The 72,089-nt window shown below is 40.6% G+C and overlaps 1 protein-coding gene and 1 pseudogene across 1 annotated transcript; one reads left to right on the top strand and one right to left on the bottom strand.

The window, feature by feature from the left end:
* Nucleotides 1–16,842: 16,842 nt before the first annotated feature.
* Nucleotides 16,843–17,615, bottom strand: LOC100656912 (large ribosomal subunit protein uL16-like). The gene has a single exon (XM_003420487.4). It carries the CDS (start codon nt 17,576–17,578, stop codon nt 16,934–16,936), a length of 645 nt encoding a protein of 214 aa, XP_003420535.1. The 5' UTR covers nt 17,579–17,615; the 3' UTR covers nt 16,843–16,933.
* Nucleotides 17,616–39,643: 22,028 nt separating this feature from the next.
* On the top strand, nt 39,644–51,462 carry LOC100662334 (HLA class I histocompatibility antigen, A alpha chain-like; annotated as a pseudogene).
* Nucleotides 51,463–72,089: the final 20,627 nt, after the last annotated feature.

The following is a 72,089-nucleotide window of genomic DNA, read 5'->3' as shown; positions in this document are numbered from 1 at the left end:
GCCAACACCATAATTCAAAGGCATCAGTTCTTCTTCAGTCTTCCTTTTTAATTGTTCAGCTTTCGCATGCATATGAGGCAATTGAAAATACCACGGCCTGGATCAGGTGCACTTTAGTCCTCAAGGTCACCTCCTTGCTTTTTTTTTTTTTTATTAACTTTTATTGAGCTTGAAGTGAACGTTTACGAATCAAGTCAGACTGTCACATATAAGTTTATATACATCTTACTCGGTACTCCCACTTGCTCTCTCCCTAATGAGTCAGCCCTTCCAGTCTCTCCTTTCGTGACAATTTTGCCAGTTTCCAACTCTCTCTATCCTCCCATCCCCCCTCCAGACAGGAGATGCGAACACAGTCTCAAGTGTCCACCTGACACAAATAGCTCACTCTTCATCAGCATCTCTCTCCTACCCACTGTCCAGTCCCTTTCAAGTCTGATGAGTTGTCTTCGGGGATGGTTCCTGTCCTGTTCCGACAGAAGGTTTAGGGACCATGACCGCCAGGATTCCTCTAGTCTCAGTCAGACCATTAAGTATGATCTTTTTATGAGAATTTGGGGTCTGCATCCCACTGATCTCCTGCTCCCTCAGGGGTTCTCTGTTGTGCTCCCTGTCAGGGCAGTCATCAGTTGTGGCCCGGCACCAACTACTTCTTCTGGTCTCAGGAAGATGAAGGTCTCTGGTTCATGTGGCCCTTTCTGTCTCTTGGGCTCTTAGTTGTCGTGTGACCTTGGTGTTCTTCATTCTCCTTTGCTCCAAGTGGATTGAGACCAATTGATGCGTCTTAGATGGCCGCTTGTTAGCATTTAAGACCCCAGACGCCACATTTCAAAGTGGGATGCAGAATGTTTTCATAACAGAATTATTTTGCCAATTGACTTAGAAGTCCCCTTAAGCCATAGTCCCCAAACCCCCGCCCTTGCTCCGCTGACCTTTGAAGTATTCAGTTTATCCTGGAAATTTTGTCTTTTTGTGGTTGAGTTTTGACAGAATCATGTAGATTTTAGAGATCAGGTGCTGGTCTGAGATGTCATAGCTGAATATTCTTTCCCAGTCTGTAGGTGGTCTTTTTACTCTTTTGGTGAAGTCTTTAGATGAGCATAGGTGTTTGATTTTTAGGAGCTCCCAGTTATCGGGTTTCTCTTCGTCATTTTTGGTAATGTTTTGTATTCTGTTTATGCCTTGTATTAGGGCTCCTAAGGTTGTCCCTATTTTTTCTTCCATGATCTTTATCGTTTTAGTCTTTATGTTTAGGTCTTTGATCCACTTGGAGTTAGTTTTTGTGCTTGGTGTGAGGTATGGGTCCTGTTTCATTTTTTTGCAAATGGATATCCAGTTATGCCAGCACCATTTGTTAAAAAGACTATCTTTTCCCCAATTAACTGACACTGGGCCTTTGTCAAATATCAGCTGCTCATATGTGGATGGATTTATATCTGGGTTCTCAATTCTGTTCCACTAGTCTATGTGCCTGTTGTTGTACCAATACCAGGCTGTTTTGACTACTGTGGCTGTATAATAGGTTCTGAAATCAGGTAGAGTGAGGCCTCCCACTTTCTTCTTCTTTTTCAGTAATGCTTTGCTTATCTGAGACTTCTTTCCCTTCCATATGAAGTTGGTGATTTGTTTCTCTATCACCTTAAAATATGACATTGGAATTTGGATCGGAAGTGCATTGTATGTATAGATGGATTTTGGTAGAATAGACATTTTTACTATGTTAAGTCTTCCTATCCATGAGCAAGGTATGTTTTTCCACTTAAGTATGTCCTTTTGAATTTCTTGTAGTAGAGCTTTGTAGCTTTCTTTGTATAGGTCTTTTACATCCTTGGTAAGATTTATTCCTAAGTATTTTATCTTCTTGGGGGCTACTGTGAATGGTGTTGATTTGGTTATTTCCTCTTCGATGTTCTTTTTGTTGATGTAGAGGAATCCAAGTGATTTTTGTATGTTTATCTTATAACCTGAGACTCTGCCAAACTCTTCTATTAGTTTCAGTAGTTTCCTGGAGGATTCCTTAGGGTTTTCTGTGTATAAGATCATGTCATCTGCAAATAGAGATAGGTTTACTTCCTGCTTGCCGATCCGGATGCCCTTTATTTCTTTGTCTAGCCTAATTGCCCTGGCTAGGACATCTAGCACGATGTTAAATAAGAGCAGTGATAAAGGGCATCCTTGTCTGGTTCCCGTTCTCAAGGGAAATGCTTTCAGGTTCTCTCCATTTAGAGTGATGTTGGCTGTTGGCTTTGCATAGATGCCCTTTATTATGTTGAGGAATTTTCCTTCAATTCCTATTTTGGTAAGAGTTTTTATCATAAATGGGTGTTGGACTTTGTTAAATGCCTTTTCTGCATCAATTGCTAAGATCATGTGGTTTTTGTCTTTTGTTTTATTTATGTGGTGGATTACATTAATGGTCTTTCTAATATTAAACCAACCTTGCATACCTGCTATAAATCCCACTTGGTCATGGTGAATTTTTTTTTGATATGTTGTTGAATTCTATTGACTAGAATTTTGTTGAGGAGTTTTGCATCTGTGTTCATGAGGGATATAGGTCTGTAATTTTCTTTTTTTGTAATGTCTTTACCTGGTTTTGGTATCAGGGAGACGGTGGCTTCATAGAATGAGTTGGGTAGTACCCCGTCGTTTTCTATGCTTTGAAATACCTTTAGTAGTAGTGGTGTTAACTCTTCTCTGAAAGTTTGGTAGAACTCTACAGTGAAGCCGTCCGGGCCAGGGCTTTTTTTTTTGTTGGCAGTTTTTTGATTCCCGTTTCAATCTCTTTTTCTGTTATGGGTCTATTTAGTTGTTCTACTTCTGAATGTGTTAGTTTAGGTAGGTAGTGTTTTTCCAGAAATTCATCCATTTCTTCTAGGTTTGCAATTTGTTAGAGTACAATTTTTTGTAATAATCTGATATGATTCTTTTAATTTCAGTTGGGTCCGTTGTGATGTGGCCCTTCTTGTTTCTTAATCCGGTTATTTGTTTCCTTTCCTGAATTTCTTTAGTCAGTCTAGCCAATGGTTTATCAATTTTCTTAATTTTTTCAAAGAACCAGCTTTTGGCTTTGTTAATTCTTTCAATTGTTTTTCTTTTCTCTAAATCACTTACTTCAGCTCTAATTTGTATTATTTGTTTTCTTCTGGTGCCTGATGGGTTCTTTTGTTGCTCACTTTCTATTTGCTCAAGTTGTAGGGACAGTTCTCTGATTTGGGCTCTTTCTTCTTTTTGTATGTGTGCATTTATCGATATAAATTGGCCTCTGAGCACTGCTTTTGCTGTGTCCCAGAGGTTTTGATAGGAAGTATTTTCATTCTCGTTGCATTCTATGAATTTCCTTATTCCCTCCTTAATGTCTTCTATAACCCAGTCTTTTTTCAGCAGGGTATTGTTCAGTTTCCAAGTATTTGATTTCTTTTCCCTAATTGTTCTGTTATCGATTTCCACTTTTATGGCCTTCTGGTCTGAGAAGATGCTTTGTAATATTTCGATGTTTTGGATTCTGACAAGGTTTGTTTTATGACCTAATATGTGGTCTATTCTAGAGAATGTTCCATGTGCGCTAGAAAAAAAAGTATACTTTGCAGCAGTTGGGTGGAGAGTTCTGTATAAGTCAATGAGGTCAAGTTGGTTGATTGTTGTAAGTAGGTCTTCCGTGTCTCTGTTGAGCTTCTTACTGGATGTCCTGTCCTTCTCGGAAAGTGGTGTGTTGAAGTCTCCTAGTATAATTGTGGAGGTGTCTATCTCACTTTTCAGTTCTGTTAAAATTTGATTTATATATCTTGCAGCCCTGTCATTGGATGCATAAATATTTAGTATGGTTATATCTTCCTGATCAATTGTCCCTTTTATCATTATGTAGTGTCCTTCTTTATCCTTTGTGGTGGATTTAAGTCTAAAGTCTATTTTGTCAGAAATTAATATTGTTAATCCTCTTCCTTTTTACTTATTGTTTGCTTGATATATTTTTTCCATCCTTTGAGTTTTAGTTTGTGTCTCTAAGTCTAAGGTGTGTCTCTTGTAGGCAGCATATAGACGGATCGTGTTTCTTTATCCAGTCTGTGACTCTCTGTCTCTTTATTGGTGCATTTAGTCCATTTACATTCAGCGTAATTATAGATAAAAAAGTGTTTAGTGTTGTCATTTTGATGCCTTTTTATGTGTGTTGTTGACAGTTGCATTTTTGCACTTACTTTTTTGTGCTGAGACGTTTTTCTTACTAAAGCGTGAGATCCTCATTTTCGTAGTGTTTGACTTTATGTTAGTTCAGTCGTTACATTTTTCTTGGCTTTTATCTTGAGTTATGGAGTTGTTATACCTTTTTGTGGTTACCTTAATATTTACCCCTATTTTTCTAAGTAAAAACCTAACTTGTATTGTTCTATATCGCCTTGTATCCCTCTCCATATGGCAGTTCTATGCCTCCTGTATTTAGTCCCTCTTTTTGACTATTGTGATCTTTTACATATTGACTTCAATGATTCCCTGTTATGAGTATTTTTTTTTTAATTAATCTTATTTTGTTTTTGTGATTTCCCTATTTGAGTTGATATCAGGATGTTCTGTTTTGTGACCTTGTGTTGTGCTGATATCTGATATTATTGGTTTTCCGACCAAACAATATCCTTTAGTATTTCTTGTAGCTCTGGTTTGGTTTTTGCGAATTCTCTAAGCTTGTGTTTATCTGTAAATATCTTAATTTCGCCTTCATATTTCAGAGAGAGTTTTGCTGGATATATGATCCTTGGCTGGTAGTTTTTCTCCTTCAGTGCTCTATATATGTCACCCCGTTGCCTTCTTGCCTGCATGGTTTCTGCTGAGTAGTCTGAACTTATTCTTATTGATTCCCCCTTGAAGGAGACCTTTCTTTTCTCCCTGGCTGCTTCTAAAATTTTTTCTTTATCTTTGGTTTTGGCAAGTTTGATGATAATATGTCTTGGTGTTTTCCTTTTTGGATCAGTCTTAAACGGGGTTCGATAAGCGTCTTGGATAGATATCCTTTCGTCTTTCATGATGTCAGGGAAGTTTTGTGTCAGGAGTTCTTCAACTATTTTCTCTGTGTTTTCTGTCCTCCCTCCCTGTTCTGGGACTCCAATCACGCGCAAGTTATCCTTCTTGATAGAGTCCCACATGATTCTTAGGGTTTCTTCATTTTTTTTAATTCTTTTATCTGATTTTTTTTCAGCTATGTTGGTGGTAATTCCCTGGTCCTCCAGATTCCCCAGTCTACATTCTAATTACTCGAGTCTGCTCCTCTGACTTCCTATTGCGTTGTCTAATTCTGTAATTTTATTGTTAATCTTTTGGATTTCTCCATGCTGTCTCCCTATGGATTCTTGCAACTTATTAATTTTTCCACTATGTTCTTGAATAATCTTTTTGAGTTCTTCAACTGTTTTATCAGTGTGTTCCTTGGCTTTTTGTGCAGTTTGCCTTATTTCGTTTCTGATGTCTTGAAGCATTCTTTAAATTAATTTTTTATATTCTGTATCTGATAATTCCAGGATTGTATCTTCATTTGGGAAAGATTTTGATTCTTTTGTTTGGGGGGCTGTAGAAGCTGTCATGGTCTGCTTCTTTATGTGGTTTGATATCGACTGCTATCTCCGAGCCATCACTAAGATATAAGATATAAAAAAATATATAAGATATAAAAAAAAAAAAAAAAAGATATAGTAGTGGTTTATTCTATAATTGCTCACTGAGTCTTGTCTTGTTTTCTTTCAGTATACATGCATGGGCTACTAGATTGTGCTGTCTTGTTTGTTGTAGCCCTTGACTTACTTATGACCTATTACCAGCTGGTTTGGGCTGTTGCCAGATATATATGCCTGAGTCTATTCACTATTCTTGAGTAGAATCTGATTTTGGGTCATCAAGTGTGTGCTGCACCCTAACACCTATCCACCTCGAGAAGTAGTGGTGATAGTTGTGTGCACCAGATTCTAGTAGCAGCTGGGGTTCACCCTCCAGGGGGAGCAGGATGCTGACAGGCTTCCCCCAAGTGTCAGTGAGGTAGGTGTGTCTCTATACCCATAGCACCTTGGTGGGAGGGCACTGCAGCTGTACCTTAGGCCCCCAATGCAAGTACGTCTACTGATTGGTAGATGTCACCCTCCTTACACCCCTAAGGCAAGAGGCTAGGTGGTCTGGGGGGAGCTTCAGCCCTCAGTTCCCTGTCGTGGGTCAGTTAGGGCTCTTTTGAATAAGCAGGGATATCAGACCTGGGAAACTTGTTTTTCCAGAAAATCCGCTGACTGGGACGCTGGCTCCAGGCTCCGAAAAAAGTCACTGCCTCCCCGTATTTGTTCGTTCTCCGTCTCTAAATCTGTGTTTCTTGTTCGAGGTTCGTAGATTGTTATGTATGTGATCGATTCACTTGTTTTTCCGAGTCTTTCTTGCAAGAGGGATCCGAGGTAGCGTCTACCTAGTCCGCCATCTTGGCCCCGCCTCACATCTTTGCTTTTTAACACTTTAAAGAGGTCTTTTGCAACAGATTTTCCCAGCGCAATTTGTTGTTTGATTACTTGACTGCCGCTTCCATGGGTGTTGATTGTGGATCCAAGTAAAATGAAATCCTTGACAACTTCAATATTTTCTTCGTTTATCATGATGTTGCTTATTGGTCCAGTTGTGAGGATTTTTGTTTTCTTTATGTTGAGGTGTAATCTGTACTGAAGGCTGTAGTCTTTGTCCTTCAGTAAGTGCTTCAAGTCGGCTTAACTTTCAGCAAAGAAGTTATGTCATCTGCATATTGCAGGCTGTTAATCAGTCTTCCTCCAATCCTGATGTTTCCTTCTTCTTCATATAGTCCAGCTTCTCAAATTATTTGCTCAGCATACAGATTGAATAAGTATGGTAAAAGGATACAATCCTGATGGACACCTTTTCTCCTTGTTCTGATTGAACAACTGCCTCTTGTTCTATGTACAGGTCCTGCATAAGCACAATTGTAATAATAATAATAATAAAACGCAATAACTCAACAACAAAAAGACAAACAATCCAATCAAAAAGTGGACAAGAACATGAAGAGGCAATTCACTAAAGAGGACATACAGGCAGCCAACAAATACATGAAAAGATTGGCCATTAGAGAGATGCACATCAAAACTACCGTGAGATACCATCTGATCCCTGAAAAATGGTAATGATGAAAAAAACAGAAAATGACAAACGCTGGAGAGGTTGTGAGGGGACTGGAACTCTTCTGCATTGCTGGTGGGAATGTAAAATGGTACAACCACTACAGAAAACAATATGACTCTTCCTCAAAAAGCTAGAAATAGGGATATCTTATGATTCAGCAATCCCACTCCTAGGAATATATCCTAGAGAAGTAAAAGCAGTGACACGAATAGACGTATGCATGCTTATATTCCCTGCAGCATTATTTACAATAGTAAAACGATGAAAACAATCTAAGTGCCCATCGATAGATGAATACATAAACAAATTGTGGTACATACACAAAACGAAATACTTTGCAACTATAAAGAACGATGAGGCATCCTCGAAACATAACATGGATGAATCTGGAGGACATTATGCTGAGTGATATAAGTCAATTACAAAAGGACAAACATCACTTTTATAAAAAGTCAAGAACAGGTATACACACAGAAAGCAACATTCTTTGGTGGTTACCAGGGATTGGAGGGGGAGGAAGAGGGAACCACTTTCTAGATAATAGACAATATTTTTGGTAATGGGAAAGGCAATACCTAATATGGGTGAAGTCTGCACACCTTGTCCAAAGTAAATGAAGACACCAAGTATATAAGAACGAGGGACAATTTTGGTAAAAACTATAACAAACAGTAATAACAACCTACAAACTATATGTGTGGAAACATAGGCAGACATGTATACATATATGGGTATAGCAATGCACATGTAAGTATATGAGCATGCACGTACAGGTGTGCTTGCAGGCATATGTATATATGTTTATGTGTGCTGCATATATATTCATATATATAATAGAGCACATTGGGAGCACAGTTACAGAAACTTCCTAGATATATCCAAACACTTCAAGGGACTGAGTCACTGGGTTTGAAGTCTCAGAACCATAGACTCAGGGGACATCTAGGTCAATTGGCATAACATAGCTCATAGAAATAATGTCTTAAAGCTTGTATGCAGTCATCTAAGATACAACTATGGTTCTCTTCCTCTCTGGAGCAAAGGAGAGTGAAGGAAACCAAAGACCCGAGAAAAAATTAGCTCACAGAAGTAATGGCCCACAAGAACTACAGCCTCCTCTAGCCTGACCCAAAGAACTAGATGATGCCCAGCTACCACTATTTACAGTTCTGACCAGGGACACAATAGAAGCTCCCGGTTGGAATGGGAGAAAAATGTAGAACAAAACTCAAATTCCTAAAAAAGGCCACACTTACTGGACTGATAAAGACTGGAAGACCCCCCAGGACTATCGCCCTAAGACACTCTTTGAACGCAGAACTGAAGCCACTCCCAGTGGTCACGTTTCATCAAAACAAGACAGCGATGGGATTATAAAATATATAATATCACACATGAATACTGCATTCCCTTAAATTAATCAACCATATGGAACCAAATGGTAAATATTTACCCTAAAACAAAGAGAGAACCTCAGGAGAAGCAGGGAAGCTAGATTAATGGAAACAGAACAAACAGAATGGGAATAAAGAGAATGTTGACACATTGTGAAAAATGTAACCAAAGTAATGGAACAAGCTGTGTAAATGTTGCTAAATGGGAACCTAACTTGCTTTGTAAAATTTCACAAAAAATACAATAAAAAAATAGTTAAGGAAGAAATTCTATCAATCTTACACAAACTCTATGAGAAAACAAAGGCAGGAACATTGTTAAACTCATTTTATGACACCAGAATAAACAATGTAACTCATTACAATAAGAGAGAAAACTCATTTGGTCATCTCAATAGATGCAGAAAATCATCTGACAAAATTCAACACCCATTAATGATAAAATTCTCAGTAAACCTGGAATAAAAGGGAACTTCCAATGTTTTTTTTTCCTCAATCAGATAAAGAATATCAAATAAGGCCTCTATCTAATATCACGTAAATAGTAGAATTCTGACCACTGGTCCTCTAATACCAGTAAACAAGGTAAGGAGATATGCTCCCATCACTTTATTCAATGGCCATTGCAATCAAGTAAGAGAAAGAAGACAACATAATTGTCTATATAGAAATACCCCAGAGAAACAGAAAAAATTAAATAAATAAACTAAGAAGTCAAGTTATTAAGGTCACAGCATACCAGGGAACATACAAAATCAATTGTATTTTTACGTAATAGCAGGGCAGATTTTGTAAAATAAAATTTTTAAAACTATTACATTTAAAATAGCATTGTAATGGACATAATTGTGGCCCCCCAAAATATCTGTCAACTTGGCTAGGCCACAATTTCTAGTATTGGCATTTTGTCATACGGTGTGATTCTCCTATGTGTTGTAAATCCTATCACTATGATGTGAATGAGATGGGTTAGCAGCAGTTATGTTGATGAAGTCTACAAGTTAGGCTGTGTCTTAAACCAATCTTTTTTGAGATGTAAAAGAGAGAAGCCAGCAGAGAGGCATGGGGACTTCATACCACCAAGAAAGCAATGCCGGGAGCAGAGCGCGTCCTTTGGACTCCGGGTTTCTGTGCAGAGAAGTTCTTAGACCAAGGGGAAGATTGATGACAAGAACCTTCCTCCAGAAGAGACAGAGAGAGAAAGCCTTCGCCTGAACCTGATGCCCTGAATTTGGCTTTCTGTTATAGCAGCACTAGATGATTGGGACAAGCATCAAAACATAAAGTGTTTAGGAATAAATTTAACAAAAAATGTGTAATATACACCATTAACACGAATTGGAAGATTCAATATCCTTTTTTTTTTTTTTCAAGTGTCCACCTGATTTAATTAGTTCACTCTTCATCAGCATCTCTCTCCCCTCCGCTGACCAGTCCCTTTCATGTCTGATGAGTTGTCTTCGGGGATGGTTTCTGTCCTGTGCCAACAGAAGGTCTGGGGAGCATTGCCTCCGGGATTCCTCTAGTCTCAGTCAGACCATTAAGTATGGTCTTTTTATGAGAATTTGGGGTCTGCATCCCACACTGATCTCCTGCTCCCTCAGGAGTTCTCTGTTGTGCTCCCTGTCAGGGCAGTCATCGATTGTGGCCGGGCACCAACTAGTTCTTCTGGTCTCAGGATGATGTAGGTCTCTGGTTCATGTGGCCCTTTCTGTCTCTTGGGCTCTTAGTTGTCGTGTGACCTTGGTGTTCTTCATTCTCCTTTGCTCCAGGTGGGTTGGGACCAATTGATGCATCTTAGATGGCCACTTGTTAGCATTTAAGACCCCAGACGCCACATTTCAAAGTGGGATGCAGAATGTTTTCATAATAGAATTATTTTGCCAATTGATTTAGAAGTCCCCTCAAACCATGTTCCCCAGACCCCCGCCCCTGCTCCGCTGACCTTTGAATCATTCATTTTATCCCAGAAACTTCTTTGCTTTTGGTCCAGCCCAATTGAGCTGACATTCCATGTATTGAGTCTTGTCTTTCCCTTCACCCAAAGCAGTTCTAATCTACTGATTAATCCATAAAAAACCCTCCCCCTCCCTCCCTCCCTCCCACCTTTGTAACCACAAAAGTATGTGTTCTTCTCAGTTTTTACTATTTCTCAAGATGTTATAATAGTGGTCTTATACAATATTTGTCCTTTTGCCTCTGACTAATTTCGCTCAGCATAATGCCTTCCAGGTTCCTCCATGTTATGAAATGTTTCACAGATTCGTCACTGTTCTTTATCGATGCGTAGTATTCCATTGTGTGAAGATACCACAATTTATTTACCCATTCATCCGTTGACAGACACCTTGGTTGCTTCTAGCTTTTTGCTATTGGTAAACAGAGCTGCAATAAACATTGGTGTGCATATATCTGTTTGTGTGAAGGCTCTTGTATCTCTAGGGTATATTCCGAGGAGTGGGATTTCTGGGTTGTATGGTAGTTCTATTTCTAACTGTTTAAGATAACGCCAGATAGATTTCCAAAGTGGTTGTACCATTTTACATTCCCACCAGCAGTGTATAAGAGTTCCAATCTCTCCGCAGCCTCTCCAACATTTATTATTTTGTGTTTTTTGGATTAATGCCAGCCTTGTTGGTGTGAGATGGAATCTCATCGTAGTTTTAATTTGCATTTCTCTAATGGCTAATGATTGAGAGCATTTTCTCATGTATCTGTTAGCTGCCTGAATATCTTCCTTAGTGAAATGTGTGTTCATATCCTTTGCCCACTTCTTGATTGGGTTGTTTGTCTTTTTGTGGTTGAGTTTTGACAGGATTACGTAGATTTTAGAGATCAGGCGCTGGTCGGAGATGTCATAGCTGAATATTCTTTCCCAGTCTGTAGGTGGTCTTTTAACTCTTTTGGTGAAGTCTTTAGATGAGCATAAGTGTTTGATTTTTAGGAGCTGCCAGTTATCTGGTTTCTCTTCGTCATTTTTGGTAATGTTTTGTATTCTGTTTATGCCTTGTATTAGGGCTCCTAAGGTTGTCCCTATTTTTTCTTCCATGATCTTTATCGTTTTAGTCTTTATGTTTAGGTCTTTGATCCACTTGCAGTTAGTTTTTATGCTTGGTGTGAGGTATGGGTCCTGTTTCATTTTTTTGCAAATGGATATCCAGTTATGCCAGCACCATTTGTTAAAAAGACTATCTTTTCCCCACTTAACTGACACTGGGCCTTTGTCAAATAACAGCTGCTCATACGTGGATGGATTTATATCTGGATTCTCAATTCTATTCTATTGGTCTATGTGCCTGTTGTTGTACCAGTACCAGGCTGTTTTGACTACTGTGGCTGTATAATAGGTTCTGAAATCAGGTAGAGTGAGGCCTCCCACTTTCTTCTTCTTTTTCAGTAATGCTTTGCTTATCCAGGGCTTCTTTCCCTTCCATATGAAATTGCCGATTTGTTTCTCTATCCCCTTAAAATATGACATTGGAATTTGGATCGGAAGTGCGTTATATGTATAGATGGCTTTTGGTAGAATAGACATTTTTACTATGTTAAGTCTTCCTATCCATGAGCAAGGTATGTTTTTCCACTTAAGTATGTCCTTTTTAATTTCTTGTAGTAGAGCTTTGTAGTTTTCTTTGTATAGGTCTTTTACATCCTTGGTAAGATTTATTCCTAAGTATTTTATCTTCTTGGGGGCTACTGTAAATGGTATTGATTTGGTTATTTCCTCTTCGGTGTTCTTTTTGTTGATGTAGAGGAATCCAAGTGATTTTTGTATGTTTATTTTATAACCTGAGACTCTGCCAAACTCTTCTATTAGTTTCAGTAGTTTTCTGGAGGATTCCTTAGGGTTTTCTGTGTATAAGATCATGTCATCTGCAAATAGTGATAACTTTACTTCCTCCTTGCCAATCCGGATATCCTTTATTTCTTTGTCTAGCCTAATTGCCCTGGCTAGAACTTCAAGTACCATGTTGAATAAGAGCGGTGATAAAGGGCATCCTTGTCTGGTTCCCGTTCTCAAGGGAAATGCTTTCAGGTTCTCTCCATTTAGAGTGATGTTGGCTGTTGGCTTTGCATAGATGCCCTTTATTATGTTGAGGAATTTTCCTTCAATTCCTATTTTGCTGAGAGTTTTTTATCATAAATGGGTGTTGGACTTTGTCAAATGCCTTTTCTGCATCGATTGATAAGATCATGTGGTTTTTATCTTTTGTTTTATTTATGTGATGGATTACATTAATGGTTTTTCTGATATTAAACCAGCCTTGCATACCTGGTATAAATCCCACTTGATCATGGTGAATTATTTTTTTGATGTGTTGTTGGATTCTATTGGCTAGAATTTTGTTGAGGATTTTTACATCTATGTTTATGAGGGATATAGGTCTATAATTTTCTTTTTTTGTAATGTCTTTACCTGGTTTGGGTATCAGGGAGATGGTGGCTTCATAGAATGAGTTGGGTAGTATTCTGTCATTTTCTATGCTTTGAAATACCTTCAGTAGTAGTGGTGTTAACTCTTCTCTGAAAGTTTGGTAGAACTCTGCAGTGAAGCCATCCAGGCCAGGGCTTTTTTTTGGTTGGAGGTTTTTTGATTACTGTTTCAATCTCTTTTTTTGTTATGGGTCTATTTAGTTGTTCTACTTCTGATTGTGTTAGTTTAGGTAGGTAGTGTTTTTCCAAGAATCCATCCATTTCTTCTAGGTTTTCAAACTTGTTAGAGTACAATTTTTCGTAGTAATCTGAAATGATTCTTTTAATTTCATTTGGTTCTGTTGTGATGTGGTCCTTCCCGTTTCTTATTCGGGTTATTTGTTTCCTTTCCTGTATTTCTTTAGTCAGTCTAGCCAATGGTTTATCAATTTTGTTAATTTTTTCAAAGAACCAGCTTTTGGCTTTGTTAATTCTTTCAATTGTTTTTCTGTTCCCTAATTCATTTAGTTCAGCTCTAATTTTTACTATTTGTTTTCTTCTGGTGCCTGATGGATTCTTTTGTTGCTCACTTTCTATTTGTTCAAGTTGTAGGGACAGTTCTCTGATTTTGGCTCTTTCTTCTTTTTGTATGTGTGCATTGTCTGGCTTGGAATGACTATTATATCTGAGATTTCCGTGGGGCGCGTCACCGATGTGTGCTGGCTGTGTGGAGATTGCCCCCGGGGGGTCTGGCCCGCTGGAGTCACGGTTAGATCCTCCGCTGTCAGCCCCACGCCCAAGGTTAAGGCTCCCCTACTGGGACGGTGCACTCCCGACTCCAAAATCAGTCACTGCCTCCCGGGGATTCCCCGTCCCGCCAGCTGTGTCGCCGCGCCGCTCCTGCGAACCAGATTGGCCCCCCCCGGGGCTAGTTCAGGGGGATGGAGCTGCTCCCCCTGCACTTATGCCGCGCCGGCGCCGCCAAAATCCCGGCAGGACGGCTCCCTGGCTGGGACGCTGCTCTCCCCGCTCCAAGACCAGTCACTGCCTCCCGGGGACTTCTCCCACCGGCTGCACCACCACGTCGCCTTCGAGAACCGGCTGGGCCCCCCCGGGGTCAGTTCAGGGGGATGGAGCTGCTCCCCGCGCTTATGCCGCGCCCGCGCCGCCAAAATCCCGGCGGGACGGCTCCCCAGCTTGGACGCTGCTGTCCCCGCTCCAAGACCAGTCACTGCCTCCTGGGGACTTCTCCCACCGGCTGCGCCGCCAACGCTGCCCGCACGAGTCGGCTGGGCCCCCTCCCGGAATGAGTTCGGGGGCTAGGGCCGGTCCCCTTGTTTGTGCCGTCTGCCCCCCTGGGCTCTGCCCCAAATCGGGCACCGAAGGTCACCTGACTAGTACGCTGGCTCCAGGCTCTGAAAACAATCACTGCCTCCCCGTATTTGTTCATTCTCGTCTCTAAATCTGTGTTTGTTGTTCAGAGTTCGTAGATTGTTATGTATGTGACCGATTCACTTGTTTTTCTGAGTCTTTGTTGCAAGAGGGATCCGCGGTAGCATCCACCTAGTCCGCCATCTCGGCCCCGCCTCTCAATATCCTTTTGATGTCAATCCTTCTTAAATTGATCTATAGATTCAATGCAATTTCAATAGAATTTTCACAAAATTTTCTTCGCAAATTGACAAATTAATTATAAAATTTGTATGGAATTGCAAAGGGCTTAAAAAAAAATCCCACTGCCGTCGAGTCAATTCTGACTTATAGCGACCCTATAGGACAGAGTAGAACTGCCCCATAGAGTTTCCAAGGAGTGCCTGGAGGATTCAAACTGCTGACCTCTCGGTTAATAGCCGTAGCACTTAACCAGTATGCCACCAGGGTTTCTTCAAAGGGCTTAGAATAGCCAAAATAATCATACAGGAGAGAAAAGAACAAAGTTGAAGGACTTACACTCCCTGACTCCAAGGCTTAAAGTTTCAGTAATCAAGATAATGTGATATTAGCTTTAGGAACCAAATAGAGGTCCAGGTATTCAATGAGGAAAGTATAGACTTTCAACAAATAGTGCTGGAAAAGCTTGAAACACATATGGAAAAATATAAACTCCAATTTTTATGTCACGTCCACATAAAAAGTAACTCAAAATGGATCATAGACCTAAACATAAAACCCAAAAATATAAACCTTCTTAAAGAAAACACAGGAGAAAATCCTTGCCACCCTGAGGTAGGCAAATTAAAGTCACAATAAGATACCACTTGTGATGGGTAAGATTGTGTGTCAACTTGGCTGGGCAATGATTCTCGTTGTTTATATGTAACCATTCCCATGATGGGATCTGCTGTGAGTAGCCAATCAGTTGAAAGGGAATTTCCTTGAGTGTGTGGCCTCCATCCAAATATAAGCAGATGTTCCGGCTTTTGCCTGCACTGGATCTTGCAGCTGGCTCCTGTTTGTCTAACCTCCAGTTCTTGGGACTTGAGCTAGCAGCCTACCTGCTGATCTTGGGATTTGTTGATCTTCACAGCCTTTGAGCAAGAGCCCTGCTCTCCAACCTGCTGATCTTCGGTTTGCCAGCCCCTGCAGCTACGTGAATCAGGTGAAGCCTCTATCTTGATCCATGGACTTGCAAAGCTCCAGCCTCTACAATCACATGAACTGTTTCCTTTATTTAAATCTCTCTCTCTGTGTATATTTATACGCTTTACTGGTGTACTAGAGAACCCAGCCTAAGACACCACTACACCCTGGTGGCACAGTGCTTAAGCACTCAGCTGCTAACCAAAAGGTCAGCAGTTCAGGCCCACCCAACGGCTCTCCAGGAGAAAAGACCTGGTGATCTGCTTCTGTAAAGATTGTGGCCTTGGAAACCTTACAGGGCAGTTCTATTCTGTCATATAGGGTCGCTGTGAGTTGGAACTGACTCAATAGCAATGCATGGATGGACACACTTATAAGAATGATTAAATTTAAAAGAATGGAAAACTCCAATGGGTTAGTGAGTCTGTGGAGCAACTGGAACTGCCATAAACTGCTGGCGAGAGTGAATGTTTACATCCACTTTGGAAAACAATGTGGCAGTTTCTTAAAGTTAAACACATAAACCATACCACAAAACCAGTTAACCAGTTGCCATTGAGTCGATTCCGACTCATGGTGACCCCATGTGTGTCAGAGTAGAACTGTGCTCAATAGGGTTTTCAATGGCTGTGATCTTTCAGAAGCAGATTGTCAGGACTTTCTTCTGAGATACCTCTGGGTAGAATCGAATTGCCAACCTTTTGCTTCGTAGACAAGTACTTAACAGCTTGTGCCACCCAGGGTCTCCACCCCAACCATAAGACCCCAACGATCCCAATACTAGCTGTTTTGTCCAAGCAAAATGAAAACACATGGCCAGACAAAAACTTGTACACAAATGTTCATAGCAGTATTATTCATAATGACCAAAAAGTGTAAACAACCCAAGTGCCTATCAATAGGTGAATGTATAAACTGAAAGTATTATATCGACACAATGGAATGCTACTGAGCAGTAAAAAGGAATAAACTATTTATATGGACAACAAGAAAGATGAATCTCAAAAACATTATACTGACCAAAGAAGTCAGACACAACAGATTACATGCTGTATGATTCCATCCGGCCCGTTACAGAAAAAGTTTGTCAACTCCTGGCAGATTGACTCTTAAAAAAAAAAAAAAAAAAAAACCCAGTGCCGTCGAGTTGATTTGACTGTAGCAATATACGAAAAAAGACAAATATAATTTGCATTCATAGGAAAGAAATCAGTGGTTGCCTGAGGCTGGAGGTGGGAAAAGCTACACAGGGAAACCTTGGGGGTAACAGAAGTATTCTATATCTTTTTTTTTTTTTTTTTTTTAGACAGGGAGTTTAATTTATTGGTAGATAAAGACAAGAAAGTCAAATCATTGGTAGGCAATGGTCAGGTGGGGCAGTGCTGCCAAGGCCCTCATGAATGCAGGGCCCTCCACTTGTCCAAGGGGCCATGATTGGGGATGTATTTAACTCCACAACCATCTGGGGTGAGGCGCTTTTCAGCCACCATATCTTCAAACTCATCAGCATTAAACTTGGTAAAGCCCCACTTCTTGGAGATACGGATCTTCTGGTGTCCAGGGAACTTGAACTTGGCCCTGTGTAGGGCCTCAATCACATGCTCCTTGTTTTGAAGCTTGGTGCAGATGGATATGATGACTTGGCCAATGTGGACCCTGGCCACTGTACCCTGGGGTTTTCCAAAGGCACCTCGCATACCTGTCTGGAGCCTGTCAGCCCCAGCACAGGACAACATCTTGTTGATGCGGATGACATGGAAGGGATGGAGTCGCACTCGGATGTGAAAGCCATCTTTGCCACAACTTTTCACCATATACTTGTTGGCACAAATACAAGCAGCCTCCAGGGCTTCTGAGGAGAGCTGCTCATATTCATCAGATACCATGTGGCCACAGAGTGGGAACTCATCCACTTTTGCCTTCTTCCAACCCAGTTCAAAGATGCAGATCTTGGCATCAGGGACACCTCGGCAGAAGTGGGATTTAGGGTAGGGCTTGTTCTTACAATACCGGTAACACCGGGCGGGGCGGCGGCCCATGGCAACACCAGGATCTCTGTGGCGTGCCGAAGGAAAAGAGCAGTATTCTATATATTGATTTGGTCGTTGACTATAAGGATGAATACATTTGTTACACAGAGCAGATGCAACACTGTTTGTACAGGCTGAGGCCAGTCCCCATCTGGAGTAGAAAAAGAGCAAACAGTCCATCACTCCTTGGTGACCCAACTACAGCTTTTGCTGGACTCGAAGTTGGCCTTGTTGTGGTGGCCTAGTGGGGTACTAAGGTCATTTCAGCTATAGGAGTCACTATAATATTTGGACAAGGACTGGAAAGAAGAAAATGGCAGATGCCACAAGGTTGATAGGAGGATTAGTTCACAAAAAAGAAAAAAAAATGTATCAAATACTCCTTGACATATGCCTAGAAACTTGTAGAAGAAATTTGAAGGGTACTGGAGTCTCTAAGGAGCCCTGGTGATACAGTGGTTAAGAACGTGGCTGTTAACCAAAAGGTCAGCAGTTCAAGTCTACCAGCCCCTCCTTGGAAGCCCTATTGGGCAGTTCTACTCTGTCCTACAGGGCCACTAGGAGTCAGAATCAACTTGACGGCAACAGGTTTGGTTTTTTGGTTTCAAGGATCTCTAAAAAGTGAGTGGATTTTAATCCAAAGACATACTGTATCATTTCCCTCATTGTAAATAAATTTGTACTCCCATCCTCTCAGGTCAGAGAGACATGGGATGCTTCAGCAAAGACTCTAAACCGATAAGATGCAAAGGTTACAAGGCTGTCAGTCCCTAGAAAACAAATCATACAAAGTACACAGGGAAAAAAGGAAGCAGAAAGTTGCCATCAATTTTAGCTTCTTAGCAGCACACTGCTAAGAGATCTTTCTTCCCAATCCATCTAAAGACAGAGAACCACATGCACGACATTTACGGAGTGGCCAGAGAGAGTGTGGCATAGCCATGGTATCAAGCCACAAGAGGCAAAGCTGAGTGGCTGTCAGGCTTAGCTAATGATGTTGCTAGGAAACCCACATCTTCCAAGGATCTACCCACTCTGCTTTCTGTGCATCATTTACTCAACACAGACGATATGGCAGCCGCATCCAAAGCTGAAAAGGTGCCCACCACAAGGCAGATCAGGCACATTGCCTGCAACCAAGGCAGGAGGCAATATTGGCCAGGGTCTCAGCCTACTGCTGCCCCCAACACACTGGCCCTACAGCCAGCTGTCCCTCAAGGAAGCTCACTCATCCCTCTGTGACACCCATCACCCAGTCTGCATACCAGAACTGTTGCTGGACACGCTATGCTCCAGCTTAGGCATCCAACCCCACAAACAGAGTAGGAGCCATCTTAACAGTTACAAGGAGAGCCTGGTGGAACAAGGGATAGACTCGTCATGGACAAATATCTCACTTGAGAACTAAAAGTCATACAACACTGTGCTAGGGCTGCTGGGGGAACTGGCAGCAGGATATGCAGCCTGAGAGTGATTTGTGTCTTCCTGCAGTACTTAATGAGCACCCAATTTCTACAAGATGCTATCTTAGCCACTGGGGATCCGAGTTAAATTAGAACAGTCTAGGTCATCAAGGAGCTCACAATAAAATAGGGGAGAGAGACCCTTAAACATCTAACTAGAAACCAATATGTGCAATGCTGAAGCACGGGTGTGAACCAAATGCTGTGAAGAGATCGAGGAGGAAAGTCCGCCAACAGCCCAGAAGTGGCCACAGACCTCCTTCAATGTCCATTAGGTGTGGGAAACTATGGGAATCAGGAGAACTTACAGGTACCAGGTCGGAGCCAACTAGGAGAAATGACTAACTCTGTCTCCTTGTGGCAAAGGGCAAAGGAAGGGTAGAGAGGCATTCACAATAGGTCTAGGGAGATGAGGAGAATCTCATCAGGCACCAAAGTGAGGGAAGCCCAGGAGATATGGAGTCATGGCTCCTTCTAGGCCACTTGTCCAATCAAATAGAATGTGAGCTGCTATTTGAACCCACACATGTAATTTGGAATTTTCCAGCAGTCACACTGAAAAAAGAAATAAAAAGAACAGGTGAAAGTAATTGTAATAATACATTTTATTTAACCCAGTATCTCCAAAAATTACCGTTTCAATGTACAATCATTATAAAACTCATTAGTGAGATATCTTTATGTTCTTTTCTTTTTTTGTACTAAGCCTCTCAATTAGGACCAGCCACATTACAAGTTTTCAATAACCACATTTGGCTGATCGCTACCATATTGGGTGGCATAGTTCTAGACAAAGGAGTCAGGACCACAGAGTAGAGGGAAAAGAGCAAACTCTAACAGCACCCAGGAAGATCCACCCTTTGACTCTATGATATGTGTGCCCAGTGCATGAAGGTGTCAGGTAATGATATTATGTCTTGTAAAGGTAGTAACAGCTAACATGCGTCAAGTTCTTGCTATGCACCAGATATTTTACACGCATTATGTCACTTAATCCTTACCAAGACCCCATGAAGTAGGAACTGCCATTGTCACCATTTTATAGATAAGAAAATTGAGGCTCAGAGATATGAAATAACCTGCCCAAGATCACAAAGCTAGTAAGGAGGCAGGATTTCAGTTCATGTTTGTCTGAGTCCTAAATGAGTACTCTTAGCCACTCAACCTTGCTCCTTGTGTGCTGCTTTGCCTCCTGATGGGTAGCCTTCTCACTGGAGCAAGAGCTGCCTTAGTCAGGACAGTGTCTAATTCATCTTTGAATCTCGTCCAACTGGTGGCACTCCTGTGGGGATCAGCATTGTGAATGAATGGTCACTTTTAGTTTTGTTTGTTTAACTACAAATTGACCTAGCCAGGTGCCTAAATTTATCCCCAAGATTGGGTGCAGAAAGACTTTCGATTCTCCTCCCCCAAATCCTATCTACTCTGAAAGAAAAAAGTGCCACCTTTGAGGAAATGCAAAAGAATATACGGAGGCCATTGCATTTGTCCAATGAGGAGGTCATCTCTGAATTTTGAGGCCACAGGTTCAGTAGGGCAGTGCAGGAGGGAAAACCGGGGAGCCTGGATCCTCCTGGTAAAGGAGACAATGATAAGCACATCTGTAGAGATAAGGGGCAGGGTGAGGCCAGGGCGAGAGGAGAGCAGATGAAAGTGGAGGCAGTTTGGAAAAGGTCTGGCTGTGGGGAGTCCACAGGAGTGAAAGAGCAGGACAGCCTGGCAAGGGACAGAGGTGTGGCCAGGCAACCCGAGTGATGAGTGACACTCCCCCAACAACCCACCCCACCCCCCCCGCCAACATCTCAGGACCTTCCCAGGCAACACTCTGCGCGCCTGTGAATATCAACAGAAGAGCTGAGGTTGGGCAAATATTTAAAATCAAGGACTTGATAAGGGCATTCAGATAGAGTGTACAGACAGAGAAGAGACAGAGGAACAGCCATGGGCATTCTAACATTTAGTTACAAGTGGCAATAAGAAGATGGAGCCAGTAAATGCGATTAAGGAAGAACAGCCTAGGAAGTGGGGGGACAAACATCCAAGGTCACTGAGTAATCCTGTAATAAACTCTGAAATGAGTAATTCTGTACATGGGGGAAAAACGAGACAGGCCCATTGGCTTTAGCAATATGGGAGTCATTGATGACCTTGACCATGGTGCTTTCAGTGGATTGGTAGGGGGAACACCTGACTGTGGTGGGCTCAAAGGGGAAGAGGAATTGAAGAGTGAGTAAAAAGCCTTCTTCAGGAGTTTTCTGTAAAAGGAAACTAAGGAAGAGAATGATGAGCATGATGAAGCCCTGGAGGTTGGGGGCAGAAGGAATAATCTAGAGGCTGTGTGAAGGTATTGGGAAGCATTTTAAGGAAGCACTCAGCTGTTTTTAGTGAAAGGGACCAGGACTAAAAAGTCCGGCTGCTACTTGGATTTGTATCGTGATATGGGTTTAAAGTGTGAGTGATATATTATTTTGATGAAGATGACAACAATGATGATTGAGGACGACAACAACGACCAATAACATTCACGATCAACAATAACATCCAGCATTTGAATGACTGCCATGTGCCAAGCTCTATCCTAAGCATTGTACGGCATTCTCTCCTTGATCCTCACAACAACCATATGAGCTAGGTATTATTTTACCTCCATTTGACTGGTAAGAAAACTCAGGTGCAGAAAGGTTAAGTCACTTTCCCAAGGGTGTACAAGCGGGGAAGTTGGGATTTGAACTCTGGCATTCTGATTCCACTGTTCTTCCCTTTGGGTCCAATTTCAGACCTTCTCCAGTTCCTCAGAAGACTTTAGCAGAACACAAGACCCTCCAGTCCATGCACCTGGCTATGTTTTGTGGTTACTCCCCACATTTCATCTGAGGTTTAATAATTTTCAGTGAAGCTACGGTTGAAATCAATACACAAGAAGTTTTTGAGGGAGAAGAAAGTGTTTTAGCAGGACTGGGCAACAGTGAAAAACTATTTTATTTTCTGGCTGATTAATAGCCAATATGAAATGAATTGAAATCTCCATTCAATAGAGCAAAGGAAAAAAAGAAGTAACATGTTCTTTTATAACTACTGCTGACATCAGCACATGGAGCAGCAAGGGAAGGCGATCCTAGCAGTGCCCAACTGAGCAGATGCCAGGATCAGGCATGGCTACTGTGAAGTTTCATTCAGAATTAAAGGAAGAAGTTTCACCAGACTCCTCCTCATCCTTCAAACAACTCAAACAGCCAAGCTGGAGCAGAGAGGAAGAGCAATTAGAAATGAGGGCACTCAAGTCCATGGCTTGGGCTCCAAATCTGACCACCAAGGAGATACCAAAGGAAAGGACCCTTAACCGTTCTCAGAAGAATGTTCCAAAGCATTCTCTGGCCCCATCTTCCCAGAGCAGTTAAAAGGACTACCACTACTAGGCTGCAGAAACCATCTTTGGATACGTTAACTAGCCTGATGTGCTAGAAAGAATGCTAGGTTGTGAGTCCGAAGATTTCAGTTTGAGCCTCTATTCTGCAACTTATTAGCTATATGACCTTGGGAACATACTTAACTCTCTGATCTTCATGAGGAAAATACGAGGATCAAATCCAACGACATATATGGAGGTGCTTTATATACCAGAAAGCAATAAAGAATACCTAAATTCTATTATTCCTACATTTAGCTTTTCGTATGTCTGTTGCTTGCTCTATAGTATCTGCAAGGGCATGTATTCTTATACCAAAAGATCATCATAACTGCGAACCAAAGATTAGTGAAAAACTTGGAACTGGGAGCTTCTGGCTTAAACACAACTCTAGCCATCTCACACATTTGAGAAACTGTCTAAAGAAATACTGATGTGGAAGAAATCTCACAGATGGGGGGATCTCAAAGCATCATCCACTCCCGTACTGATTCAGGATTACAATTTTCATTTTACTGTGAGTACTGTGAAGCTATTTAGCGTAGTGTTTAAGAGGGTGGTGAGGTAAATTTCCTTCCTGATAATACTAATATTGGAATTGTTGGGGGTTTTCTATTGTATTTTAGGTGAAAATATACACGGCATAACCTGGTGCCATTCCATAGTTTTTACACATAATGATCAGTGACATTGGTTAAATTCTTTGCACTGTGTAATTCTTCTCTTTATCTCTGTTCTAGTTGTTTCAAGAATTGTTGTTTTTAATTATCTCATGTAAGTGTCAGATAAGGCAAATATGCATGGTATTATCACTGGAAAATGGAAGGAATACACAGTCGCTATACCAAAAAGAATTGGTCGGCGTTCAACCATTTCAAGAGGTAGCATATGACCAGGGTCTGATGGTTCTGAAGAAATCCAAGCTGCACTGAAGGCACTAGCGAAAAACAAGGCTCCAGAAATTGACAGAACACCAAGTGAGATGTTTCAATAAATGGATGCAGCACTGGAAGTGCTCACTTGTCTACACCAAGAAGTTTGGAAGACTTCTACTGGCCAACTGACAGGAAGCCATTCATATTTATGACTATTCCCAAGAACGGTGATCCAACTGAATGTGGGAATTATCAAACAATATTGATAATACCACACACAATTAAAATTTTGCTGAAGATCTTTCAAAAGCAGCTGCAGCAGTATATTGACAGGGAACTGCCAGAAATTCAATCTGAATTCAGAAGAGGACATGGAACGAGGGATAACCTTACTTAGGCCAGATGGATCCTGGTTGAAAGCAGAGAATATCAGGAAGATGTCAACCTGTGTTTTATTGACTATACAAAGGCATTAAACTATGAATCATAACATATTATGGATAACATTGCAAAGAAGGAGAATTCCAGAACACCTAATTGTGCTCATGAGGAACCTCTATACGGATGAAGAGGCAGTTGTTCGAACAGAACAAGGGGACACTGTGTGGTTTAAAGTCAGGAAAGGTGTGCATAAGGATTCTATAATTTCACCGTAATTATCCAATATATAGGCTGAGCAAATAATGCGAGAAGCTGGATTCTATGAAGAAGAACATGGCATCAGGATTGGAGGAAGACTCATTAACAACCTGTGTTATGCAGATGACACAACTTTGCTTGCAGAAAGTGAAGAGGACTTGAAGCACTTACTAATGAAGATCAAAGACCACAGCCTTCAGTATGGATTACATCTCAACATAAAGAAAGCAAAAAATCTTCACAACTGGACCAATAAGATACATCATGATAAAGGGAGAAAAGGTTGAGTTTACTAAGGATTTCACCTTACTTGGATCCACAGTCAACACCCATGGAAGCAGCAGTCAAGAAATAAAAAGATGCATTGCATTGGGAAAATCTGCTGCAAAAGACCTCTTTAGAGTGTTGAAAAGCAAAGATGTCACCTTGAAGACTAAGGTGCCCCTGACCTAAGGCATGGTGTTTTGAATCGCCTCAAATACACGCGAAAGCTGGATGATAAATCAGGAAGGCTGAAGAATTGATGCCTTTGAAATGTGGAATTGACGAAGAATATTGAATATACCATGGACTGCCAAAAGAACAAATAAATCTGACTTGGAAGACGTACAACCAGAATGCTCCTTAGAAGCAAGGATACCAAGAAGACGTCTCACATACTTTGGATATTTTATCAGGAGAGATCAGTCCCGGGAAAAGGACATCACACTTGGTACAGGACCAGCAAAAAAGAGGAAGACCCTCAATAGGATGGATTGACACAGTGGCTGCAACATTGGGCTCAAGCATAGCAATGATTCTGAAGATGGTGCAAGACTGGGCAGTGTTTCATTCTGTTGTATATAGGGTTGCTATGAGTCAGAACCGACTTGACCACACCTAACAACAGCATCACTAGAAAGCAAGGTTCTCAGCATAAAAAGAGACACAAATATAAAAAAAAAAAAATTAAGTAAAAACACTGAAATGTTGCACTTAATTTGGAAATATCAAAATGAACTCACTATTCTTCTCTTTCTATATAGTACATACTTCCTAGGTCTAGCTACTGAAATGCCTAGAAGTAATGATCACTCAATAGTAATGAGCAATCTTAATACCTAGATAGTGAATGCTAAATAACATTTCCCACCAAAAGGAAGCAGAAGATTCTGGAGAAATGGTTAATTCTAGGCTTGAGGAATGAAATGTACAAGATGACCCTTTGACATCTTGTGCCAGAAACCAGGTACACTATCAAAGATTACAGGGGTGAAGGGGGCCAAGATGGGGGAGTAGTCAGATGCTTCCTGTGATCTCTCTAACAACAAAGACCCAAAAAAGCAAGTGAATCAATTAAACATTACTCTCTAGGAGCCATGAACATGAAAGGCAAAGTTGAGAATCGGACTAAGCAGGACTGGGAGGGAGAGACAGTTCAGAAGCAGCTAAGAGTTGAAAGGCCTTACCAAGCGGGAACTGGATAGGCTGGTGTGTGCGGAAAGGCAAGCAGTGGCGCTCAGAAAGCATTTTCCACATTGGGAGAGAACGAGCGACAGAGACTTTACTCAAGCCTCCAGAACCAGTGAAAAGCAGTGCACAATTGGCAAAAGATAAGTACCTGCATCTAAACTACCACGCGAATCAAAAAACAGCCCCTTTGGGAAGACCCTCTCTCCCATTTACCTGTCCCCTTCCCTGCTATGTGTCGGGTGATGGGTCAGTTTCAGCTATTGCCGCATTCTCTGGGCCAGAAGTAAGACCCATCAAGCACCTTGAGCAATTCTCCAGGCTTTGAAGAGGGAACAAATTAACAAACAGGAAAAAAATAATCTCCTAGCTCTCCTGAGCTAGAAACTCAGAGAAAGCATAGCCCCTTTGCCTAGGTAGAGGCATAAGTGGTCCGTGGACTTTGAATGCCTTTCACCCTTGCATAGACCTGTGTGGGCTATTTCAACAGTGTACGCCCCCATTAGCACAGTACAAAACAATATATACCTGAAGCCTATTTTCAATTGTATCAGCTGTAAGGTGGGCTGGCAGATTCATGACATTTCAATCCACTCTGCCCATTAAACAGGGTTCCCACCTACCCAAATCAGGGGCCTGAGGATTCGTGGCTCCATGCATGCCACCTAGCCACCTGCGACATGAGTCCAAGAATAAGTGATGTCTCCCAGTCCTTACAGCCAACATTGGCTGCCCATACTCTGGCTGAAAAACCCACCTACCTACATGCTCTAGGGAGTAGGGAAACGCTTTCCTCACAGACACTCAGGGGCAGCCGTCAGCTCACTGCCTTGCTCAGCACATGACCCCTTACTGTAGCCAGATACCTGTGCTTACGCCAATCATCCCTGCCTCTCTAGGCCTGTAAGTAGCCTGAACCACACACTCAGTGACAGCCTACCTGGAAACCTGAGCTCAATCAATACAAGAAAAGTAAATGAACTCCTAGGCTAACTTATCTAGTAACAGCTCTAATCACCTGTTGACAGGACGTGAGTGCTTCAAATCTCCCAATATTCAAACTAGCTCATACAGCCAGCCTATTTAGGCATATCGAAATGAAACAACGCAGTAGGCAAACATACAATAAATAGATATACTAACTTATTGATGGTTCAGAGGCAACAGTCAATATCAAATCACATAAAGACGCAAATCATGATCGCTTCAGCAAGGGCCAAAAACCAAAAACAAAGAATCAAGAAACCTTCCACAGGACGATATTTTCTTGGAATTACCAGAGGTAGAATTCAAAAGATTAATATACAGAGCTTTTCAAGTGATCAGGAAAGAGATCATGCAAAACACAGAACAAGCCAAGGAACACGCAAACAAAGCAATAAAGGAAATTATGAAGGTTGTGTTGTTTTTGTTGTTAGGTGTTATTGAGTCAGTTCTGACTCACAGCCAACCCTATGCACAACACAATGAAACATTGCCTGTTCCTGCGCCAACCACACAATTATTGCTATGCTCGAGCCCATTGTTGCACCCACTGTGTCAATCCATCTCGTTAAGGGTCTTCCTCTTTTTCACAGGCCCTCTACTCTACCAAGCATGATGTCCTTCTCCAGGGACTGATTCTTCCTGATAACATGTCCAAAGTATGTGAGACATAGTCTTGACATCCTTGCTTCTAAGGAACATTCCGGTTGTACTGCTTCCAAGACAGATTTGATTGTTCATTTGGGAGCCCAGATTAAATTCAATATTCTTCGGCAATACCATGATTCAAAGACATCGATTCTTCTCCCGCCTTCCTTATTCATCATCCAGCTTTCTCATGCATATAAAGCAATTGAAAACAACCTGGCTTCGGTCGGGCACACCTTACTCCTCAAGGTAACATCCTTGCTTTTCAACACCTAAAAGAGGTCTTTTGCAGCAGATTTGCCCAATGCAATGCGTCTTTTGATTTCTGACTGCTGCATCAACAGGTATTGATCGTAGATCCAAGTAAAATAAAGTCCTTCATAAACTCAATCTTTTCTCCGTTTATCATGATGTTACTTATTGGGCCAGGTTTGAGGATTTTTGTTTTCTTTATATTCTTCCTATTGTGTCTTGGTCTCGAAGTTCAGCTGAAACCTGTCCACTATAGGTGACACTGCTGATATTTGAAAACAAGTGGCATAGCTTCCAGCATCAGAGCAACACATAAACCCCCACAGTCCAACAAACTGACAGACGTGAGGGGAATATGGTTCTACAAAAGCATAATGACGAGGCAGGGCCAAGATGGCGGACTAGGTAGACGCTATCTCGGCTCCCTCTTGCAACAAAGACTCGGAAAAACAAGTGAATCGATCACAGACATAACAATCTATGAACCCTGAACAACAAACACAGATTTAGAGATGGAAAACGAACAAATACGGGGAAGCAGCGACTGTTTTTGGAGCCTGGAGCCACCGTCCCAGCCAGGTAACCTTCGCGCCGAGATTAGGTCTGGGCCCAGGGGGGCTGAACTCATAAATCTTGTGACGGCGCAAACAAGGGGCGCAGCCCTAACCCCCTGAAATGAACCCGGGAGGGGGCCCAGCTATGACATCTCAGACCAGCGCCTGATCTCTAAAATCTACATGATTTTGTAAAAACTCAACCACAAAAAGACAAACAACCCAATCAAGAAGTGGGCAAAGGATATGAACACACATTTCACTAAAGAAGATATTCAGGCAGCCAACAGATACATGAGAAAATGCTCTCGATCATTAGCCATTAGACAAATGCAAATTAAAACTACGATGAGATTCCATTTCACTCCAACAAGGCTGGCATTAATCCAAAAAACACAAAATAATAAATGTTGGAGAGGCTGCAAAGAGATTGGAACTCTTATACACTGCTGGTGGGAATGTAAAATGGTACAACCACTTTGGAAATCTACCTGGCGCTACCTTAAACAGTTAGAAATAGAACTACCATACAACCCAGAAATCCCACTCCTCGGAATATACCCTAGAGATACAAGAGCCTTCACACAAACAGATATATGCACACCAATGTTTATTGCAGCTCTGTTTACCAATAGCAAAAAGCTGGAAGCAACCAAGGTGTCTGTCAACGGATGAATGGGTAAATAAATTGTGGTATCTTCACACAATGGCAAAAGGACAAATATTGTATAAGACCACTATTATAACATCTTGAGAAATAGTATAAACTGAGAAGAACACATAATTTTGTGGTTACGAGGGGGGAGGGAGGGAGGGAGGGAGGGAGGGAGGGAGGGAGGGGGTTTTTTACTGATTAATTAGTAGATAAGAACTGCTTTAGGTGAAGGGAAGGACAACACTCAATACATGGAAGGTCAGCTCAATTGGACTGGACCAAAAGCAAAGAATTTTCTGGGATAAAATGAATGCTTCAAAGGTCAGCGGAGCAAGGGCGGGGGTTTGGGGACCATGGCTTAAGGGGACTTCTAAGTCAATTGGCAAAATAATTCTGTTATGAAAACATTCTGCATCCCACTTTGAAATGTGGCGTCTGGGGTCTTAAACGCTAACAAGCTGTCATCTAAGATGCATCAATTGGTCTCAATCCTCCTGGAGCAAAGGAGAATGAAGAACACCAAGGTCACACGACAACTAAGAGCCCAAGAGACAGAAAGGGCCACATGAACCAGAGACCTACATCATCCTGAGACCAGAAGAACTAGTTGGTGCCCAGCCACAATCGATGACTGCCCTCACCGGAAGCACAATAGGGAACCCCTGTGGGAGCAGGAGATCAGTGGGATGCAGACCCAAAATTCTCATAAAAAGACCATACTTAATGGTCTGACTGTGACTAGAGGAATCCCGGCGGTCATGGTCCCTAAACTTTCTGTTGGCACAGGACAGGAACCATCCCTGAAGACAACTCATCAGACATGAAAGGGAATGGACAGAGGGTAGGAGAGAGATGCTGATGAAGAGTGAGCTAATTATATCAGGTGGACACTTGAGACTGTGTTGGCATCTCCTGTCTGGAGGGGTGGTGGGAGGATAGAGAGAGTTGGAATTGTCACGAAAGGAGAGGCTGGAAGGGCTGACTCATTCGGGGGAGAGCAAGTGGGAGTAAGGAGTAAGATGTATATAAACTTATATGTGACAGACTGACTTGAATTGTAAACGTTCACTTGAAGCTCCATAAAAGTTAAAAAAAAAAGCATAATGACAACTTTAATAGGCTGCAAAAATCCAGAGAGAGACAGCAAACAGAAATCCAAAAGATTAACAATAAAATCGCACAATTAGTGCAATAGAAAGTCATACGACAAGAATTGAGGCAATGGAAGTCAGAATTAGTGATATTGAAGATAAAACACTTGACACCAACTTATTTGTGGAAAAATCAGATTAAAAAAATTTTAAAAATGTTGGAAGCTTAAGAATCATGTGGGACTCTATCAAGAGGAAAAACCTATGAGTGGTTGGAGTACTAGAATATGGGGGGATAACAGAAAATACAGAGAGAATTGTTGAAGATTTGTTGTCAGAAAACTTTCCTAATATCGTGAAAAGTGAAAAGATATCTATCCAAGGAGCTCATGAAACCCCACACACGGCAGATCGCAAAAGAAAGTCGTCAAGACATATTACACTTGAACTTGCCAAAACCAAACATAAACAGAGAATTTTAAGAGCGGCTAGGGATAAATGAAAAGTCATCTACAGAGGAGAGTCAGTAAGATTAAGCTCAGACTACTCAGCCGAAATCATGCAGACAAGAAGACAATGGGATGACATATATAAAGCCTCGAAGGAAAAAAAACTGCCAGCCCAGAATTATATATATAGTAAAACTGTCTCTCAAATATCGTGGTGAAATGAGGGCATTTCCAGATAAACAAAAGTTTAGGAAACTTGCAACAACCAAACCAAATTCCAAGAAATACTAAAGGGAGTTCTCAGGTTAGAAAATCAATAGCATCAGATAACAACCCAAGGCTAGAACAGAGGACAGAACAACTAGATATCAACCCAGATAGAGAAGTCACAAAAATGAAGTTAAAACACTGAAAACAGGGAAACTGAGATGTCAATATACAAAAGATGAAAATATTAAAACAAAAAAGAGGGACTAAATAATGTACTCACAAATCTTTCATTTGGAGAGGAAGTCAAGGCGATGTAAAGAAATAAGAGATTTGTTTAAGCTTAGAAAAACAGAGGTGAAGGTTAAGGTAACCACAAAGGAAACTAGGAATCCTACACATCAAAATAAGAAAAAACATAAAATCTTAGAAAATATGAAATAAACAACAATGAAATTGATGAACGGAAAATATATAAAGAAAAACGACAGCACAGAAAATTAAGTAGAAAAAAGAAACTGTCAAGAACACACTCACAAAAAAAAGACATCAAAATGACAGTACTAACTCGTACCTATCAATAATTTAGATGAATATAAACAAACTAAATGTACCAACGAAGAGACAGAGACTTGCACAATGGAAAAAAACAACACAATTCATCTATATCATTGACTGAACTCTGTCCCCCCGCAAAATGTGTGAATCAACTTGGTTAGGCCATGATTCCCAATATTGTGTGGTTGTCCTTCATTATCTGATTGTAATTTTATGTTGAAAGGTTTGGCATGGGATGGTAGCACCACCCTTACTCAGGTCACCTCCCTGATCCAACGTAAATGGGGTTTCCCAGGGGTGTGACCTGCACCACCTTTTATCTCTCAAGAGATAAAAGGAAAGGGAAGCAAGCAGAGAGTTGGGAAACTCAAACCACCAAGAAAGCAGCACCAGGAGCAGAGTGCATCCTTTGGATACGGGGTCCCTGTGCCTCAGAAGTTCCTCTACTAGGGGAAGATTGAGGACAAGGGCCTTCTTCCAGAGCCGACAGAGAGGGAAAGACTTCCCCTGGAGACAAAACCCTGAATTTGGACTTGTAACCTACTAGACTGGAATAAAATAAACTTCTGTTTGTTAAAGCCATCCATTTGTGCTATTTCTGTTATAGCAGCACTAGATGACTAAGAAAGAATCTGGTACTGAGAGCATTGGGTGATGCTATAACAGACACCTAAAATGTGGAATCGGTTTTGAAACTGTGAACGGATAGAGCTGTGACAGTGGCAGAGGTCCAGCTCAGCAGAGAACCAGCAGTGGCACAGAAGTGGCAGCAGGAGAGAACCAACAGCAGCAGAACCAGGAGACCAACCGGACATAAAGCTAGATGCCGACCAACAGAGCAAGAGAGCCGAGTGCCTGTGCTCAGTAGGCTTCCTGGTGGAGTGAGGTGCATCTAGGCACTTATGGGTGGAGCTACTGAGCTTTGGAATGCTTGCTCCAGCAGGGCAGATGAGGGTGTGAGGCCCGAGGAGCCTAGAGGCCAAGAAACCAGGAAGCAGAAGTTGAAGAGACAAAGAACACAAGAAGGCAAGCTAACTCAGTCTGGAAAGGAAAGACCATGACCTCAGGGGTTTCAAAGGGTAGAGCCATGGCCTCTCGTGTTTCTAAGGGTGGAGTTGCCAATCAGATAGACTACCTAAAGCTAAGGAAGCAGAGTTGCTGTCTCAGTAGGCCTGGAAGGCAGAGCTGAAGCCCAGGGCTGAGGGGCCTCCGCTCAGAATTCAGAGAGTGTGGCCAATACCTGGAGGCTGAAGGGTAGTATTATTGTATAAATTGCCTCAGAGAACAGATTAATTTCAATGCTTTCAAGGTTAATGTAATGTATTCTGCTGACTTGCTTGGTGCCTGTTATCCTGTCTTTTCCTCCAGCTTCTCCCATCTGTAATGGCAAGGTCTAGCGCCTGTTCTGCCATTGTACGTTTCGAAGCAGATACCTTGTATTCTAGATTTCACAGGTGAAGAGGAATTTTTGGATTTTGGACTTGGGAGTTAAGACTTTTGCTTTGATATGATGGAATGAATATGTTTTGCATGCTGCAAGGTCGTGATTTTTGGGGGGCCAAAGAGTGGAATGTCATGGATTGAATTATGTCCTCCCGAAAACGTGTGTATCATCTTGGTTAGGACATGATTACCAGTATTGTGTGGTTGTTCTCCATTCTCTGATTGTAATTTTATGTTGAGAGGATTAGGGTGGGGTTGTAACACCACCCTTACTGAGGTCATCTCCCTGATCCAAGGTAAAGAGAGTTTCCCTGGGGTGTGGCCTGCACCACCTTTTATCTCTCAAGAGATAAAAGGAAAGGGAAACAAGTCGAGAGTTGGGGACTTCATGCCACCAAGAAAGCAGCACCAGGAGCAGAACAAGTCCTTAGGACACGGTGTCCCTGAGCTTGAGATATTCCTCGATCGGGGAAGATTGAGGACAAGGACCTGCCTCCAGAGCTGACAGAGACAGAAAGCCTTCCCCTGGAGCTGATGCCCTGAATTTGCACTTGTAACCTACTACCCACCAAAAACCAAACCCACTGCCGTCAAGTCGGTTCCGACTCATAGTAACCTATTACCCAGCACCTAGTGCCCTCAAGTCAATTCCGACTCATAGCAACCCTATAGGAACCTACTAGGCTGTGAGAAAACAAATTTTTCTTTGTTAAAGCCATTCATTTACGGTATTTCTGTTATAGCAGCACTAGATCACTAAGACAATCTATATGCTGCCTTCAAGAGACACACCTTAGATGTAAATTAACAAACTAAAACTCAAAGGGTGAAAAAAATATATATCAAGCACACAACAATCAAAAAAGAGCAGGAGTGGCAATACTAATCTCTGACAAAATAGACTTTATCATAAAATTCACCACAAAGGATCAGGAAGGACACAATATAATGATTAAAGTTTGGGTTAATACACCAGGAGGACTTAACTATAATAAATATTTATGAACCCAATGACAGGGCTCCAAAATACACAAAACAATCTCTAACAGCATTGAAAAGAGAAATAGACAGCTCCACAATTATAGTAGGAAACTTCAACACACCACTTTAGGTGAAGGACAGAACATCCAGAACAAAGCTCAATAAAGACACGGACAATTTAAATGCCACAATCAACGAACGTGATCTCATACACATATACAGAACACTCCACCTAACAGCAGTCAAGTATACTTTCTTTTCCAATGCACACGGAACATTATTCAGAATAGACCACATATGTCGAAATGACCTAGTGCCACCACACCAGAAATACCACAAGCGAATGACTTTAACAAAGAGAAGTTTATTTTCTCACAGTCTAGTAGGTAACAAATTCCAAATTCAGGGCATCGGCTCCAGGGGAAGGCTTTCTGTCTTTGTCAGCTCTGGAGGCAGGTCCTTGTCCTCAATCTTTCCCTGGTCGAAGAACTTCTCAGGTGCAGGGACCCAGGGTCCAAAGGAAGGGGTCTGCTCCTGGTGCTGCTTTCTTGGTGGTATAAGGTCCCCAACTCTCTGCTTGCTTCCCTTCCCAAGGTGGTGCAGGCCACACCCCAGGAAAACTCTCTTTACATCAGATCAGGGAGGTGACCTGAATAGAGGTGGTGCTATAATCCCAACCAAAATGTTTTAACATAAAATTACAATCACAAAATGGAGGACATTCATTCAATACTGAGAAGCATGGCCTAACCAAGTTGATACACACATTTTTGGGAGGACATAATTCAATCCATGACATTCCACCCTTTGGCCCCCCAAAAAATCACATCCTTGCAACAAGCGAAACATATTGACCCAATCATATCATAGCAGAAGTCTTAGCTCCAAGTCCAAAATCCAAAAATTCCTCTTCATCTGTGAAATCAAGAATACAACTTATCTGTTTCCAAGGGTACAATGGCAGAACAGCCACAAACTAGGCATGTCCATCACAAATGGGAGAAACTGGAGGGAAAGAAGGCAGAACAGGCACCAAGCAAGTCAACAGAACACATTACATTAGCCCTCAAAGCTTTGAAAATAATCCTTTGTTCTCTAAGACAATTTACACAACGGCCCTGCCCTCCAGGCTCTAGGTATTGGCCACATTCTCCAGATTTTGAGTGGAGGCCCGTCCATCCTGGGCTTCAGCTCTGCCTTCTAGGCCCACTGGGACCGCAACTCTGCTCCCTAGGCTTTAGGCTTACCATTGTCCTAGTCCATCTGTGTGGCAACTCCACCCTTAGATATACTAGAGGCCATGGCTCCACATATTGAAACCTCTAAGGTCATGGCCATACCTTCTGAGACTGAGGTAGCTCAGCTTCTTGTGTTCTTTGTCTCTTCAGCTTCTGCTTCCTGGTTTCTTGGGCTCTCAGCCCCTCGGGCCAAACACCCACATCTGCCCTGCTGGAGCAAGTGTTCCAAAGTTCAGTAGCTCCACCGTTAAGTGCTCAGAGACACTCCACACTGCCAGGAAGTCTCCTGCGCACAGGCACTCAGATCTCTGGCTCCATGGGTCAGCAAGCCTAATTCTAACGATAAGTGCCCAGAAGGCACCCCGCTCCGCCAGGAAGTTTCCTGTGCACAGGCACTCAGCTCTCTTGCTCTGAGGGTCAGCTCCAGCACCTTCTCACACTGGTTTCCTGGTTCTACTGCTACTGGTTCTCTGCTGTTGCCACTTCTCTGCCGCTGCAGGTCATCTGTTGCTCCTGATCCTCTATCCATTCACAGTTTCAAAACTCCTTCCACATTTTAGCTATCTGTTAGAGCAGCACCCCACTCCCAGTACCAAGTTCTATCTTAGTAATCTAGTCCTGCCATAACAAAAATACCACACGTGCACGACTTCAACAACAAGAAATTTATTTTCTCACAGTCTAATAGGTTACAAGTCCAAATTCAGGGCATTGGCTTCAGGGCAAGGTTTTCTCTCTGACAGCTCTGGTGAAAGGTCTTTGTCCTCAATCTTACCCCAGTTAAGGAGCTTCTCAGGCACAGGTACCCAGTGTCCAAAGGACACTGTAATAGATTGAATCATGCATCCCCAAAATTGTATCAGCTTGGTTACGCCATGATTTCCAGCATTGTGTAGCTGCCCTCCATTTTGTGATTGTAATTTTATGTTGAAAAGATTAGGGTGGGATTGTAACACCGCCCTTACTCAGGTCACCTCCCTGATCCAAGGTAAAGGGATTTTTCTTGGAGTGTAGCCTGCACCACCCTTTTTATCTCTCAACAGATAAAAGGAAAGGGAAGCAAGCACAGAGTTGGGGAGCTCATACAACCAAGAAAGAAGCACCAGGAGCAGAGCACGTCCTTTGACCCGGGGTCCCTGTGCCTGAGAAACTCCTTGACCATGGGAAGATTGAGGACAAGGACATTCTTCCAGAGCTGACAGAGAGAGAAAGACTTCCCCTAGAGCTGATGCTTTGAATTTAGACTTTTAGCCTACTTTACCATGAAGAAATAAATTTCTCTTTGTTAAAGCCATCCACTTGTGGTATTTCTGTTATGACAGCATTAGATGACTAAGAGAAAATGTGTTGCAGGCCACACCCCAGGGAAAGACTCTTTATGGTGAATTAGGGAGGTGACCTGAGTAAGTGTGGTGTTACAATCCCACCCTAATCCTTTTACCATAAAAGTGCAATTACAAAATGGAGGACAACCACTGAACACTGGGAAACATGGCCTAACGAAGTTGATACACACTTTTTTTAGAGGACATAATTCAATCCAGGGCAATATATTAGGCCATAAAGCAAGCCTTAACAGAATCCAAAGCATCAAAATATTACAAAGTATCTCTTCTGAACATAAAGCCATAAAAGTAGAAATCAATAACAGAAAAAGCAAGGAAAGAAAATCAAATACGTTGGAAACTGCACAAAACCTTGCGCAGAAATAACTGGGCTATAGAGGAAATTAAGGATGGAATAAATAAACTCAGGATCAAATGAGTGTGGAAACACATCCTACCAGAACCTTTGAAACACAGCAAAAACAATGTTCAGAGGTCAATTTATAGCAATAAATGCACACATACAACAAGAAGAAAGGGCCAAAATCAAAACATTAACCCTACAATTCGCACACATAGAAGGAGAGCAGCAAAAGAAGCCGTCGGGCACCAGAAGAAAGCAAATAATAAAAATTAGAACAGGATTAAATGAAATAGAAAATAGAAAAACAATTGAAAGAGTTAACAAGACCAAAAGCTCATTCTTTTAAAAAAATCAACAAAATCGATAATCCACTGGCCAAACTGACAGAAGAAGAACAGGAGAGAAACCAAATAACCCGAACAAGAAATGAGATGGGCAATATCACAACAGAAACAACTGATATTAAAAAAATCATAACAGAATACTATCACAAATTGTACTCTCTCACATTTGAAAACCTAAAGGAAAGGTACAAATTTCAAGAAACATACTACCCACCTAAACTAACACTGTCATGGATTGAATTATGTCTCCCCCAAAATGTTATGTGTCAACTTGGTTAGGCAATGATTCCCAGTATTGTGTGGTTGCCCACCATTTTGTGATTGTAAATTTATGTTAAGAAGATTAGGGTGGGATTGTAACACCAGCCTTACTCAAGTCACCTCCCTGATCAAGATAAAAGGAGTTTCCCTGGGGTGTGGCTTGCACCACCTTTTATCTCTCAAGAGATAAAAGGAAAGGGAAACAAGCAGAGAGTTGGGGATCTCATACCACCAGGAAGAAGCACCAGGAGCAATGTGTGTCCTTTGGACCTGGGGTTCCTGTGCCTCAGAAGCTCCTCGACCATGTGAAGATTGAGGACAAGGACCTTCTTTCAGAGCCGACAGAGAGAGAGGAAGCCTTCCCCTGGAGCTAACACCTTGAATTTGTACTTTTAGCCTACTGTGCCGGGAGGAAATAAATTTCTTTTTCTTAAAGCCATCCACTTGTGCTATGTCTGTTATGGCAGCACTACATGACTATGACAAACACAAACAGAGGTAAAACAACTAAATAAACCCATAAAAAAAGAAGAATTTGAAAAGGAAGTTTAAAAAACTCCCAACAAAATAAAGCCCTGGCCCTGACAGCTTCACTGGAGAATTCTACCAAACTTTCAGAGAAGTGTTAACACCACTACTACTAAAGGTATCTCAGAGCATAGAAAAAGATGGAATACTCCCAAATTCGTTCCACGTAGCCAGCATAACCCTGAGACAAAATCCACAAAAAAAGAAAATTACAGACAAATGTCCCTCATGAACATAGATGCAAAAATCCTCAACAAAATTCTATCCAATAAAATTCAACAACAAGTAAAAAAAAATAAATCACCATGACCAACTGGGATTCATACCAGGTATGCAGGGATGTGCACGTGAAAACTGGACAATGAATAAGGAAGACGGAAGAAGAGTTGACGCCTTTCAATTGTGGTGTTGGCGAAGAATACTGAATATACCATGGACTGCCAAAAGAACGAACAAATCTGTCTTGGAAGAATTGTGGCCAGAATGCTCCTTAGAGGCAAGGATGGCGAGACTGCGTCCTACATACTTTGGACATGTTGTCAGGAGGGATCAGTCCCTGGACAAGGACATCATGCTTGGCAGAGTACAGGGTCAGCGGAAAAGAGGAAGACCCTCAACGAGGTGGATTGACACAGTGGCTACAACAATGAGCTCAAGCATAAAAACAATTGTAAGGATGGTGCTGGACTGGGCAGTGTTTCTTTCTGTTGTGCATAGGGTTGCTATGAGTCAGAACCAACTTGAGGGCACCAAACAACAATAACAACAATGTAGGGATGGTTCAACATTAGAAAAACAATTAATGTAATCTACCACATAAATAAAACAAAAGACAAGAATCACATGATTTTATCAATTGATGCAGAAAAGGCATTTGAAAAAGTTCAACACTCATTCATGATAAAACCTCTCAGCAAAATAGGAATAGAAGGAAAATTCCTCAACATAATAAAGGGCATTTATACAAAGCCAACAGCCAACATCACCCTAAATGGAGAGAGCCTGAAAGCATTCCCATTGAGATCGGGAACCAGACAAGGATGCCCTTTATCACTGCTCTTATTCAACATTGCACTAGAGGTCCTAGCCAGAGCAATTAGGCTAGATAAAGAATAAAGGGCATCCAGGTTGGTAAGGAAGAAGTAAAAGTATCTCTATTGGTAGATGACATGATCTTATACACAGAAAACCCTAAGGAATCCTCAAGAAAACTACTGAAACTAATAGAAGAGTTCAGCAGAGTATCGGGATACAAGATAAACATACAAAAATCAGTTCGATTCCTCTACGTTAACAAAGAGAACTTCGAAGAGGAAATCACCAAATCAATACCATCTACAGTCTCCAAGAAGATAAAATACTTAGGAATAAATCTAATCAGAGACATAAAAGACCTATATCAAGAAAACTACAAGACACTACTGCAAGAAACCAAAAGAGATCTACATAAGTGGAAAAGCATACCCTGCTCATGGATAGGAAGACTCAACATTGTGGAAATGTCTATTCTACCCAAATTTATCTACAGCTACAAAGCAATCCCATTCCAAATTTCAATGGCATTTTTTAATGAGCTGGAGAAACAAATCACCAACTTCATTTGGAAAGAGAAGAGGCCCCGGATAAGTAAAGAGTTACTGAAAAAGAAGAACACAGTGGGAAGCCTCCTACTACTTGATTTTAGAACATATTATAGTGGCATAGTAGTCAAAACATCCTGGTACTGGTACAACAAGAGATACATAGACCAATGGAACAGAATTCCAAATCCAGACATAAATCCATCCACATATGAGCAGCTGATATTTGACAAAGGCCCAAAGTCCATTAAATGGGGAAAAGACAGTCTCTTTCATTCTACTCTGTCCTATAGGGTCACTATGATGGGTTTTTAGCATATGGTGCTGGCATAACTGGATATCCATCTGCAAAAAAAGAAACAAGACCCATACTTCACACCAGGCACAAAAACTAATTCAAAATGGTCAGGGAATAAAAACTAGGGACAATGCTAGGAGCCCTAACATGTGGCATAAACAGGATACAAAAGATTACTAACAATGCACAAACACCAGAAGAGAAACTAGATAGCCGGGAGCTCCTAAAAATCAAACACTTATGCTCATCTAAAGACTTCACCAAAAGCGTAAAAAGGCAACCTACCAACTGGGAAATAATTTTTGGCTACGACAGAAAAAAAGTAGAGGGCCAGCAAAGAAGACGAAGACCCTCAACAAGATGGATTGATGCAGTGGCTACAACAATCGGCTCAAGAATAACAATGATTGTGAGGATGGTGCAGGACAAGGCAGTGTTTTTTTCTGTTGTACATAGGGTCGCTATGAGTCAGAACCAACTTGATGGCACTTCACAACAACATCATCGTCACCATCGCCACCATCACCACCACCACCAGCATCACCAACGAGAAATGCAAAGTAACCTCCTGAAGGCTGTTAAAGTAGGGGTCTGCAAACTTTTCCTGTAAAGGACCAAAGAGTAAATATTTTAGGCTTTGCAGGTCATCAGGGCTCTTTCGCAACTATTGAACTCTACCCTTGATGCATGAGAGCAGTCATAGACGATACATAAACAAGTGAATGTGCTGTGTTCCAATAAAACTTTATTTATAAAAATAGGCAGCAGGCCAGATTTGATGGCCACTGCAGTATATGACAGGAAACAAGGCAAAAGCTAGGTCTTCTGCCTCTAAGTCTGTATTACCCAATCCTCTTTCAACTAAACCAAACCATGCCATCAAGGAGATGCAAAAAAAATTCATGATTTTGACATGCGCCACTATCTCTTGCAAATTAACTTTTAAGTGAGTACACGTTTGCTTAAATGCTAAAAACCTACAGATCATTTAAAAACTAAGAAGATGGAAAATAGCACTTCTTAAACCAACTCACTCTACCACACTAGAAAGAGCTCTTTTCTGTTCTGATACCCTCAATCAATGTAATGTTACAGAAACCCTTATTAACTGTGTTAATTATAATAATTCATTCAATGGTTCCTCTCCAACTCAACCATCATAAAGGAAATAAATTAGCCACTCCCTGGACGTGTCTTCCTTACTGTTGATAGAGGGCCCTCAGGCCCAAAGCTGTGTTGCAGAGAGCTCAACGTTATGGGGGAGGGCACACCCAAGGCACGGCATTTCTCCCACTTCATTATCAGTGCTCCCAGCTCCCAACACATACCATCATGAACTTTACAGGCACCTCTTACTTTGTAAACTCATGGCACAGGGGTGCTCCCATTTTTCAGAACGTTATGAAAGCAAGACAATCTGATGGACTAGTCTTCAAATTTGACTTCTGAAATGTTAAAAGTTAAGAAACATAATTAAACTGCAAATGCATTAACATTTATATAAAATATAAACCAAATGCTTATCCTGATTCACCAAACAAATTACACTTTGAACATTATAAAAAACCAGTTACTTATCACCGGCACCGTTTGAAATTATTGCTAGTACTACAACTCCAAATGCCTAAGATGCCTTAAATACAAACCCTGAACATTTACATACTGATTTCACGAGCAAAGCAAAAGGTATTTGCCGGTAACAGTACAGGACTCAGCAATTTTATTGTCTGAGTAATCCTGGTTCGTTCTGATATGAAAATTCAATTATTTTAGAACGGGCCCTCTCATTAAATTTTGACAAGCAGCGAGAGCTCGGTACCAGTTATAGCTTGAAGAGACCGGGGGTGCCTGATAGCACCACACTGAATTTTAAAATGTAGTATTTTTGCAGGACAAGATTATCTGACAATTGTATTAAAAGAAGAAAAAATTAATCAACTACATTGTAATATTCAACATTGGTATATTTGGTCTTCTTTTTACAGATATTTTACTAAAATTTGCTGCAAAAAATATTTATTGCATGCTTTCCCCTGATTTCACAATTGAGCAATGTACTAGAAAAATATGTATATGTCGGTAGTGAACAGGAAGTATTTGGCTACACATTTTTACCTACTGCTTCCCTTATCAATTGAAATGTATTTGTAGTGCTTATAAGCATGATTTTCAGAAACAGAAATGACTTTATTTGCATACAGCCTGTTTTTTATTAGGATGCTTATTGTCCAAGAAAAAAAAATCTTTTAAAGCAACTTTTGAGCAAACCTACTGTCTTTTAAAGCAGAGTTTACAGCTAATTACAACGTGGCGCGGGGGAGGGGGGTAGGCAGGGAGGGGAGATAAATAATTTCATTTCTTGCCCATAGGGGTGAAAGAGGAATAAAGAAGTCTGTAGCTCTGGGTTTGTTTGGTTTATTTTTGTTTTGCTTTGTTTTTTTGTTTTTTTTTTTTTGTAAGACAGGGGTTTCTAAGTCCTTAGAGCTCTCTGCCAGAAGATGCTTCTCCATCTTCCAATCTGTCCACACAGGGCCTGTCACAAAGCAAGGCATACAAATAGTCCCTTGGAATGTTGTTTTATTGACCAAAACATTCAACCTAGGTAAAGGAGCTACCAGGTCAATAGAAAGGAAAATAATAATAGTAAAGTGAACTGAAGAGCAGGAGAGTACAGAAAGGACATCTGGTTCCCTGCATAGATACTGACACCAAGCAAGGGGACCGGAGAGCATGTCTGACTGACAATGGGGATGTCTGGGTACCTACCTCCAGCCCTGCTCTGAACTCTGCTCTTCCCTTGTCTTTTTCTCAGTAATCTTTGCCTCTCAAAGCCTTCAAACGCCATCTTTGTGTGTTTAGTTTCTGAATAACTCCTTCTCCACCACTACAAACACATACCCCAGTACTATTTAACATATTTCATTGAATTAATTTTGATTCTGAGAAGTTTTTGAAAACCTGAGCTATGCCACAGACTTCCAATTAAGTTTTCTGGGCCTTGATATTCTTCTACCTTTAAACTCTTTAGAAATCATCTGGGCCTTGATGTTCCACTTTAAACTTAACAACTCTTGTACAGTTGTTTACAAGAATAAAATCATTGAAAAAACAGTAAGTGTTACACTTTTTCTTTGGAGTAAGGGAAAGGAAAGATGAAAAAGGGGTAACCAGTAAAAGCGTCTCCAATGTAAAATATTTCATATGTTTGTCACTGATGAGAAATGTTAACCTAAAGATAAGTTTGGCTTTGACCTTTCTGACCTACAATCCTTACCAACAGTACCAGTTGAACTGGAAAGTGAGGTTCTCTCTCATGGAATATTCCAAAATATTTTTCAGCTTTAAGGAGCTGTATTAAGACGGCAGCCTAAGAAGCATGTCTTGGGGAAGAAAGTTCAACAATAAAACCATGAAGTATCCAAAAAGCTAGGGGTCCAAAGGCCAAGTGTGAGGTGCAGCTGGAGCCAGAACCCAGGCATTGGGGTTAAATAGCACGCAGAATAAACTTTATTTCTTCTAGTATTAGGAACATAAACAGTTTAGCCTCCCTGAAAAAGTGAAGATGGAACTAGACTTACATGCTAAGCTCAGCAAAGACAGGCTTTCAAACTAGGACTGTAAATGTCTCACACCACTGTAAAGTCAAAATTTATACTCCCCCTTCCAAAACAAACAAAAAAAGGTTAGTCTATAATTTTTGGCCTCCCACAACAATGTCCATGCTTGTCTGCATAAATATACATAATACAGTCAAAGGGCCCAAGGACCACATGATAAAAATAACTTGTAATAATTGACATGGTTAAATATTATACAGAAGACATCACATACCTGAAATATAATCCTTTCATGACCCATGGTACATATGGTATACCACCCACTTTTTCCAGCTCTCAGGTTCTTTGGGAGTATACTTTTACCACTGAAAGTATTTGCTGCCATCCAGTGGGGACTTAAATAATGGCAAACCAAAACCAAAACCAAAACCAAACCCACTGCCGTTGAGTAGATTCCGACTCATAGCAACTCTATAGGACAGAGTAGAACTGCCCCATAGAGTTTCCAAGGAGCACCTGATGGATTCAAACTGCCAACCTTTTGGTTAACAGCTGTAGCACTTAACCACTATGCCACCATGGTTTCCAAATAATGGCAAAAGACAAAAAAAAAAAAAAAACATTAGTTGAAGCAAAATAGCTGAGGTATGAGGCTTGAAAGTAAGGTAGTGCAACCAGGAAGTGCAACTAGGTAAAAATTTTGACTTTTTTTTGGCTTTCGTACCCCTAGATAAGCCTTGTACGCATATTGATGGTTTCCTATGTGATAGTTACAGAGCTCTGGTGGGTTTGGTTTTGATTTTTTGTGTCATATTCGGAAAACCAGAGATACCCCATGTAACCTAATGGAAGGTGCCACGAAAAATATCAGCAACCACAGTCAGATGGTACAGGCAGGCAACTGATAAGTATGGACTTGAGAACCTTAAAAGTTCTGTGATAACTACGTAGTACCAGGTAATATTTGTCAAAATTCGTACTACTAGCCAAAAATTTAAACACACTCCATGACTCATCATGCTTCCATTAATGAAAACAAAAATACTTACAAAAAAAATTCAAAGCAGAAAACAAATGGACCCTGAAAGGGACGATATAGACTTTAGAAGTGATTTTATTACTGATTACACTCTATGAAGCCAGATCAAAAATTGAGTACTATCTTTGGAACTCATCTCTCTCTGCTACTTTTAAGCAGAAAATAAGCTAAGAGTCTTCCAGGGTCAGCTACAGGGCCCTGGCCTCCATCCCAAATATAGAAACCTACATCTGTTTGAAATACTTAACAATAAGACCTCACTGAACCAGAATGTTCCTTGGAAGCAAGGACAGCGAGACTATGTCTCACATACTTTGGACATGTTATCAGGAGGGACCAGTCCCTGGAGACAGACACCAGGTTTGGTAAAGTAGAGGGTCAGCAAAAAAGAGGAAGACCCTCAACGAGATGGATTGACACAGTGGCTACAACAGTGGGCTCAAGTGTAACAACGATTGTGAGGCAGGACCAGACAGTGTTCCATTCAGTTGTACACAGGGGCTCTATGACGCAGAACTGACTCGATGGCACCTATCAACAAAAAATACTAATCTGGAATTTGTGATTATTCAGACAGAGGTCTGACTGGCTTATCTTGGCCCAGCAAAACCTTCAGAGGAAGTTACAATTTAACTGTGTGAACAGCGTTGCAGAGGGCAGGAGAAGAGAAGTCTCAAATGCAAAAGAGAATAATCTGGTTTGCAGCACTTTTAACCATCATTGAGTCACAGATTCTCAGGTTGGAAGGTAATTCAGGGCCACCACCAAGTGTAAAAAGCAGGATGGATGGAGTACCTTGTAAATCAAATATCAAGCAACTGAACAAAAGGCAATGTTTTTGAACAAGATCTATATTGTATGTCACAACAAATGCTAACAAAGCAATCTCATCTGCAAGCTGTGCTGCGTACCACCCTCTACCCAGTGGGGCCTTTATTTTTGGCCTCACATTTAGCAGAACCTCCCTGGCCAGAGTTACATCATGAAGGGAAATGACCATCTCTTTGCTCCCACCCAGAAGGAAAGCATCAAATTAAACAGGTAAGTTGACAGGAAGTCAGGTTTTCATTAAATCACCGCCCTTCACATCTCACCTCATTCCACTCATTCACCTCCACCTCCCACCAGTGCTAGTCTCTGCTTCTGTGCAGGATTTGGCTCCCAACTAGTCAACTGAATGAATTAAGGTAGAAATCACAGCCATCTGCTTTCCACTCAACTCAGAAAATCACCCAATTTTTCAGTGATGCCTAAAACTCTTAAATCTTCTATCGAGTTTTCAGTTAATATATGTGCAAAAGACTGCAAAAATCCCTAGCTCATTTATTACATTTAATGTAGGTAAGTGATGGGGGTTTGAGCTTTAACCAAGTGTACTCTTGGCACTATAAAATACCTTGGGGAAAAAAGATGGAACGACAATAACAAGAAGATAGAACTGCTTAGTGGTTTTAATTGGCCTGTGCATGGAATTTAAACGGCATCAGTCTAACTCTGGCACACAAAGCATCAAGCAAACAACAGCTATTTTCTCCGCACTTGAGGTCTTTGAGCTGAAACAAGAATGAACAGTTTGCATGTGGTAGTACTCACCAATTCTCGCTACTAGGCAATTTTCCTCCTTTGGAATAAAAATGCCAATTAGTACTTTTGCCTGCATATTGCAATTGAGCATTTTAAGCCACTTCTTTTCCAGACCTCTTTTGTGCAACCTTTCACACAGGGATTTGTTCTATGGGACAGTCTACAGGAAGAAAGCTGTGGCTTTGGGTCAGGAACGTTAGAGTGGACAGGACATGAATAAAGACCTCACCTGAGGTGGGAAAGAAAAGGCCTGAAAAGGGTACGCTGGTGGGGATAATGGCAGCTCAGCTACATCAGTGTTACTGCCTTGTCTGGGCACAGAAGCAAGATCACATTTCAGTTGGTGACATGCTACTTCTTCAGTTGTTTATCAATGAGCACAGTGTTTCCTCACATAGCCACAATTTCTCCTTTACTCAAAACAATTACTTGTAAAGAGGTTAGGCACTTTACCGAGGGTCTAGACTGACTTTGAGGTCATATTGCATGGTGGTTTAGGAGCATAGGTGCTGGAAGCTGACCACCTGGGTTCAAATTTCATCTCTGCTGCTAATTAGCTAGATACCCTTGTTCAAGTCATGTAATTTCTATGTGCCTCAGTTTCCTATTCAATAAAATGGTGCTAATAACAGTACCTACCTTAAAAGGTTGTTGTGAAAATTACAGAAGTTAATACAAAGTGAATAGAGCAGTATCCAGCTTATTTACCTCTCCATAAATGGTTTACAAAATTATAAGTAAAAAACAAACAAGAAAGTATTCACACATTCTCAATTATGGACTTTAGAGGAAAGTCACTTATCTAGCAGCCTCAGCAACCTAGAAACCACCCTCAAATCAGAAAGCAGAAAAGCCTCTACAGACCCTAAATTGAGGTTGCAAAGTTCATGCTCCACATCTTTGCACTGGCTCAAGGATGGGCTTCTCTGGCCCTCACTTAAAAGCTTGTGCAATCTTTTGTTTTTTGATGGTAACAGCTTTATTGAGATATATGTCACACACCATCCAATTCACCCATTTAAAGTACACAAGTCGACGGTTTTTAGTATAGTCACAGAGCTGTGCTGTACAACCATCACCACTATCTAATTCCTGAACATTTTCATCAATCCAAAAAGAAACGCCAGACTCTTTAGCAGTCACTCCCCAGTCTCCAACCTCACCTCCAGCCCCTAGGCACCACTAATCTAGTTTCTGTCTCTATGGATTTGCCTATTCTGGCCATTTCATGTCCTTGGAACCATACAATATGTGGCCCTTTGTGTCTGGTTTCTTTCAATCACCATAACATTTTCAAGGTTCATCCATTCTGTAGAATATATCAATACTTCACTTCTTTTTATAACCAAATAATATTCCATTACATAGATACGCCACATTCACTAAAGGAATCCCTGGGTAGTAAAAACAATCTGCTCAGCTGCTAACCAAAAACTTGAGAGATTTGAGTCCACTTAGAGGCACCTTGGAAGAAATGCCTGGCAATCTACTTCTGAAAAATCATCCATTGAAACCCCTATAAGGATAGGCGGGACCAAGATGGCAAAGTAGTCAGATGCTTAGTGTCATCCCTCTTACAACAAAGACCTAAAAAAACAAGTGAATCAGATATATATGACAATCTAGGAACCCTAATCATCAAAGACAAAGCTGAAGAATTAGACAGAGCAACAGTGGAAGGAAAGACAATTCAAAAACAGCAGAAATGGGGAGTTACAAATCGCAGGATCACCAACATCCTGCTAGCTGAATCTCCACAGTGCAAACAGGTTGAGGCAAGCGGCAGCATGCCAAGCTGAAACCCACACCATTGGGAGCAGCCAAGCAGTAGCAAATCTGCACGCACCTCTAGAACCAAACACAAGGAACAGCAGACCTGCAAAAGTTAAATGCAAGCTCCCGAACAACCATGTACACATTAACCACTTTCCCCACCAGAGCTCCATGACTGAAAAGCATTCCTTTCTCCTAATCCATCCCCCTCCACAGTCCTGTGGCATTCAACACCGCCATGCCCCCTAAGCCAGGTCTGGAGGCATCTGCTTCTTTGCCCAGCTACTGGCGTAAGGGGTACACAGACTTTCAGTGCCTTTAGCTACCAATGCCTTACAGGCCAATACGACACTGCATGCCTTCATTAGGACAAAACGGGCAAGGCATTAACCCAAAACCTATTTTCACCTGCAGTAGCAAAGGGGGAGCTGCACATTTGTGACATTTGACAGTGCCCCGCCCCCTAAGGCAGAACCTCACAAACACACACCAGGGGCCTGAGGGCCAGCGGTACCATTTACTCCATCTAGCCGTCCACACCAGAGGCCTGAGAACTAGTAATGCCTCCCAATCCTTCCAGCCAATTGCACTGTACACTCAAGGATCAGCTGCACTACATCCCCCACTAAGCACTCTAACAGGCAGGAGTACACCTTCCATCCAGGTACCAGGTGGCAGACGAAAGTACCCTACCTTGCCCACACTGCAACCAGACACCAGTTGCCTACTCTGGACATCCTCACACAGCCCTGCCCATCCAGGACAGCAGGTGAGAGGCTGTACCACTAGGTGACCAGCAACCCAGACACCTGTACTCCTGACCAACTGAAGACATCAGACAATATGAAAACAAAATCACAGGAAAGGATGGGTACAATAGGCAATCAAAATAAAACACCATATGACTTTACAGTAGAAGAAATGGCAATAGAACTACCTGACAGGGAATTCAAATCACTAATATTCAGAGCTATTGAAGAGTTGAAGCAAAAAGCAGACAAAAAAGAGGAAAAAAATAGACAAATTCATGTAAAAGGCAGACAAATTCATGGAAAATACAGACCAAAAAAAAAAAGGAAGAATTCGGGAAAATAATACAGGAACAAAATGCCAAAACAAATACACAAAAAGAAATCATACAAAAGCAACAATTAGAAATCCAAAAGATAAACAAGATTTCAGAAATGGACAGTGTCATAGAAGGGCTGAAGAGCAGATTTGAAATGATGGAAGACAGGATCAGCAAAATGGAAGACAAATACTTGAATACAACTCTGAGGAAAAATCAGAAAAGAAAAATGAAGAAACCCTGAGAATTATGTGGGATACAATCAAAAGCAAAAATCTGAGAGCGATTGGAGTTCCAGAACAGAGGCAGAAAACTGATAACACAGAGAGGATCATTGAAGAATTCCTGACAGAAAACTTTCCTAATATCATGAAAGATGAAAAGCTGACCATCCATGAAGTTCAACGAACCCCTCATAGGATAAGCCCCAAAAGAAAATCACCAAGGCATATCATAACCACACTTGATAAAACTGAAGACAAAGAAAAAATCCTGAGAGCAACTCAAGAAAAACAAAAAGTCACGTACAGAGGAGAAACAATAAGACTAAGCTCTGATTATTCAGCAGAAACCATGCAGGCAAGAAGATAATGGGATATATAAAACCTTGAAAGAAAAAAATCTTCAACCAAGAAAAATATAGCCTGCAAAACTCTTGTTCAAATATGATGGTGGAATTAGGACATTTCCAGATAAACAGAAATTAAGGGAATATGTAAAAACCAAAGCAAACTTACAAGAATTATTAAATGGAGTCCTTCGATCTGAGGACAAACGACATCAGACCACAGCTTGAATATAGGACGCAAGATTTTACCAGCCAGATATCAACCTAGGAAATGAACTCTCAAGGACCATCCAAACCAAAAGAATTGTAACAGGGAACCAGAAAGGTAAATCTGTAAATGACAACAACGTCAGAACAATAAAGGAGGGAATAAACAGTGTAGATACAGAACCTTCTAATGGAGAGGAAGGCAAGGCAATACCAAGTAATAACAGACTGGTTCAAACCTAGGAAGATAAAAAGTAAATTTCAAGGTAACCACAATGAAAGTTAACAAACCTCCTCATCAAAATAAAGAAAAAAAACATAAATTCTCAATAAAAGCGAAATCTACAAAAACAAAAGAAATGAAAAAGAAACCCACAAACAAAAGAAATTAAGCACTGGAGCGTAAGAGGAACAAAGAAAATGTCAGCACCACACTAAAAAAAAAGTACTACAAAATGACAGCAATAAACTCACACCTATCAATAATTACACTGAATGTCTAAATTCACCCATAAAGAGACACAGAGCGAAAGAATGGATTAAAAAACAGGATCCCTCAATATGCTGTCTACAAGAGACACACCTTAGAAACAAAGATGTAAATTTATTAAAAATCAAAGGATGGAAAAAAATACATCAAGCAAACAGCTACCAAAAAAGAGCAGGAGTGACAATACTAATCTCAGATAAAATAGACTTTAAAACAAAATCCACCATAAAAGACAAAGATGCATACAATATAATCACCGAAAGTGTGATTCATCATGAAAACTTAACCATAATAAACATCTACGCAAATAATGACAGGGCTTCAAAATACATAAACTCTAACAGCACTGAAAGGAGAAATTGACAGTTTCACTACAATGGTAGCAGACTTCAACACACTACTCTCGGAATGGACAGAACATCCAGGAAGAAACTCAACAAAGATACAGAAGAGCTAAAGAGCACAATCAGCCAACTTGACCTCATAGGCATATGTAGAACACTCCTCCCAACAGCTGTAAAGTACACATTCTTTTCCAATGCACATGGATCGATCTTCAGAATAGACCACATCTTAGGCCACAGAGCAACCCTCAACAAAATCCAAAGCATTGAAATAATAAAAAGTATCCTCTCTAACCACAATGCCATCAAAGTAGAAATTAACAACAGGAAGAGGAAAGAAAAAAACCAGTTACATGGAAACTGAATAACACCCTGCTTGAAAACCACTGGGTAAGAGAAGAAATCAGAAATGGAATCAAAAAATTCCTAGAATAAAATGAGAATGAAAACGCTTCTTATCAAAACCTTTGGGACACAACAAAGGCAGTCCTCAGAGGTCAATTTATTGCAACAGATGAACACATCAAGAAAGAAGGGGCTAAAATCAAAACATTAGCTACACAACTTGAACGAATAGAAAGAGAACAGCAAAAGTAGCCAACAACCACCAGAAGAAAGGAAATAATAAAGATCAGAGCAGAAATAAATGAAATAGAGAATAGAAAAACAGTAGAAAGATCCAACAAAACCAAAAGTTGGTTCTTTGAAAAGATCAATAAAATCAACAAACCACTGGCCAAACTGACAAAAGAAAAACAGGAGAGGATGCAAATCACCCAAATAAGAAATGAAATGGGGGACATTACAACAGACCCAACTGAAATAGAAAGGATCATAACAGAGTACTATGAAAAACTATACTTCAACAAATTTGAAAACCTAGAAGAGCCAGGTGTTGTCTGGCTGTGAAGTGGACCCCGTCGGGCGCCTCCTCCGCGGGTACCGTCAGTATGCCTATGATGGCGCCGATTATCTCGCCCTGAATGAGGACTTGCGCTTCTGGACGGTGGCGGACACGGCAGCTCAGATCTCAAAGGGCAAATTCAAGAAGGGCAGGGAGGCAGAGAATCAGAGGGCCTACCTGGAGGGCACATGCGTGCAGTGGCTGGGCAAATACCTGGAGAACGGGAAGGAGACGCTGCAGCGAGTAGACCCCCCAAAGACACACATGACCCACCATCGCATCTCTGACCCTGAGACCACGCTGAGATGTTGGGCCCTGGGCTTCTACCCGGTGGAGATCACCCTGACCTGGCAGCAGGATGGGGAGGACCAGACCCAGGACATGGAGCTTGTGGAGACCTAGCCTGCTGGAAATGGGACGTTCCAGAAGTGGGCAGCCCTGGTGGTACCCTCTGGAGAGGAACAGAGATACACATGCCTGTGCAGCATGAGGGGCTGTCTGAGCCTGTCACCCTGTGATGGGAACTGTCTTCCCAGGCCAGCACCCCTATCACAGGGATCGTTGCTGACCTCCTTCTCCTTGGAGCTGTGGTCCTTGGAGTTGTGGTGGCTGGAGCTGTTGTGATGTGGAGGAAGAAAAACTCAAGTGGGAAAGGAGGGAGCTACACTCAAGCTGCAAGCAGCGACAGTGCCCAGGGCTCTGATGTGTCTCTCACAGCTTCTAAAGCGTGAGACAGCAGCCATGTGTGGGACTGAGCGATACAAGATTTGTTCACGCCAAGCTTTGTGATTCAAGAACCCCTGACTTCTCTTTTTTTGCAACTGGCCTCTGAATGTGTCTGCGTTCCTATGAGCATAATGTGAGGATGTGAGGAGACTGCCCACTTCTGCCCACCAGATCCCCTTCTCCACACTGATCATGATTGATATTCCCTGTTTTTCAGCAGAGGTGGGCTGGAAAGTCTCTATTCCTCACATAACATCCTGTCACTGTGCTCTGCAGCGTTTCACTTTTCTATTGAAAATGAGAATCTGAGAATGAATCTGATTATTCATATTTTTGCTATGAGTTGGGGTTGATGGGTTAATTAAAGGAAATGAAAATTCTGAAAATTGAAGAGAGAAAATAAATGCAAGCCTGAGAATGTTCCGAAAAAAAAAAAAAAAAGAAAACCTAGAAGAAATGGACAAATTTCTAGAAACACACTACCTACCCAAAATAACACAAAATGATGTTGAGAATCTCAAAAGATCCATAACAAGAGAAGAGATTGAAAAGGTAATTAAAAACTCCCAACAAAAAAATGCCCTGGCCTGAATGGCTTCACTGGAGAATTCTACCAAACTTTCAGGGAAGAGCTAAAATCAATACTACTCAAGCTAGTTCATAGCATAAAAAAGGAAAGAATACTCCGGAGCTCATTCTATAAAGCCAGCATAACCCTGATACCAAACCAGGCAAAGTCACCACACGAAAAAGAAAACTACAGACCAAAATACCTGATGAACATAGATGCAAAAATTCTCAACAAAATTCTAGCCAATAGAATTCAACAGTATAAAAAAAATAAAATATATCATGACTAACTGGGATTCATATTTTTTTCATGCAGGGATGGTTCAAAATTAGAAAGCCAATCAACATAATCCACCACATAAATAAAAAGAACCACATGATCTTATCAATCAATGCAGAAAAAGGCATTTGACAAAGTCCAACACCCATTCCTGATCAAAACTCTCAGCAAAATAGGAATAGAATGGAAATTCTTCAACATAATAAAGGGCATTTATACAAAGCCAATGGCCAACATCATTCTAAACAAAGAGAGACTGAGAGCATTCCTCTTGAGAATGGGAACCAGACCAGGATGCCCTTTATCACCATTCTTATTCAACATTGTGTTGGAGGTCCTAAACAGAGCAATAAGGCAAGAAAAAGAAATAAAGAGCACCCAAATTGGTAAGGGAAAAAGTAAAAATATCCCTATACACAGATGATATTATACACAGAAAACCCCAAAGAATTCATGAGAAAATTACTGAAACTAATAGAAGATTTCAGCAAAGTATCAGGATACAAAAATCAGTTGGATTCGTCTACACGAGCAAAGAGAACCTCGAAAAGGAAATCACCAAATCAATACCATTTACAATAGACCTGAAGAAGATAAAGTACTTAGGAATAAATCTAACCAGGGACATAAAAGACCTATACAAAGAAAACCACAAAACGCTACTACGAGAAACCAAAAGAGAGCTACATAAGTGGAAAAATATTCCATGATCATGGATACAAGACTCTACATTGTGAAAATGTCGATTCTACCCACAGAGATCTACAGATACAATACAATCCTGATTCAAATTCCAACACCGCTCTTTAACGAAATGGAGAGACACATCACCAACTTTACATGGAAGGGGAAGAGGCCCCAGATAATCAAAGCATTATTAAAGAAGAAGAACAAAGTGAGAAGCCTCACATTACCTGATTTTAGAACTTGTTATATAACCACAGCCATCAAAACAGCCTGGTACTGGTACACCAACAGACACATTGACCAGTGGAACAGAATTGAGAACCCAGATGTAAATCTGACCATCTGTGATCAGTTGACATCTGATAAAGGGCCAGAATCTTTTAAATGGAGAAAAGAAAGTCTCTAACAAATGGTGCTGAAATAACTAGATGTCCATCTGTAAGAAAATAAAACAAAACCCATACCTCGCACCATACACAAAAACTTAAAATGGATCAGACTGAAATGTAAAACCTAAAATGATAAAGATCATGGAAGAAAAAGTAAGTACAATGCTAGGAGCCCTAATACATAGCATAAATGGTACAGTAACCATAACTGACAATGCACAAAACACCAGAAAAGAAACCAGATACCTGGGAGCTCCTAAAAATTAAACACCTCTGCTTATCAAAAGACTTCACCAAAAGAGTAAAAAGAGAAGCTACAGACAAGGAAACATTTTCGGCTACATAATATTCAAAAAGGGTTTAATCTCTAAATATACAAAATACTTTGACACCTCAATAACAAAAAGACAAATAATCCAACTAAACAATGGGCAAAGGATATGAACACGTACTTCACCAAAGAAGACAATCAGGCAACCAAAAGATACATGAGGAAATGCTCGTGATCATTAGCCATTAGAGAAATGCACATCAAAACTACAAAGAGATACCATCTCATCCCGACATTACTGGCACTAATCCAAAAGACACAAAATAACAAATGTTGGAGAGGTTGCAGGGAGATTAGAACTCTTACGCACTGCTGGTGGGAATGTAAAATGGTACAACCACTTTGGCAATGATATGGTGCTTCCTTAAAAAGCTAGAAATAGAAATGTCTTGTTGTTGTTGTTGTTAGGTGCTGTCGAGTTGGTTCTGACACAACAGAATGAAACACTGCCTGGTCCTGCGCCTCCTCACAATTGTTGCTGTGTTTGAGCCCATTGTTGCAGCCACTGTACTAATCCATCTTGTTGAGGGTCTTCTTCTTTTTCACTGATCCTCTGCTTTACTAAGCATGATGTCCTTCTCCAGGGACTGATCCCTCCTGATAACATGTCCAAAGCATGTGAGGTGCAGTCTCACCATCCTTGCTTCCAAGGAGCATTCTGGTTGTACTTCTTCAAAGAAAGATTTGTTCCTTCTTTTGGCAGTCCATGGTATATTCAACATTCTTTGCCAAAACTACAATTCAAAGGCATCAATTCTTCTTCAGTCTTCCTTATTCATTGCCCAGCTTTCACATGCATATGAGACTACTGACAACACCATGGCTTGGGTCAGGCGCACCTTGTCCTCAAGGTGACCTCTTTGCTTTTTAACACTTTAAAGAGATCTCTTGCTGGATGCAGTGCATGTTTTGATTGCTTGACTGCTGCTTCCATGGGTGTTAACTGTGAATCCCAGTAAAATGAAATCCTTGAAATATGATCCAGCAATCCCACTACTAGGAATATACCTGAGAGAAATAAGAGCTCCACATGAATAGACATATGCACACCCATGTTCATTTTAGCACTATTCACAATAGAAAAAGATAGAAACAACCTAAATGCCCATCAACAGATAAATGGATAAACAAATTACACACACAATGGAATACTATGCAATGATAAAGAACAATGATGAATCCATAAAACATCTCACAACATCGATGAATCCGGAGGGCATTAGGCTGAATGAAATAAGTCAATCGCAAAAGGACAGATATTGTATGAGACCACTATCATAAGAACTCAAGAAAAGGTTTACACACAGAAGAAAGCATTCATTGATGGTTATGAGGGTAGGGAAGCAGAGGGAGGGGAAATCACTACCTAGATGGTAGACAAGTATCAGCTTCTGTAAAGGGAAGGACAACACACAATATAGGGCAAGTCAGCACAACTGGACCAAAGGAAAAGCATAGATGTTTCCTAGACACATCCAAACACTTTGAGGGACCAAGTAGCTGGAGCTGGGGCTGGTGCTGGGGCCTGGATACCATAGTCTCAGGGGACATCCAGGTCAACTGGCATAACATAGTTCATAAAGAAAATGTTCTACATCATACTTTGGTGAGTAGCGTCTGGAGTCTCAAAAAGTAGCCATCTAATATACATCTATTGGCCCCATCCCCTCCGGAGCAAAGGAGAATAAAGAAAACCAAAGACACAAGGAAAATATTAGCACAAAGGACTAAACGACCACATGAACCAGAGACTCCACCAGCATAAGACCAGAAGAACTAGATGGTGCCTGGCTACCACCGATGACCACCCTGACAGGAATCACAATGGAGAATCCTGGAGAGCACAGAAGAAAAATGTAGAACAGAATTGAAATTCATGAAAAAAGACCAGCCTTACTGGTCTGACAGAGGCTGGAGGAACCCCCAATACTATGGCTCCAGTACACTCCGTTAACCCAGAACTGAAACCATTCCGGAAGCCCACTTTTCAGACAAAGATTAGACAGGCCTATAATACAAAACATAGCACATGTGAGGAACGTGCTTCTCGGCTCAGTCAGATATACGAGACCAAATGGGCAATGCCTGTCCAGCAGCAGGACAAGACGGCAGGAAGGGGAAGGAACTGGACAAATGGACACAGGGAACTAGGGATTGAAAGGGGAAGCATGCTGTCACATTATGGAAGTTGCAACCAATGTTACAAAACAATGTGTGCATAAATTTTTGAATGAGAAATTAACTTGAGCAGTAAACTTTCACCTAAAGCACAATAAAATTTTAAAAAAGGTAAAAATAAAATAAAAAGACAAACAATACAAAAGGAAGAAAAAAAACCCTATGGAGCTTTCTACTCTGACACACATGGGGTTGCCATGAGTCAGAGTCAACTTTACAGCAACTGATGTTATACATTCACTAAGGAATGATAAGTTCACAATGTCAGGGTGAAAATTGTTAATATCGGAACTAAATGGACCTCAAGAATCCTCAAAACCTGTAAATGCCGTGCACTTCAGGGAGAGGTTGGTTTTGTCCAAGTCAGTGCTGCTACTTAAAGTAGCAGTGTCAAGTCCTCAAAGTCAGGATAACGACTAATAGGGCAATCCTAGACAAAACTCTCCATTGAAATCTCAGACATCTGGTGAGCACCTCTTCTTGTCTCTCCCTTGAAGCTACCCACTTCACGTCTTGCTACATACTCTTATGCAATCCCTTCACTCTTCGGGGTTGACAACAATTGCCTTCTCAGATGTGATTCTAGTTCCTCCTAACCTTGATCAGCCCTTCTTTCATCTCTGTGCAACCTCAGTCCATGTAAGAGGTACCAAAAAAAAAAAAAAAAAACTGCCATTGAGTCAATTCCAAAACATAGTGACCCTATAGGACAGAGTACAGTTGCCCCATAGGGTTCCAATCTTTACAGAAGTAGACTGCCACATCTTTCTCCCATGGAGCAGCTGTTGTGTTTGAACCCCCAAAATTTTGGTCAGCAGTCAAGTGCTTAACCACTGCATCACCAGGGCTCCTTATGTAAGGGGTAGTGGTCAAATATTGTTCTAGTGAAAAATTTTAGAACCTTTATTTTCTTCCCAAATAAAATACTATGAAAGTCCCTGAGACACTCCAACTTGGAGGAGTAGAACTCTGTTTCACTGGTTGTAGGAAGACAAGTGTGAGATTGGATTTTGCAGTAGGGTCAATGGTTTTCCTATGAAGAGGTTCAATGTCACTCAAAATGAATCCTTTTTCTTCTTCTTTTTCATAAACTGTGGCTTTATGTTGCAATAAAAGTTATTTTAATGCTTAAACTGTGGGACCAGTCTCATTACTTGGAAGTGACACTTTGTATATACAGAAAAAGTCAGTCATGAGCTGCTACTCTAACTTATTTTTCTGTTTGTTTTTTTTTAATAATTCACCACCACTCATTGACAAAGCTTGTGACAGTCTTTGACAGATCTCATTGCCAAGTCAAATTCTCAAGCAGCCATATATATATAATACATATATATGTATATATTGATTTATTTATATATAAATATACACATATTTATGCTTTAATTTATATTTTACTTATGCATTTCATTGACTCTAGGACACCAAAGATTATAAGATGCCCATTATTTAATGTACCACAAGGAAACACTGACAAATGATGATATGATACTTCATTATCAATTAGAATATTTTATACTGAATGTGAGAGATGTTTAGACCTAATTAGATTGTGGTCTGTAGGGGTGTGCCCACCACTCCCTCTCCCAGCACCAAGGACAGATAGCTGCTGCACTCCCTGACCTCCCATGGTTTGCCTGAGCATAGGACATGAAAGCCAGAAACCATCACACAGTACCCAGCACATAGTAGGTGCTCAGTAAATATATATTAAACAAATGAATTGACGAACAGGAGAAGACAGCCACAGATTAGAAATAACTTTAAAATAAGAGAATAGTATGCCTAAGTTTATGCCAACAAATTTGAATATCTAGATAAAATGGACAATTTTTTTTGGAAAATATAATTACTACAACTGTCTGAAAGAAAATTCTTAAAAACTGCAATGAACAATAACTAAATATATAATCGGTGACATTGACAATGATCTACTCCTCCAAGGGACACTAAATACGCAGACGGTTTAAAGGTAGAGTTTAGCAGTCCCTTGAGAAACAGATACTTTCTATATCATTTAAACTGTTCTAAAGCATGGAACCATTCCCAATTCATTTCACAAGGTTTGCAAATGTTTAATACCAAACCTGACAAAGATGGCACGTAAAAAGAAAATTGGCAGAAAAAAACAAAACAACAACAAAAAAAAAACCTTTCTTAGAATACAAAGGCAAAAACGTTAAATAAAACATTAGTGAATCTAATCCAAGAATATTTTAGAAAATAATACACAACTAGAAGAAGAATATGCTTTGACCAGGTTGATTTCTTTTAAGAAAAAAAAGGATGGCTCAATATTAAGGTATCTATTTTTTTTTTTATTGACATAATTTATTACATAAGCTGGCTAAAGGGGAAAAATTCTATGATCCTCTCAATAGTTGCCAAAATAGTATTTGGTAATTCAAATCCAGCCTTATTTTTAAAAAATAATGAACTAGGAATAAAAGAAATCTTCCTAAACATGATAGAATATTTATCAAAAATTACCATCAAACATAACTAGCAATGAAACACAAGAGCCCTTCTCATTAAAATCAGGAACACAATAAGGATATCCATTATCACCACTATTACATGACATTATCATAAAAATTCTAGCCACTGCAACAAGATAAGAGGTATTTCTTTTTGAAAAGGAAGAGGAAAAATTATCATTATCTGCAGATGATATGACAGCCTAGAAAATCCAAGGGAAAAACTGTTAGAAACAATAAAAAATTCAGTAATATATATATAAAGCTCAATTGTTTTCCTACATGCAAGCAATAACACATTAGAAAATATAGTAAAACAGATGCCATATAAAACAACAACAACAAAAAAAAGAATCCATGAGGCATAAATCAGAAAATTGCAGTTCAGAAACAGGTCTATGCATATTTGGGACTTTAGTATATGATAAAAATGCTATTTCACATCAATGGATAAGTAAATGATGGATTATCCACTTAAAAAATGAAGTTAGACCCCTCCCTTACAACAAATAAAAATGAATCCAAATGTAGTAAAAATTCAACTATTTTTAAAAATCAAGAGAAGCAATGGAAACCAATATAGCAGAATAATTTTTATAATCTTCAAGTAAGGAAGATATTTCTAAGTATGACATGAAATCCAGAAACCATAAAACAAAAGACTGACAGATTTAATTCCATAAAAAATAAAAATGTCTATAGGGAGAGGCCATAAGCAAAGTTAGTAAACAAACAAAAACCTGGGGAAAGTAGTTGCAGCATATGACATTGTGACGAATAAAGAGTTTCTACCAATCAGCAAGAAAAAGATCAACATCCTAAAAATAAGGTGGAAAGGATGAGAACTAGCAACTCACAAATGTAATATAATAAAAAGGCTACCAAATATAACAAATAGATCAGGGGTCAGCAAACTACTGCCTCTGGGCCAAATCTGACTGCTGCCTGTTTTTATAAATAATGGAACACAGCCACATTCCTGCATTTAAATATTGCCTATGGCTCCTTTCCTGCTACATGGAGGCAGAATTGTGTAGTTACAACAGAGGCCATGCATGGGGCCTGCAAACTCAAAAATATTTACTATCTGGCTTTCTACACTAAAAATTTGCTGACCCCTGAAATAGGTGGTTAATCTCACCACTAAATAAATGAATGAATGAAAATTAAAGCACCACAGTGCTTTCATTCAACAAATATTTACTGAGCACCTAGTTTACACCAAATATCATTTTTGCCTATCATACTGACAAAGATTAAAAAGTATCATGTTGTCCAGTGTTGGTAAGAGAATAAGGAAAGAAAGACTCTATTATACTTCTGATGTAAATTGGTAAAACCATTCCGGAGGTCAATATATTAAAAAAAAAAAAACTCAAAATTTTGAATGAGCATGCCCTTTGATCCATCAATGTCATATCTGGCAATTTATCCCACATAAGTAAGAGCCTCAGTATGTACAAAGCTACAAGTATAAGGATAACCACTACAGAATGGTTTGTAATAGTGAAAAACTAAAAACACATAAATGTCAATCAGTATAAACACACATGCATGTGCATATATATACATATATATATATATTTTTAAGAAACATTTGTTTAAAGAAGTTTCCTAACAAAACAAACACTTTGAAGGCCAGAGTAGCAGAGGCGGGGGCTTGGGGACCATGGTTTCAGGGGACATCTAGGTCAACTGGCATAATAAAAACTATTAAGAAAACATTTTGCATCCCGTTTTGGAGAGTGGCGTCTGGGGTCTTAAATGCTAGCAAGTGGCCATCTAAGATGCAACAATTGGTCTCAACCCACATGGAGCAAAGGAGAATGAAAAATACCAAAGGCACAAGGTAAGTTATGAGCCCAAGAGTCAGAATGGGCCACATAAATCAGAGACTACATCAGCCTGAGACCAGAAGAACTAGATGGTGCCCAGCTACAACCTATGAGTTTCCTCACAGGGAACACAACAGGGAACCCCTGATGGAGCAGGAGAGCAGTGGGATGCAGACCTCAAATTCTCGTAAAAAGACCAGACTTAATGGTCTGAGGCTAGAGGGACCCCAGAGATCATGGTCCCCAGACCTTCTGTTAGCCCAAGACAGGAACCTTTCCTGAAGCCAACTCTTCAGAAAGGGGTCGAACTGGACTATAAGACAGAAAATGATACTGGTGAGGAGTGGGCTCCTTGGATCAAGTAGACACATGAGACTATGTGGGCATCTCCTGTCTGGAGGGGAGATGTGAAGGCTGAGGGGGACAGAAGCTGGCTGAATGTACACAAAAACACAGGGCGGAGAGAAGGAATGCACTGTCTCGCTAGGGGGAGAGCAACTAGTATATAAGTTTTTGTATGAGAGACTGACTTGATTTGTAAACTTTCACTTAACGCACAATAAAAATATAAAGAGAAAAAAATTATTTGTTTATAGACGTATGTAAAAAGCCTGAAGTACATATACCAGATTGTTAACAATGGCTATTTTTGGCAGGTAGACACAACTCTCTGCATTTTTTAATATTTTATAATGATCACTTATTATCAGAAAATGAAAACAATAATAAAGATATTTCTGGGGGGAAGAAAGGATAGTTAAAACTTATATTACAAACCAAAAGGCAAAAATCGTAACTCGAAGAAGTGGTGTTGGAAAATGAGCTATGAGAGACTACACATATTCAGATTTGGCAAGGATAAATACTCTCGTTTGTTTGAAGTGCGCTTTCACTTTGGTTTACTACAGAACCAGCAAACAAAAACAATGCAAAGAATACTTACGAGATCAAAAATGGCACCCCTTCTCCAAGCAATGCAACTCCTACCAGAGCACAGTTTGGCAAGTGGAGCCTGGACTGACTTTCAGCCCCCACTTGCTCCCTCTACTGGGCGCCCTTGTATAGGGCGCAACCTGCACAGCTATGCAGGAATTCTACCTCCATGTTTCCTCACTAGTTACTTTCAGAAGCTGAAAGAAATTAATGAAGACCTAAATAAATGGAAAGACATGGATTGGGAAACTCAGTACTGTTAAAAGCTGTCAATTCTATCCACAGAGATCTACAGATTCATTGCAAACCATATCAAAATTTCAACAGCTCTTTTTTGGCTTAAATTGACAAGCTGATCCTAAAATTCATATGGAAATGCAAGGGACCCATAAGAGCCAAAGTAATATTTAAAAAGAAGAACAACTTTGAAGGACTTACACTTACCAATTTCAAAACTTACTACAAAGCTACAATACTCAAGCCTATGTAGAGCTGGAATAAGGACAGACATACAGATCAATGAAATAAAATTGAGACTCCAGAAATAAATTCATGTATCTATGCTCAATTGATTTTTGGCAAGGATGCTGTATCAATCACGATTCTTCAGGGAAACAAAATCAGTATTGTTGTTGGCTGCCTTCGAGTCAGCCCCTGACTCGTGATGACTCCATGCACAACTGAATGAAATGCTGTTTGGACCTGCACTATCCCCATGATCAGTTGTAGATAAGACTACTGTGATCCACAGGGTTTTCACTGGCTAATTTTCAGAAGTAGAATGCCAGGCCTTTCTACCCAGTCCATCATAGTCTAGAAGCTCCGCTAAACCCTGCTCAGCATCATAGAAACACACAAGCCTCCACCGAAAGACAGGTGGTGGCTGTGCAGGAGGTGCACGGGCTGAGAATCAAACTCAGGTCTCCACTACAGAAGGTAAGAATTCTACCACTGAACCACCAATGTCTCATTCATTCATATCAAGTTGAACATCATTCATCATCAAGGAAATGAAAATCAGAACCATCTACTAGAATGGCTATTGAAAAAGGCAGACAATAACAAGTGTTGGTGAGGATATGGAGAAACTGGAACCATCATACACTGCTGGTAAACAAATATGTGGTATGTGCATACAATGGAATATTATTCTGCCATAAAAAGAATGAAGTGCTGATCCATGCTACGACATGAATAAACTGAAAAACATAATGCTAAGTAAAAGAAACCAGCACAAAAGGTCAAATCTTGTATGAGTCCATTTATATGAAATGCCCAGAACAGGCAAATTTACATGGCCAGAAAATACATTAGTGGTATGCAAGCGGCTGGGGAGAGGAAGGAATGGGAAGTGACAACGAATAAGTGCAGGGTTTCTATTGCGAGTAATGAAAACATTCTGGAATTAGATAGCGGTCACAGTTACACAACCTTGTGAGTATACTAAAAAGCACAGAATTGTATACTTTAAAATTTTTATGTTTTATGGTGTGTAAGTTATTTATCAATAAAAAGTTAGGAGGTGGGGCCAAGATAGTGGAGTAGTCAGACACTTCCTGTGGTTCCTTTTACAAAAAGACGGGAAAAAAACAAGTGAATAGATTATATATGACAATCTAGGAGCCCTAAACATCAAACGCAAAGTTAAGAAATTGGACTGAGCAGCAGTGGGAGAGAAAGATGGTTCAGAAGCAGTGAGGAGTTGCCAGACCTGATCCAGCAGGAACCGGCACCCCACAGGTGGGATCCGCTGATGTGAGCACCGTAAAACAAGCAGTGGTGATTGGGATGTGTTCTCCACATCAGAAGAGACTGAGAGGCAGAGAATTCACTCATGCCTTCAGAATCAGTGAAAAGCGGCACTCAACTGGCAAAAGATAAACACATGTGTCTAACCTAATGTGTGAATCCAAAAACCATCCTTCGGGAAAAACCTCTCTCCCATTTACTTACCCCCTTCCCATTCTGCACTGGGTCTGAGCTGGCTTCAGAGATTGCTGCATCCCCTGGGATGGAAGTAGGACTGGTCATGCACCCTGCACCATTCTCCCAGCCTTGGAGAGGGAACAAATTGACAAAAAGAAAAAAATAATAAACTGCCAGCTCCCCTAAACTGGGAACTCAGGGCAGAAACAGCTCCTTTGCCTAGGCAGAGGCATAAGGGGTCCACAGACTTTGAATCCCTTTTACCGCTGCATAGACCTGTGTGGGCCCATTACAACAGTAGGCCCTGATTAGCGCAGTACAACCAGGCATATACCTGATGTCTAACTTCAACTGTACCAGCTATACAATGGAGAGACAAGCTCGTGACATTTGACACCGCTCTGCCTATTAAGCAGGGTCTTAACCTACCTACATCAGAGACCTGAGGATTAGTAGCTCCACCCGTGACACCTAGCCACCCACAACAAGGGTCCACGAATAAGTGGTGCCTCCCAGTCCTTGCAGCCAACAGTATTGGGTGCCAATAGTGCAGCTGCAAAACCCACCCCCCTAGGTGCTCTAGGGAACAGGGACAAATGTTCCTCACAAACACTCAGGGGCAGCTGTCAGCTCCTGCCTTGCTCAGCACATGACCCCCTACAGCAGCCAGACACCTGTGCCTACACCAATCACACCTACCCATCTAGGACTGTAGGTGAGAGCCTGTACCACACACTTGGTGACCAACTACCTGGACACCTGAGCTGAATCCATATAAGAAAATCCATAAAAGACTCCTGGGCAAACGCACCTAGTATGTGATCTGACCTCCTAGTGACAGGACGTTAGAGCTTCTAAGGTGCCAATAATTAAATAGATCAAATGAGTACCCTATTTGGGCATACCAAAACAAAACAAGAAGCTAGGACACAGTAAGCAAACAAAAAATAAATATAAAAACTTATTGATGGCTCGGAGACTACAGCTCCTAAAAATCAAACACTTATGCTCATCCAAAGACTTCACCAAAAGAGTAAAAAGATTACCTACAGATTGGGAAAAAAAATTTGGCTAAAACAAATCCGATCAGCATCTGATCTCTAAAATCTACAAGATACTGCAAAACCTCAACCACAAAAAAACAAATAATGCAATTTAAAATTTTTTTTAAAAAATGGGCAAAGGATATGAACAGGCACTTCAGTAAGGAAGACATTCAGGAGGCTAACAGATACATGAGGAAATGTTCACGATCATTAGATAAATGCAAATCAAAATTACATTGAGATACCATCTCACCCCAACAAGGCTAGCTGTAATCCAAAAAACAAAAAATAATAAATGTCAGAGAGTTTGTGCAGAGACTAGAACACTTAAACACTGCTGGTGGGCATGTAAAATGGTAAAACCACTTTGGAAATTGATTTGGTGCTTCCTTAGAAAGCTAGAAATAGAAGTACCATATAATCCAGCAATCCCACTCCTTGGAATATATCCTAGAGAAATAAGAGCCCTCACGAGAATAGATATACACACACCCATGTTCACTGCAGCACTGTTCATGATAGAAAGAAGATGGAAACAACTTAGGTGCCCTTTAACGAATGAATGGATAAAAAATTATGGTATATTCACATAATGGAATACTACACAACAATAAAGAACAAGGATGAATCCAAGAAACATCTCATAACATGGATGAGTCTGGAAGGCATTATGCTGAGTGAAATTAGTCAGGACAAATATTACATGAGACCACTATTATAAGAACTCCAGAACAGGTTTAAACACAGAAGAAAACATTCTTTGTTGTTTATGAGGGTGGGGAGGGAGGGGGAGGAGTATTCACTAACTAGATAAAGAAAAAAAAACAAGAATTATTTTAGGTGAAGGGAAGGACTACACACAATTCAGGGGAAGTCAGCACAACTGGACTAAACAAAAAGCTAACTAAACAACTAAGCTAAACAAAACAAACACTTTGAAGGCCAGAGCAGCAGGGGCTGGGGTCTGGGGACCACAGTTTCAGGGGACATCTAGGTCAATTGGCATAACAAAGTTGTTTATTAAGAAAATGTTCTGCATCCCACTTTGGTGAGTGGTGTCTGGGGTCTTAAAAGCTAGCGAGCAGCCATCTAAGATGCATCGATTTGTCCCAACCCCCCCCCACGCAGCAAAAAAGAATGAAGAACACCAAAGACACAAAGAAAATATGAGCCCAAGAGACAGAAAGGGCCACATAAACCAGAGACCTCAACAGCCTAAGACCAGAAGAACTAGATGGTGCTCGGCTACCACCAATGACCGCCCTAACGGAGTGGGAAAAAAGCAGGATACAAAACTCAAATTCTAGTAAAAACGCCAGACTTGATGGTCTGACTGAGACTGGAGGGACCTCAGAGGACATGGCCCCCAGACTCTCTGTCAGCCAGAACTAAAACCGTTTCCGAAAGCAACTCTTCAGACAAAGATTGGACTGGATGATAAGACATAAAATGATACTGGTGAAGAGTGCCCTTCTTGGCTCAAGTAGATACATGAAACTGGATGGACAGCTCCTGTCTGGGGACGAGATGAGGAGGCAGAGGGGGAGAGGATCTGGTTGAATAAAAAAAAAAGAATTTTTTTTTTTTATGGGAAATACAGGGTGGAGAGGAGGAGTGTGCTCTCACATTGTAGGGACAGCAACTAGGATTACATAACAATGTGTGTTTAAGTTTTTGTATGAGAAACTGACCTGAATCATAAACTTTCACTTAAAGCACAACTTAAATATATAAATTAAGAAATATAAAAAATATTAATTTGAAATGGATTATAAAAGCAAAAACTATAAAGCTTCTAAAAAAAGGACTATATCTTCATGACTTTGAGGTAGATAAAGATTTCTTACAAGAATACAAAAGGCACTAAAGCATCAAAGGGAAAATGACGATAAATTGAATGTCACTGAAAATTTATAAACATCTGCTATTCAAAGTAAGCATTTAAGAAAATAAACTCTCCTAGAATGGGACAACATATTCTCAATACAAACATCTGACAAAGAACTGACAAAACAACTCCAACAAATCAATAATAAAAAGACGAACAACCCAATGTAAAAACTAGCAAAAGATTTCCTCCTAGAAAACTTTTTCAAAAGATTTTGAACAAATGGCCAATAAGCACATGAAAAATTATTCAGTAGCATTAGTCATTGAGGAAATGCAATTTAAAATCACAATGAGTACCACTTCAACACCCACTACTATGGCTAAAATTAGAAAGACTGACAGTATGAAGCGTTGACCTGGACGGGGAACAAATGGAATTGTCCTACATTGCAGATGGGTGTGTAAAATGGTACAAACCACTTTTAAAAACAGTTTGGCAGTTTCTTATAAAGCTAAGCGTACACCTAGAGGCATTTCCACAGGTAGGTATTTACGAAAGAGAAATGTAAACGTATATCCACACACAGAAAGACTTGTCTAAGATTGTTCAAAGGACCCTTGGTGGTGCAATGGTTAAATACTTGGCTGTTAACTAAAAGGTCAACAGTTCAAACTCACCAGTCCCAAACTACTTTGGTAAGGATTACAGCCTTGGAAACTCTATGGAGCAGTTCTACTCTGTCCCATAGGGTCGCTGTGAATCGGAATTGACTGGATGGCACGTAGCAACAAGATTGTTCATAGCAGCTTAATGTGTATTAGGAAAATACTGGAAACGATCCCCTTCATTATCTCGTGCTGTTGTAACAGAAATACCACAAGTGGGTGGCTTTAAAGAAGAGAAATTTCTTTTCTCAAAATCTGGAGGCTAAAAGTCCAAATCAGATCTTATGGGTCATAATGAGTACTGGTTTTCTGTCCCTTTCAGTCTAAGCTGATAGGAATTCTGCTGTGGTGGTTGATTAGATCCATCAGTCGCAGGCCTATGTTCTTTAGCAAAAGACTGTGCAGCCACGCCCTTGGTGAAAGTTCTAGGACACATTTCCTTAGTTTGTAAAACAGAACTTTCCAAATCTCTAAATTCTGGTTTCATTTTGCACAGTTCATTTCTCAACCTCTCCTTCCACCTGTATTTTATAAGTGACAAGGAGAAACCACACCGCCCCTAACCTCAGCCAAATATCCAAGTTCATCACTTACAAGTTCTATCTTCCACCGAATATCTGAGCATAATTCAGACAAGTTCGTTGCCATCTTGTAAAAGGCATAGCCCTTCTTCCAGTGTCCAATAACATGTTCATCATTTCCTTTTAAAGCCTCACCAGAAGCAATTTTAACATACACATTTCTAGCAACATTCTGTTCTTAACTACAGATGCTTTCCTCAAAGCTCTCAATTCTTTCTGAGCCCTCCTCAGGATCGCCCTTAATGGCCATAATTCTACCAACGGTCTTTTCACAGCAATCTAGGCTCTTTCAAGCACCACCCCACCCACTGCCATCAAGTCAATTCTGACTCATAGCGACCCAATAGGACAGAGTAGAACTGCCCTGTAGAGTTTCCAAGGAGCATCAGCACATCAACTGGAAATAACAGTCTCAGTTACCTAGTGCTGCTATAACAGAAATACAAGTGGGTGACTTAAAAGAAGAGAAATTTATTTTCTCACAGTTCTGGAGGCCGAAATTCTAAATCAATATCTCAGCCATGTTGATTCCTTATGTTGCATTTTATCACAGAAAGTGATTACATTACATGATGTTAGGTTACATCCACAGGTATAGGGATTAGAATTCCAACACATATTTTGGGGAACACAATTCAATCCATAAGAAAACCCAAATGTCTATTAACAGGTGAATGAATAAATGGTAGTATATTAATACACAGGAATACTAATCAGCAATCAAAAGGGGCAAACTACTGATGCATGCAACAACATGGATGAATCTCATAGACATTAAGTTGAGCAAAACAAATCAAGAAGAAATGGAAGAAAATATTTCAGTCACAATAGCATTTATATAAAAATTTAGGAATAAACTAGATATGAGAACTACAGAAACTAGATACAGAATCTATAAAAAAATATATTAAAAACCAAAACCAAATCCATTGCTGTGGAGTCGATTCCAACCCATAGCGACCCTATAGGACAGAGTACAACTGCTCTGTAGAGTTTCCAAAGCTGAAATCTTTACAGAAGCAGCTGGTGGGTTCAAACTGCCAACCTTTTCAGTTAGCAGCCAAGCACTTAACCACTGTGCAACCAGGGCTCCTTAAGAATTATATTAAAGGGCATAACATTCAACCTGAAAATATAGAAAGTTACATCATTTTCTTGGATAAAAAAAAAAAATGATGAGTACGATTTTCTTGGATAGGTGGAAAATATTAAAAAATGTAAATTATCTCAAAAATAACATAAATGTAATGCAATATTTATTAGAATACCAGTCATTTTGTTTCTAATTAAATAATATTGAAATTCACGTGGAAGAATGCATGCCTGAGAAGAACCATGAAAATTTTGAATTAGAATGGTGAGGGAGAATTTCACTTATCAGATATTAAACTGTAACTAAAATAATATGACATAGGCATATAAATAGACAAACAGATCAGTGGAACAAAGTGCCCTGAAATAGATTCCAGTATTTAAGATAGTTTATGACAAAGGTAATTGTCATGGATTGAATTATGTTCCCCCAAAAATGTGTACCAGTTTAGCTGGGCCATGATTTCAGGTACTCTGTGATTTTCCTATATGTTGTAAATCCTGCCTCTACTATGTTAATGAGGGAGGATGGGCAGCAGTTGTGTTAGTGAGGCAGGACTCAATCTACAAGATTGGATTGTGTCTTGAGGCAATCTCTTGAGATATAAAAGAAAGAAGCCAGCGGAGAGACAGGGGGACCTCATACTACCAAGAAAGAAGTGCCCAGAGCAAAGCGCATCCTTTGGACCCAGAGTCCCTGCGCTGAGAAGCTCCTAGTTCGGGGGAAGATGGATGAGAAGGCCAACGAAGAGACGAAGCCTTGCGCTGGAGCTGACACCCTGAATTTGGATTTTTAGCCTACTTTACTGTGAGAAAATAAGCTTCTCTTTGTTAAAGCCATCTACTTGTGGTATTTCTGTTATAGCAGCACTGGATAACTAAGACATAATTTGGTACTGAGAGTGGGGTGCTGCTCTAACAGATAGCTAAAATGTGGAAGTGGTTTTGAAACTGTGAATGGATAGAGGAGCAGCAGTGACATACGGCCAGCAGCAGCACAGAAGCAGCAGTGGCAGAGAACCTGCAGTGGCAAAAAAGCAGCAGTGCACCAGAGAACCAGCAGTGGCAGCGAAGTGGCAGTGACAGAGAACCAGCAGCAGCAGAACCAGGAGACCAGTGGCAGACAGCACTGGAGTCAACCCACGGAGAGATCTGAATGCCTGTGTGCAGGAGGCTTCTTAGTGGAGTGGGGTGCCTCCAGGCACTTACTGGTGGAGCTACAGAGCTTTGGAACACTTGTCCCAGCAGGGCAGATGCAGGCATGAGGCCCAAGGAACCAAGAGGCTAAGAAACCAAGAAGCAGAAGCTGAAGAGAAAAGGAACACAAGAGGACAAGCTGCCTCAGTCTCAAAAGGTATGGCCAGGACTTCTAGGGTTTCAAAGGGTGGAGCCATGGCTTCTGGTGTTTCTAAGAGTGGAGTCGCCACTCAGATGGACCAGGAGCATGGTCGCCTAAAGCTGAGGGAACAGAGTTGCTTTCCCAGTGGGCCTGGAAGGTGGAGCTGAAGCCAGGGCCAAGGGGCCTTCACTCAGAACCTGGAGAGTGTAGCCAATACCTAGGGTCTAGAGGGCAGAGCCATTGTGTAAATTGTCTCAGAGAACAGAGGGTTATTTTCAAAGCCTTGAGAGCTAATGTAATGTGTTCTACTGGCTTGCTTGATGCCTGTTACTCCTTTTCCTCCCAATTTTCCCATTTGTAATGAAAATGTCTAGCTTGTGCCTGTTCTGCCACTGTACCTTTGGAAGAAAATAACTTGCATTCTAGATTTCACAGACAAAGAGGAATTTTTGGATTTGGGACTTGGAACTAAGACTTTTGCTAGGATATTATGGGGTGAATACGTTTTTCATGTTGCAAGGAGGGGAGCCAAAGGGTGGAATGTCATGGATTGAATTATGTCCCCCCAAAAATGTGTGTATCAATTTGGCTGGGCCATGACTCCTGGTATTGTGTGATTTTCCCATATGTTGTAAATCCTGCCTCTATGATGTTAATGAGTGAGAATGGGAGGCGCTGAGTTAGTGAGGCAGGATTCAACCTACAATTGGATTGTGTCTTGAGGCAATCTCTTGAGATATAAAAGAAAGAAGCGAACAGAGACAGGGGGATCTCATACCACCAAGAAAGCAGTGCTGGGAGCAGAGCGTGTCATTTGGACCCGGGGTCCCTGTGTGAAGAAGTTCCAACAGTCTGGGGGAAGATTGATGAGAAGGAACTTCCTCCAGAGCCAACAGAGAAAGAAAGACTTCCCCTGGAGCTGATGCCCTGAATTTGGACTTTTAGCCTACTTCACTGAGAAAATAAGCTTCTCTTTGTTAAAGCCATCCACTTGTGGTATTTCTGTTATAGCAGCACTAGATAACTAAGACAGAATTTGGTATTTCAATTCAATGGGAAAAGGATGGTTTATTCAATATATGCACTGGCATGTAGACGTGGCTCTCTACTTGGAAGAAAATAGAATTTGTTCCCTCCCTCACATCACGTATAAAAATAAATTCTAAGTGGATTAAATATTTCAACGTAATAAAACAAGAAAAACAGTATGATAAAAAAAAACTTAGAAATTGCCCATACAATATAAATGTACAGGAAATCTTTTTTAAACCAAGACTAGAAAAACAGACACTAGAAAAGAAAAGCCTGACATATCTCACTATTCAAGACATTTAAAGGTCTTGTTGGGCAAAATATAGCCTAAACAAATGTAATCAACAGCTAATACACTGGTTAAATATACACATATACCTACCAAAAAAACCCAAACCTGTTATCATCAAGTCGATTCTGACTCATGGTAACTCTATAGGGCAGAGTAGAACTGCCCCGTAGGGCATATACCTATGTACACGTATATTTTAAACACTTACGACAAGAAAAGGTTTAATATCTATAATTAAAACAAAAGGTCAAAGGACTTCAAAAAACATGAACAAGGGAAGATATATGAACATCCCATAAGGACATGAAAAGGTGCTTGATGTCATTAGTCATCAGGGTAATGCAAACTAAAACGACAATGAGATACCACTTCATGTGACGAGAATGGCTAAAATTAAAATAACTGACAATAAGAAGTATTGGCCAGGCTAGAGATTTTCTTTAAGAAAGAATAAAGAGAGAGACAAAGACACAGGGAGAGAGGGAGAAAAGGCCTGCAGAAAAACAAGCAATTCATAGCAGAACAAATACAAATTGTTGGTATTGAGAAGATGCTGGCAAGTAGTTAGAGAATTGCAAATTAAAATAGTAACAAGGAGATAGCACATCACACCTCTAAGATTAGCAAACATTAAACAGGCTGATAAGATCTTCTGGTGTCATTTTACTGGTGCAAGGAAAGAGCTATTCCCATGCACTGCACTGGAAATGGGAATTGCTAATTCGCTTTTGAAATGCATATCCTTTGACCCAGAAATCCCACTCTTAAGGAATTAATCTCACAGCAGTAAAATCAGCAGTCTATGAAAAGTATACATAAAACACCATCCCATATTTGTATAACTGAAAATAACCAAAGGGGGAAAAAAAAGTCTGTGTGTGTTTTAATATGTAATGAATGTACACGGAAGTATGTGATTATAAGAAAATAGGAAAAATAAAGGATTGGAACTCAAGAGGCGGTTAACATTGATCAGAAATGAAAGCAGGGAGCAGGAAAAAAAAGGCATAAAAGTAGTATTCATAATAAAAAACAGTATTATATGTTTGGATTTATGTAAACATATCTGTATATACATAAAAGATGCATGAAAGGAAAAAGACAATTCTATTTCTTTGGCTTTAATGAATACACACACTCATTCTTCTTCTCAGTCTCTTTGAAAGACTTTTTCCTCTCCCCA

The sequence above is a fragment of the Loxodonta africana genome, chromosome X (assembly GCF_030014295.1).
Source record: "Loxodonta africana isolate mLoxAfr1 chromosome X, mLoxAfr1.hap2, whole genome shotgun sequence".
NCBI lineage: Eukaryota > Metazoa > Chordata > Mammalia > Proboscidea > Elephantidae > Loxodonta > Loxodonta africana.
The sequence above is the reverse complement of the archived record's forward strand: the minus strand, read 5'-3'. Positions and strand labels throughout refer to the sequence as shown.

Bases quoted from the DNA above. Each gene is read 5' to 3' on its own strand.
- LOC100656912 (XM_003420487.4), bottom strand. From the start codon at position 17,578: ATGGGCCGCCGCCCCGCCCGGTGTTACCGGTATTGTAAGAACAAGCCC.